General features: G+C 41.6%; 1 protein-coding gene and 1 long non-coding RNA gene across 2 annotated transcripts; both read right to left on the bottom strand.

The window, feature by feature from the left end:
* Nucleotides 1-25,347: 25,347 nt before the first annotated feature.
* On the bottom strand, nt 25,348-26,295 carry LOC108388077 (olfactory receptor 2A12-like). The gene has a single exon (XM_037002275.2). It carries the CDS (start codon nt 26,293-26,295, stop codon nt 25,348-25,350), a length of 948 nt encoding a protein of 315 aa, XP_036858170.2.
* Nucleotides 26,296-35,315: 9,020 nt separating this feature from the next.
* LOC140848675 (uncharacterized) lies at nt 35,316-71,758 on the bottom strand. Its single transcript, XR_012129774.1, has 3 exons — nt 71,521-71,758; nt 57,590-57,979; nt 35,316-37,423 (listed from the first exon to the last, which is right to left on the bottom strand). It is a non-coding gene; the product is annotated as an uncharacterized lncRNA (long non-coding RNA).
* Between the last annotated feature and the right edge of the window lie 331 nt (nt 71,759-72,089).

The raw sequence follows: 72,089 nt of genomic DNA, 5'->3' as shown, positions 1-72,089 counted from the left end.
TCGTCTTTTGGGAAACTGAAATATGTACATGTATCCGTGGATACTTGTTCAGGAGTCATCTTTGCCTCCCCATTGTCAGGAGAGAAAGCTTCCCATGTCATCCAGCACTGCCTTGAGGCTTGGAGCGCATGGGGGTTACCACAGATTCTGAAAACAGACAATGGCCCAGCCTATACCTCTACAAAATTTGCTCAATTTTGTCATCACATGGGGATAAAACATATCACTGGCCTTCCCTACAACCCACAGGGTCAAGGGATTGTGGAATGTGCGAACCGCACGCTCAAATCCTATTTACTTAAACAAAAAGGGGGAATTGAAGATATACCCCCCACACCAAAAACTGCCATAGCCCTAGCACTTTTCACTATAAATTTTTTGAATCTGGATGCTCAAGGCCATACAGCAGCGGATCGCCATAATCAGTGGCCAAAAGACCCACAAGAACTAGTAAAATGGAAGGACGTGTTATCTAACCAATGGAAGGGCCCGGATCCAATCATAATCAGATCCAGGGGAGCTGTGTGTGTTTTCCCCCAGGGTGAAGAAAATCCCTTCTGGATCCCGGAGCGCCTAACGAGGAAAGTCCTAAACAAAGGAGATGACTTCGCTGTACCTCCTGACCCTGCTCCTGACACTGGAGACCCCGACTCAGGGAGTATTGAGATGGGGAATCCTGTCTGCCTTTCCTAAGCCTATGCCTGTCCGTTTCAATGCAGCCGTTTTTCCGCGCTTTTTCACTACCAATGCTAGTATGAACTTGCCCTACTTAGTTAAAGACACCCTAGTAGCTCCCCTGGGAGAAAACCGATCCTTCGTAACTAATGGGTCATTATGCTTCACCACTCAGAATCTAGCTGGCTGTATCTCCCTGAAACGGAGGAAATATGGATGGTTCAGTGACATAATTCTAGAGGCCAGTAGCCTCCCCGTTATGTCAGCTAAATTTGAAGGGCCTAATAAGGAAGGGAGCCCGCCCTATAAGAACATGACTATCCACCAGATGGTTCTCTGGATCAATGGCACATTTGTACACTCTCCCAGGAACAATTCCACTGACAGGCCTCGTCAACCCAAATATGCCTCCCATTGTGTGGGTGACTATGAGGGAGAGCTGTGGCCCTGGACTGACTGTCAGTCAACTGTAGTAACGTGGGCAACTGAGAGGCAGAAGTTTACCATCTCCCCAGATATGGAGGGACGGCCAGCCAATGAGGCTTGGTGGCCAGTAAAAGTGCTCGAAGGCGAGTTTCATCAGCAGCTGAGCATGAACCCCTTCCATAAATGGATGCTGTGTGGAGTCAATGGCTCGTGTACCGACCTCTCCCCCTTTTCCGCCCTCCAGGGTGGGGGAATCGGTGTAAAAAATATCACCTTTTGGTGCGAGAACAACCACACGCGCGCACACTGGAACATGACCATGACCCATAACAACAAGAACTACACGTGTTCAGCAAAATCAGGTCCAGAGTCACCTAATTCCCTTTTTCCACCTTCTCCAGTATGCGTATACCCCCCATTTCTGTTTATCTTATCCAATAGTAGCTTTGACTCCTGCTCCAATGAAACCTGCTTTCTGTCTCAGTGTTGGGATGCGCGTAACTTTACCAATGCTTTGGTAGTCCGCATCCCCCGTTGGGTCCCTGTTTCCGTAGACGCCCCTAACACCATGACTCTGTTTCGAGAAAGGCGCGATTTCGGCGTTACAGCTGCCATAGTGCTCCTGATCTCCGCGACCGCGGTCGCAGCCACCGCCGCTGGTATAGCTTTAGACACCTCCATCAAATCGGCTACAGAACTCAATAACCTTGCAGCCTCAGTAGCTTCTGCCCTGGACCAACAGTCCACACTTGATGGCAAACTGAAAGGAGGAATAATGATCCTCAATCAACGCATAGATCTTGTGGAGGAACAAATGGAGGTGCTCTGGCAAATGGCCCAATTGGGATGTGAGCGGAAATATCATGCCCTCTGCATCACTAGCATTCAATATGAAAATTTTACACGGGCAGCTAATCTGTCACGAGACCTGTCCCAGTATCTTTCAGGAAACTGGTCCCAAGACTTCGATGGGACACTAGAAGAGCTGCGGCGAGAAATAATCCACATCAACTCCACCCATCTAGATATCTCCGTAGCAGAAGGACTCTCTTCCTGGTTCCTCAGAGCTCTCTCCCACGTCAAGGAGTGGGCGGGCATGGCTGGGATGGGCGTGTTCATGCTTGGAGGTCTCATGCTCTTACTCTGGTTGTTATGCAGACTCCGCAACCAACATAAGCAGGACAAGGTGATCCTTGCTCAAGCCCTAATGGCAATAGACGTTGGCGCCTCTCCCCAAGTGTGGCTCAACATGCTTAAGAAGGAAGCTCGGCTTTAGCTTGAGGTAGCTCTTGCACCCTGAGCCCATGTGGCACTGCACCAGGCCCGAGTACCTCAATGCTTAATCACAGCTTTCTTTAAGAAGCTCATGGTGCAAGAGGGTTGAGAAAAAGGGTCCAAACCCTTTGTACCAAGCGGTCCCAACGCCAGCCAGAGGATGCGAGGCAAAGCACTGCAAGAGGTCTTGGACCCCTCTGAGAGGCATGCCTGACTGCATAGGGGTAGATGCCCAGAACCCCTCTCCAAAAAGGGGGCATCAGGAAGTATGATGGAGGTCAGGCCTCTGTCTCCGCCTCTGCTGGCAAGTTCCGCCTTGAGCTTCTGTTAGACAAAAAAGGGGGAGATGTTGGCAGCCGCGCTCAGAAAATAGCGCCCAATGCAGGGCAGCCAGAAGGCCCCGAACTTCCTAATGACAAATCATCCCACACCACTAAACTACATGCTAATTGCGCCTTGGCATAAGGACCAATGAGACCCACCAAATGGTTATGCTAATAAGGCACATGGAGCCGCACCAACCAGGTCAGAGCATGAGAACTATATAAGCAAGCCTCTCCTTCCCCTCTGGGTCCTGCCCAACTCATTTGTTTCACAAAGAGCTGAAGAATAAAGCTTTCTGCAGAAGAATCCTGCTGTTGTTGCGTGCTGTTCTTGCCGGCAAGGACGGGGCACGCGACAACACAGGACAACAGCCAGACTACATTTACACCTGCAAGAACCCATTGCATTGTGAAGGAGGTAAGATATAAACCGTGGCACAGAGGGACCCAAGCACCCCTCACCTCAGCTCCTGGTGGAAGGAAAGGAGTCAGAGCAGGGATGGAGAGGGAGCCCAGAGCTGCTAAATACCCAGCCCTAGCCATCTGCACCGGAACACAGACACACAATTCTTGGGGTACTGGATACTAGGGAAACATGACAATAAGACCTGTGATTGGGTCCCTGCAGCTGGTGCCCCTGGGACAAAGAAAAGTGATTGCTTTTTGAAAGTCTTAAAGGAACAGGGACCCCACAGCTGGATGGAAGTATCCCGGGACACTTAGCCCAGGAGCTGGGAATCCCAGGGAAATCCTGGGGCGCTAATCCCCTGGACCTCCCACCTGTTTCCCCTCCGACTTGGCTCCGCCATATTGGAGCAGCAGACTGAGGCCGGCCATGCCCACAGCAACTGTGGAGCTTAACTCTACAGAGTATGGGTAAGAATTAGAGGCCCCGTCTGCACACAGCTGCACAACACAAGCTGCTAGAGGTTGCTGTTCTCCCAGGAGAGGAAGGCCACAAACCAGCAAGAAGGGATGTTCCTCCACCGACACACACGCCAGCTCCCCACAACTACCTCTATTGCCATGAAAAGGTAGAAGAATTTGATACAGACCAAAATCACAGTCAACCCCTGAGAAGGAGATAGACCTAATCAATCTTCCTAAAAAAGAATTCAAAATAAAGGTCATAACCATGCTGATGGAGCTGCAGAGAAATATGCAAGAGCTAAGGGATGACATCTGGAGGGAGATTACAGAAATGAAACAATCTCTGGAAGGATTTATAAGCAGAATGGATAAGATGCAAGAGGCCATTGATGGAATAGAAACCAGAGAACAGGAATGCATAGAAGCTGATGAAGAGAGAGATAAAAGGATCTCCAGGAATGAAACAATATTAAGAGAACTCTGTGACCAATCCAAAAGGAACAATATCTGCATTATAGGGGTACCAGAAGAAGAAGAGAGAGAAAAAGGGATAGAAAGTGTCTTTGAAGAAATAATTGCTGAAAACTTCCCCAAACTGGGGGAGGAAATAATCGATCAGACCACGGAAGTACACACAACTCCCAACAGAAGGGACCCAAGGAGGACCACACCAAGACACATAATAATTAAAATGGCAAAGATCAAGGACAAGGACAGAGTTTTAAAGGCAGCTAGAGAGAAGAAAAAGGTCACCTACAAAGGAAAACCCATCAGGCTATCATCAGACTTCTCAACAGAAACCCTACAGGCCAGAAGAGAATGGCATGATATATTTAATGGAATGAAACAGAAGGGCCTTGAACCAAGAATGCTGTATCCAGCATGATTATCATTTAAATATGAAGGAGGGATTAAACAATTCACAGACAAGCAAAAGTTGAGGGAATTTGCCTCCCACAAACCACCTCTACAGGATATTTTAGAGAGACTGCTCTAGATGGGAGCACTCCTAAGACCAAATAGATGTAACCAGAGAAAATAAAATCACACCAAAGAAAGCAGACCAACAAATACTAAACAAAGGCAAAAAATAAAATCAACTAACCACAAAAGCAGTTAAAGGAAACACAATAGAGCAGAGAATAAAACACCTAAAATATAAAGAATGGAGAAGGAGGAATAAGAAGGGAGGGAAGTAAAGAATCACCAGACAGTGTTTATAAGAACTCAATAAGTTAAGTTAGACAGTAAGATACTAAAGAAGCTAACCTTGAACCTTTGGTAACTAAGGATCTAAAGCCTGGAATGGCAATAAGTACATATTTTTCAATAATCACCCTAAATGTAAATGGACTGCATGCACCAATCAAAAGACACAGAGTAACAGAATGGACAAAAAAGCAAGACCCATTTGTATGCTGCTTACAAGAAACTCACCTTAAACCCAAAGATATGCACAGACTAAAAGTCAAGGGATGGAAAAACATATTTCATGCAAACACAAGGAGAAAAAAGCAGGTGTTGCTGTACTAGTATCAGACAAAATAGATTAAAAAACAAAAAAAGTAACAAGAGATAAAGAAGAACATTACATAATTATAAAGGGGTCAGTACAACAAGAGGATATAACCATTATAAATATATATGCATCCAACACAGGAGCACCGGCATATGTGAAACAAATACTAACAGAACTAAAGGAGGAAATAGAATGCAATGCATTCATAATAGGAGACTTCAACACGCCACTCACTCCAAAGGATACATCCATCAGACAGAAAATAAGTAAGGACACAGAAGCACTGAACAACAAACTAGAACAGATGGACCTAACAGACATCTATAGAAGTCTACATCCAAAAGCAACAGGATACACATTCTTCTCAAGTGCACATGGAACATTCTCCAGAATAGACCACATATAGGCCACAAAAACAGCCTCAAAAAATTCCAAAAGATTGTAATTCTACCAACCAACTTTTCAAACCACAAAGGTATCAAACTAGAAATAAATTGTACAAAGAAAACAAAAAGGGTCACAAACACATGGAGGCCTAACAACATGCTCCTAAATAATCAATGGATCAATGAACAAATTAAAATAAAGATCAAGGAATATATGGAAACAAATGACAACAACACAAAGCCCCAACTTCTGTGAGATGCAGCGAAAGCAGTTTTAAGAGGAAAGTATATAGCAATCCAGGCATACTTAAATAAGGAAGAACAATTCCAAATGAATAGTCTAACGTCACAATTATTGAAATTAGAAAAAGAAGAACAAATGAGGCCTAAAGGCAGCAGAAGGGAGGATATAATAAAGATCAGAGAAGAAATAAACAAAATTGAGAAGAATAAAAAAGTAGAAAAAATCAATGAAACCAAGAGCTGGTTCTTTGAGAAAATAAACAAAATAGATAAGCTTCTAGCCAGACTTATTAAGAGAAAAAGAGAATCAACACACATCAATAAAATCAGAAATCAGAAAGGAAAAATCACTGCAGACTCCACAGAAATAAAAGAATTATTGGAGACTACCATGAAAATCTATATACTAACAAGTTGAAAAACAGAAGAAATGGACAACTTTGTAGAAAAATACAACCTTCCAAGACTGACCAAGGAAGAAAGACAAAATTTAAACAGACCAATTACAAGCAAAGAAATTGAAGTGCTAATAAAAAAAACTACCAAAGAAGAAAAACCCCAGGCCACATGGGTTTACCTTGGAATTTTATCAGACATACAGAGAAGACATAATACCCATTCTCCTTAAACTTTTCCAAAAAATAGAAGAGGAGGGAATACTCTCAAACTCATTCTATGAAGCCAACATCACCCTAATACCAAAACCAGGCAAAGACCCCACCAAAAAAGAAAATTACAGACCAATATCCCTGATGAACGTGGATGCAAAAATAGTCAACGAAATATTAGCAAACTGAATTCAAAAATCTATCAAAAGGATCATATACCAAGACCAAGTGGGATTCATCCCAGGGATGCAGAGATGGTACAACATTCGAAAATCCATCAACATCATCCACCACATAAACAAAAAGAAGGACAAAAACCAAATAATCATCTCCATAGATGCTGAAAAAGCATTTGATAAAATTCAACATCCATTCATGATAAAAGCTCTCAATAATATGGGTATAGAGGGAAAGTATCTCAACACAATAAAGACCATATATGATAAACCCACAGCCAACATCATACTGAGCAGCGAGAAGCTGAAAGCTTTTAGTCTGAGCTGGGCTAAGACAGGGATGTCCACTCTCCCCACTGTTATTCAACATAGTAATGGAGGTCCTAGCCATGGCAATTAGACAAAACAAAGAAATACAAGGAATCCAGATTGGTAAAGAAGAAGTTAAACTGTCACTATTTGCAGATGACATGATATTGTACATAAAAAACCCTAAAGTCTCCACACCAAAACTACTACAACTGATATCTGAATACAGCAATGTTTCAAGATACAAAATTGACACACATAAATCTGTGCCTTTCCTACACACTAACTATGAACCAACAGAAAGAGAAATCAGGAAAACAATTCCATTCACAATTGCATCAAAAAGAATAAAATACCTAGGAATAAACCTAACAAAAGAAGTGAAAGACCTATACCCTGAAAACTATAAGACACTCTTAAGAGAAATTACAGAGGACACTAACAAATGGAAACTCATCCCATGCTCTTGGCTAGGAAGAATTAATATAGTTAAAATGGCCATCCTGCCCAAAGCAATCTACAGATTTGATGCAATCCCTATCAAATTACCAACAACATTCTTCAATGAACTAGAACAAACAGTTCAAAAATTCATATGGAACCACCAAAGAAACAGAAGAGCCAAAGCAATCCTGAGAAGGAAGAATAAGTTGGGGGCGGATCTCACTCCCCAACTTCAAGCTCTACATCAAAGCCATAGTAATCAAGACAATTTGATACTGGCACAAGAACAGAGCCACAGACCAGCGGAACAGAATGGAGACTCCAGACATTAACAGAACCATATATGGTTAATTAATATACCATAAAGGAGCCATTGACATACAATGGGGGAAATGACAGCCTCTTTGACTGCTGCTGTTGGCAAAACTTGGGAGCTACATGTAAGAGAATGAAACTGGATCATTGTCTAACCCCATACACAAAAGTAAATTCAAAATGGATCAAAGGCCTGAATGTAAGTCATGAAACCATAAAACTCTTAGAAAAAAACATAGGCAAAAATCTCTTGGACATAAACATGAGTGACTTCTTCATGAACATATCTCCCCAGGCAAGGAAAACAAAAGCAAAAATGAACAAGTGGGACTATGTCAAGCTGAAAAGCTTCTGTACAGCAAAGGACAACATCAATAGAACAAAAAGGTACCCTACAGTATGGGAGAATATATTCATAAATGACAGCTCCAATAAAGGCTTGACATTCAAAATATAAAAAGAGCTCATGCACCTCAACAAACAAAAAGCAAATAATCCAATTAAAAAATGGGAAGAGGAGCTGAACACACAGTTCTCCAAAGAAGAAATTCAGATGGCCAAAATACACATGAAAAGATGGTCCACATTGCTAGTTATCAGAGAAATGCAAATTAAAACCACAATGAGTTATCACCTCACACCAGTAAGGATGGCTACCATCCAAAAGACAAACAACAACAAATTATTGGCAAGGCTGTGCAGAAAGGGGAACCCTTCTACACTGCTGATGGGAATGTAAATTAGTTCAATCATTGTGGAAAGTTGTATGGAGCTTCCACAAAATGCTCAAAATAGACATACCATTTGACCCAGGAATTCCACTCCTAGGAATTTACCCTAAGAATGCAGCAGCCCAGTTTGAAAAAGACAGATGCACCCCTGTGTTTATTGCAGCACTATTTACAATAGCCAAGAAATGGAAGCAACCTAACTGTCCATCAGTAGATGAATGGATAAAGAAGATGTGGTACATATACACAATGGAATATTATTCAGCCATAAGAAGAAAACAAATCCTACCATGTGCAACAACATGGATGGAGCTAGAGGGTATTATGCTCAGTGAAATAAGCCAGGCAGAGAAAGACAAATACCAAATGATTTCACTCATCTGTGGAGTATAAGAACAAAAGAAAAACTGAAGGAACAAAACAGCAGCACAATCACAGAACCCAAGAATGGACTAACAGTTACCAATGAGAAAGGGACTGGGGAGAATGGGAGGGAAGGGTGGGATAAGGGCAGGGAAGAAGAAAGGGGGTGTTATGATTAGCATGTATAATGTGGTGGGGAATGGGGAGGGCTGTGCAACACAGAGAAGACAAGTAGTGATTCTACAACATCTTACTGTGCTGATGGACAGTGACTGTAGTGGGGTTTGTGGGGGTGACTTGGTGAAGGGGGGAACCTAGTAAACATAATGTTCTTCATGTAATTGTAGATTAATGACAACAACAACAAAAAGATTCTGCCATGAAGACATCTGTTCCAGGGGGTTGTTTTTAGGTAGCTTACTGATTACCAATTCGTTTTTACTGCTGATAATTGGTAGGTTCAGATTTTTGGTTTCTTCCTGGGTCAATTTTGGAAAGTTGTATTTTTCTGGAAAGTTGTCCATTTCTTCTTGGTTATCCAATTTGTTGACATATAATTTTCATAGTATTCTCTAATAATTATTTTTATTTATGTGGTTTCTGTAGTGATTTTTCCTTTCTCATCCTGATTCTGTTTATGTATATACTCTCTATTTTTCTTTGGTATAATTAATCCACAATTACATGAGGAACATTGTTTACTAGACTCTCCCCATCACCAACTCCCCCCGACATACCCCATTACAGTCACTGTCCATCAGCATAGTAAGATGTTGTAGAATCACTACTTGTCTTCTCTGTGTTGTACAGCCCACTCCATGCCACCCCACACACATTATACATGCTAATCATAGTGCCCCCTTTCTTTCCCCCCTTTATCCCTCCCTTTCCACCCATTCTCCCCAATCCCTTTCCCTTTGGTAACTGTTAGTCCATTCTTTGGTTGTGTGAGTCTGCTGCTACATTGCTCCTTCAGTTTTTTTCTTTGTTTTTATACTCCACAGATGAGTGAAATCATTTGGTATTTGTCTTTCTCTGCCTGGCTTATTTCACTGAGCATAATACCCTCTAGCTCCATCCATGTTGTTGCACATGGTAGGATTTGTTTTCTTCTTATGGCTGAATAATATTCCATTGTGTATATGTACCACATCTTCTTTATCCATTCATCTACTGATGGACAGTTAGGTTGCTTCCATTTCTTGGCTATTGTAAATAGTGCTGCAATAAACACAGGGGTGCATCTGTCTTTTTCAAACTGGGCTGCTGCATTCTTAGGGTAAATTCCTAGGAGTGGAATTCCTGGGTCAAATAGTATTTCTAATTTTAGTTTTTTGAGGAACCTCCATACTGTTTTCCACAATGGTTGAACCAAGTTACATTCCCACCAGCAGTGTAGGAGTGTTTCCCTTTCTCCACAACCTCACCAACATTTGTTGTTCCCTTTTGGATGGTGGAGTTCCTTACTGGTGTGAAGTGATATCTAATTGTGGTTTTAATTTGCATTTCTCCAATGATTAGTGATGTGGAGCATCTTTTCATGTGTATTTTGGCCATCTGAATTTCTTCTTTGGAGAACTGTATGTTCAGCTCCTCTGACCATTTATTAATTGCATAATTTGCTTTTTGTTTGTTCATGTGGGTGAGCTCTTTATATATTTTGGATGTCAACTCTTTATCGGATCTTTCATTTAGGAATGCCTTTTTGTTCTTTTGATGGTGTCTTTGACTGTACAGAAGCTTTTCAGCTTTATGTTATCCCACTTGTTCATTTCTGCTTTTATTATCCTTGCCCAGGGAGATATTTTCATGAAGAAGTTGCTCTTGTTTATGTCCAAGAGATTGCTGCCTATGTTTTTTTCCTAAAAGTTTTATGGTTTCATGACTTACATTCATCTCTTTAATCCATTTCAAATTTATTTTTGTGTATGCAGTTAGACATTGATTAAGTTTCATTCTCTTACATGTAGCTGTCCAGTTTCTCCAACAGCAGCTGTCGAAGAGGCTGTCATTTCCCCCATTGTATGTCCATGGCTCCTTTATGGTATATTAATTAACCATATATGTTTGGGTTAATATCTGGACTCTCTATTCTGTTCCACTGGACTGTGGGTCTGTTCTTGTGCCAGTACCAAATTGTCTTGATTACTGTGGCTTTGTAGTAGAGCTTGATGTTGAGAAGCAAGAACCCCCTGCTTTATTATTCTTTCTCAGGATAGCTTTGACTATTCAGGGTCTTTTGTGGTTCCATATGAATTTTAGAACTATTTGTTCCAGTTCATTGAAGAAAGCTGTTGGTATTTTGATAGGCATTGCATTGAATCTGTAGATTGCTTTAGGCAGAATGTCCATTTTGACAATATTAATTCTTCCTAGCCAACAGCATTGGATGAGTTTCCATTTGTTAGTGTCTGCTTTAATTTCCCTTAAGAGTGTCTTGTAGTTTTCAGGGTATAGGTCTTTCACTTCTTTGGTTAGGTTTATTCCCAGGTATTTTATTCTTTTTGATGCAATTGTTTTCCTGATTTCTCTTTCTGCTAGTTCATCATTAGTGTATTGGAAAGCAACAGATTTGTGTGTATTAATTTTGTATCCTGCAACTTTGCTGAATTCAGATATTTGTTCTACTAGTTTTGGAGTGGAATCTTTATGGTTTTTAATGAACAATATCATGTCATCTGCAAACAGTGACAGTTTGACTTCTTCTTTACCAACCTGGATGCTTTGTATTTCTTTGTGTTGTCTGGTTCCCGTGGCTAGGACCTCCAGTACTATGTTGAATAACAGTGGGGAGAGTGGGCATCCCTGCCTTGTTCATGATCTTAAAGGAAAAGCTTTGAGCTTCTTGCTGTTTAGTATGATGTTGGCTGCGGGTTTGTCATATATGGCTTTTATTATGTTGAGGTACTTTCCCTCTATACCCATTTTATTGAGAGTTTTTATCATGAATGGATGTTGAATTTTGTCGAATGCTTTTTCTACATCTATGGAGATAATCATGTGTTTTTTGTCCTTCTTTTTGTTGATGTGGTGGATGATGTTGATGGATTTTCGAATGTTGTACTATCTTTGCATCCCTGGGATGAATCCCACTTGATGATGGTGTGTGATCCTCTTGACGTATTTTTGAATTCCATTTGCTAGTATTTTGTTCCATATCCGTGCACCTATGTTCATCAGGGATATTGCTCTTTAATTTTATTCTTTCTTAGAGTCTTTGTCTGGTTTTGGTATTAGAGTGATGCTGGCTTCATAGAATGAGTTTGGAAGTATTCCCTTCTCTTCTATTTTTTGGAAAACTTTAAGGAGAATGGGTATTATGTCTTCTCTATAAGTCTGATAAAATTCAGCTGTGAATCCATCTGGCCTGGGGTTTTGTTCTTAGGTAGTTTTTTGATTACCAATTCAATTTTGTTGCTGGTAATTGGTCTGTTCACATTTTTTGTTTCTTCGTTGGTCAGTCTTGGAGAGTTGTATTTTTCTAGGAAGTTGTTCATTTCTTGTAGGTTTTCCAGTTTGTTAGCTTATAGATTCTCATTGTATTCTCTAATAATTCTTTGTATGTCAGTGGGGTCCATTCATAATTTTTCCTTTCTCATTTCTGATTCTGCTGATGTGTGTAGAGTCTCTTTTTCTCTTAATAAGTCTGGCTAGGGGGTTATCTATTATGTTTATTTTCTGAGAACCATGTTTCATTGATTTTTTTCTATTATTTTTTTCTTCTCAATTTTATTTATTTATTCTGTGATCTTTATTATGTCCCTCCTTCTGCTGACATTAGGCCTCATTTGTTTGTTTTTTCCAGTTTCAATAATTGTGACTTTAGACTATTCATTTGGGATTGTTCTTCTTTCTTTAAATAGGCCTGGATTGCTATATACTTTCCTCTTAGAACTGCCTTCACTGTGTCCCACAGAAGTTGGGGCTTTGTGCTGTTGTTGTCATTTGTCTCCATATATTGCTTGATCTCTGTTTTAATTTGGTCATTGATCCCTTGATTATTTAGGAGCATGGTGTTAAACCTCCATGTGTTTGTCAGCCTTTTTGTTTTCTTTGTACAATTTGTTTCTAGTTTTATATCTTTGTGGTCTGAGAAGTTGGTTGGTAGAATTTCAATCTTCCTGAATTTACTGAGGCTCTTTTTGTGGCCTAATATGTGGTCTTTTCTGGAAAATGTTCCATATGCACTTGAGAAGAATGTGTATTCTGCTGCTGTTGGGTGTAGAGTTCTGTAGATGTCTGTTAGGTCCATCTCTTCTAGAGTGTTGTTCAGTGCCTCTGTGTCCTTACTTATTTTCTATCTGGTGGATCTGTCCTTTGGGGTGAGTGGTGTGTTGAAGTCTCCTACAATGAATGCATTGCATTCTATTTCCTACTTTAATTTGGTTAGTATTTCTTTCACATATGTCGATGCTCCTGTATTGGGTACATATATATTTATAATGGTTATGTCCTCTTGTTGGACTGACCCTTTTATCATTATGTATGTCCTTCTTTATCTCTTGTTACTTTCTTAGTTTTGAAGTCTTTTTTATCTGATACTATTACTGCAACATCTGCTTTTTTCTCCCTATTGTTTGCATGAAATATCTTTTTCTGTCCCTTGACTTTTAGTCTGTTTATGTCTTTGAGTTTGAGGTGAGTCTCTTGTAAGCAGCATGTAGATGGATCTTCCTTTTTATCCATTCTTTTACTCTGTGTCTTTTGATTGGTTCATTCAGTCCACTTACATTCAGGGTGATTATTGAAACATATGTACTTATTGCCATTTCAGGCTTTAGATTCATGGTTACCAAAGGATCAAGGTTATCTTCTTTACTATCTAACCATCTAACTTAACGCTCTTATTAAGCTATTATAAACACAGTCTGATGATTCTTTATTTCTCTCCCTTCTTATTCCTCCTTCTCCATTCTTTATATGATAGGTGTTTTATTCTCTACTGTTTTGTGTTTCCTTTGACTGCATTTGTGAATAGTTGATTTTATTTTTTTTGCCTTTAGTTAGTAATTGTTTGGTCTGGTTTCTTTGGTTCAATTTTATTGTCTCTGGTGACATCAATTTGTCCACCTAGAGAAGTCCCTTTAAAATATCCTGTAGAGATAGTTTGTGGGAGGCAAATTTCCTCAACTTTTGCTTGTCTGGGAATTGTTTAATCCCTCCTCCATATTTAAATGATAATCGTTCTGGATACAATATTCTTGGTTCAAGGCCCTTCTGTTTCATTGCATTAAATATATCATCCCATTCTCTTCTGGACTGTAAGGTTTCTGCTGAGAAGTCTGATGATTGCCTGATGGGTTTTCGTTTGTAGGTCACTTATTTTCTCTCTCTAGCTGCCTTTAATACTCTGTCCTTGTCTTTGATCTTTGCCATTTTAATTATTATGTGTCTTGGTGTTGTCCTCCTTGGGTCCCTTGTTTGGGAGATCTGTGGGCTTCAATGGTCTGATCAATTATTTGCTCCCCCAGTTTGGGGAAATTTTCAGCAATTATTTCTTCACAGACAGTTTCTATCCCTTTTTCTCTCTTCATATTCTTCTGGTGCCCCTATAATGTGAATATTATTCCATTTGGATTGGCCACACAGTCACCTTAATATTCTCTCATTCCTGGAGATCCTTTTATCTCTCTCTGCCTCAGCTTCTCTGTATTCCTTTTCTCTGATTTCTATTCCATTAGTTGTCTCTAGCACCTCATCCACCCTGCTCTTAAGTCCTTCCAGATATTGTTTTATTTCTGTATTCTCCCTCCTAACTTGATCCTTTAGCTCTTGCACATTTCTCTGCAGGTCCATCAGCATGGTTATGACCTTTAATTTGAATTATTTTTCAGGAAGATTGGTTATATCTGTCTACTATGGTCCTCTCTCAGGTGTTGTCTGGGTATTCTGGACTGGACCAAATTCTTCTGCCTTTTCATGGTGATAGAGGTAGTCATAGGCAGGTGGCACATGTGCCAGCTGGGAGAACCAAGTCCATTCCTGCTTGCTAATCACCCTGCCCTTCTCTGCTATCTGTGTCGGTCAACCTCACATTGGGAGCTGTTCCCGGATTAATCATCTGAGCTGCCATGGACATGCCATGGCATGTCGGGTGTGCCAGGTGTGCTCTCCTGCAAGAACAGAGCCCCTTTGCACCCTGCTCTGGCTTCCTCTGTGAGTACTGTGCACCTGTGCCCTGGCAGCAGCCCCAGGTCTGGCCTGGGCGGCTGTGTGCTTGAAGGAGACTCTGGGCAGCTGCTGTGGGTGCAGCCCCTCTCAGGCTGCTCAGCCACTGTAGCAGAGACAAGCCAGAGGGGGAATGAATGGAGGGCTGCTGATTGCCATCAGGGGCTTCAGAGCTGTGTTGCCAGCCAGAGGGCTGTGGCATGCAAAGCTCCTCAGAATTCCCAGCCTACTGGGCAGAGTCTGCCTGGGTGATTCTGTCAAGCTCTTAGGCCCCTGTCCCTTTAAGACATTCAAAAAGCACTGGATTTTCTTTTGTCCCAGGTGAGCTAGCTGTAGGGACACACTTGCAGATTTTCCTTTTCCTTTCCCTAATATCCAGCACACTATGCAATGTGTGTCTGTGTTCCTGGTGTGGATTACCAGGGCTGTTTGTTTAGCAGTCCTGCCCTCCCCACTCTGACTCCTTTCTTCTACCAGAGCTCGGCCAGGGGGAGCACTTGGTTCCACCGGGCCACAGCTTGTGTCTTATCCCCTTCATGAGATGCCGAGTTCTCGCAGATGTAGATGTAGCCTGGCTGTTGTTCTGTATCCTCTGGTCTCTCTTTTAGGAATAGTTGTATTTGTTGTATTTTCAAAAATATATATGGTTTTGGGAGGACATTTCTGCTGCCCTACTCATGCTGCCATCTTGGCTCCTCTCTGTGCTCTCTATTTTTTTATTGATAAATATGACTAGTGGTTTATCTATTTTGCTTATTTTCTCAGTGAACCAGCTCCTGGTTGCATTGCTTCTTCTTATTTTATTCTTCTCAATTTTATTTATTTCTGCTCTGATCTATATTATGTCCCTCCTTCTACTGACTTTGGGCTTCATTTGTTCTTCTTTTTCTATTTCGTTAATTATGAGTTTGTACTGCTCATTTGGGATTGCACTTGTCTCCTGAGGTAAGCCTGGATTTCTATAGGCTTTCCTCTTAGAACTGCCTTCACTGTGTCCCACAGACTGGGGGCTGTGTGTTGTTGTTTTCATTTGTCTCCATATATTCCTTGATCTCTGCTTTAATTTGGTGATTGCTCCATTGACTATTTAGGAGCATGTTGTTAAGCCTCCATGTGTTTATGGGCTTTGTTGTTTTCCTTTAGTACTTTATTTCTAGTTTCATACCTCAGTGGTCTGAGAAGCTGCTTGGCACAACTTTAATGTTTTTTAATGTATGGAGGCTTTTTGTGGTCTAGTATGTGCTCTACTATGGAAAACATTACATGTACACTTGAGAAGAATGGGTGTCCTGCTGATTTTGGGTGGAATATTCTGTAGATGTCTCTTAAGTCCACCTGCTCTAATGTATTGTTTAGTGCCTCTGTCTCCTAACTTATTTTCTGTCTGGTTAATCTGTCCTTTGGACTGAGTGGTGTGCTGATGTCTCCTAAAATGAATGCACTGCATTCTATTTCCCCCTTTAATTCCTTTAGTATTTGTTTCACATATTTAGGTGCTCCAATGTTGGATGAATAGATATTTGTAATGGTTATATCCTCTTGTTGGACTGACCTTTCTATCATTATGCAATGTCCTTCTTTGTCTCTTTACTCTCTTTGTTTTGAAATCTATTATCTCTGATATAAGTACTGCTACTCCTACTCTTTTTTCCCTGTTATTTGCATGAACTACCTTTTTCCATCTTTTACTCTGTGTATGTGGTTAGGTTTGAAGTGAGTCTCTTATAGGCAGCATAAAGCTGGGTATTGTTTTTATTTTATAGCCTGTAACTCTATGTCTTTCGATTGGGGGAGTCTGTCCATTTACATTTACAGTGGTTCTTGATAGATATGTACTTATTTCCATTGCAGGCTTTAGATTTGTGAATACCAAAGGTTCAAAGACAGCTCCTTTACTATTGAACAGTCTGTCTTAACTCACTTATTATGCTCTTTCCAACACAATCTAAAAATAAAAGGTTCTTTGTTTTTCTTCCCTTCTTCCTCCTCCACTCTTTATAAATTAGCTGTAATATTCTGTACTTTTGTGTATCCCTTGGCTAACTTTCTGAGCAATTGATTTGATTCATATTTGCTTAGTAATTAAATAGTCTACTTCCTTTACTGTGGTTTTATTTTATCTGGTGACAGCTATTTAACCTTACTGCACTCCATCTAGAGCAATACGTTTAAGATACCCTGTAGAGACAGTTTGTGGGTGGTGAATTCTTTCAACTTTTGTTTATCTGGAACTTGTTTAATCCTTTCTTCAAATTTAAATGATGATCTTGCCGGGTACAGTATTCTTGGTTGGATGCCCATCCCTTTCACTGAATTAAATATATCATGCCACTCCCTTCTGGCCTATAAGTTTTTGCTGAGAAGTCTGCTGATACCCTGATGGTGTTTCCTTTATTAGTGATCTTGTTTCTACCTCTGGCTGCTTTCAACTCTCTCTACTTGTCCTTGATCCTTGCCATTTTAATTAGTATATGCCTTGGTGTTGTCATCCTAGTGTTCCTTCAGTTGGGAAATCTCTGCACTTCCATGACCTGAAAGACTATTTCCTTTCCCAGATTAGGGAAGTGTTCAGCAATTATTTCCTCAAAGACACTTTCTATGCCTTTTTCTCTCTTCTTCTTTGTCTGGTACCACAAAAATGTGAATATTGTTCCAGTTGGACTGGTTGCTCAGTTCTCTTATTATTCTTTCATTCCTAATCATCCCTTTTTCTCTCTGTGCCTCAGCTCCTTTCTTTTCCTGTTCTCATTTCTGTTTCTTTACTGTCTCCTCTACCTCATCAAATCTTCTTAAAAATCCCTACATTTTATGTCCCATTTCCCATACTGCATTTTTGAAAGTTTCTGTCTCTTTGATGAAGTCCTCTCTGAGAGTGTGAATATTGATCTGTACTCTGTGAACACGTTCATGACTTTTATTATGAAATCTTTATCAAAAAGATTGGTGATAGCAGTATCTCTGAGCCCTCTTTCTGGCATTTTCTCCTATAATTTTGTTTGGAACAAATTCCTTTGCATTTCATTTTTTTAGTGTTTCCTGTGATATAAGAATTTTCTGTAGGTAGCACCCTTTAGTGCCCAGAAGCTCTACCCTCTGGAGCTGTTGAGAACCTGCAGCAATGGCGGGGGTTGTAGGTAAGCGGAACCATCACCTGCTGGGAGGAAAGAGCTGGCTGGGAGGGTTTCCTCCTTCCCGGCTGTAACACCTGCCTCTATTGCCAGGTCCGATGGACTGAGCATGCAGGGAGGAGCCTGTGTGCTACGCCCCTGTAGCCGCCATGGGCAGGGTCATCCTAGTGCTGGCCTGGTGTAATGGCAGGGGCAGCAGGTGAGTGGGACTGGTGTCTGCCAGGAGGAAGGAGCAGCAGGCTGCATACTGCAGTGGGGGCACCCTGGACTGCTTTGCCAGCCAGGGGGATGGAGAGTCTGAAACTCCTGAGAGCTCCCAACCTGCTGGGCAAAGTGTGCTGGGACGATTTTGTCCACTTGCTTTTCTCCTGAGCAGAGAGCTCTGTGTAACCTTTGCCCCGTTAGCACCCCTCTCATTGCTGGGAAGTCTTTCAAACTTCCCACCATTCTTTTGTTCTAGGGCAGCTGTTTGTGCAAACCTGTTCTCCACAGAAGCTGGAATCTCAGTCTCTCCCAGTATTCTACCTGTCTTTGCTTTCCAAACCCACGAAGCTCTAGAGCACAATGTAATGTAGGTTTGTGTTCCTAGAGCACATCTCCAGGGCTGGGTGTTTAGCAGTCTTGGGCTTCTACTCCCTCACAGCTCCATTTCTCTTCCTCCCACCTGATGGCTGTGATGTGGGAGGGCAGGAACCTCTGGATAGTGGCATTGATACTTATCAGTTTTTTGTGAGGACTTCTCTTTTCCCCAGATGTACACAGTCTGTTCTGCAGCCTTCAGGTCACTTTTTCAGGATAAGATGTATTTTCTGTATTTTCATGTTTTATATGGTTTTGGGAGGAGAATTCTGCCTCACCTCCAAACCACCATCTTTTTCACACTTATAATTTGTTTTATAAGTTCAAAATTCCACATATTGGGAGGAATATTGCTGTAGGAAAAGTCATATCCAGAGTCCTCTCCGTATCTGAATGAAATGACATAAATAATTTCAAATAATTGAAATTTAAACAATTTAATAATGTTATTATTATTAATTAATTAATCGATAATATGGAGATAATTATATTTACTTTGAAATGTTACAGGGCCTGTAACTTCATGGGCCAAAACAGTATAAAGAAAACACTCAGTAGGCGAAAAGGGGAAGTTCAACACAAAGAAGTATTAATTATGAAAAGAGTGTAGCTGGAAGACATAAGGAAAGTCTGTGTGGTACCCAAGGGCTAAGGGATAGTAGTCAAAGAATGAAAGACCTGGGAGTGGGTCAGACCTCATTGGAGGTGTGGCTCAGGCACTGAGCTGCAGAGGAGATCACTGATTTTGCCAAACCACTTTTGCTCTGGAGTTGCAAGGCAAAACATAGGTCACCTTTCATGGTGCAGGTAGGGAAGCAGGCAATTAGCAACCAGCAGTGTGAACATGCAGATGGATGCCAGGGACTAGTGGAAGCACAAAGCTTCCACAGTACATGGGCTTGCAGATGAAACAACTTATTGTCTGACCCTGAAGAAGACAGGTGCTGAATGCATACTTGTGGGGATGTGCTGAAGGTGTAGCTCCAGGCACCCCATTCCAGGGCTTGCGGATGGAGATGGGAAGATGGCTGGATGTACAAGGCTCCAGTTCCCAGGAGAAGGCAGCCAAACTGAAGAGGGAAGGTCACTGTGCCTTCTGGGCCACCTGTGGTGCAGGCCAGAAATGCAGGAAACCTAATTGTCCTGCAATTTTCCTCCAGTGCCCTCTGAGAAAACTGAACATAACACCCACTGTAAAGAAGAAATATGTAGGGGAATTCTGTTGCATATTACACAGCATATATTGAAAGTTTCATTGCAACTGAGAGGTCATAAATGGATAACTGCTACAGCCCATCCCTTTGTCTACTCAGCTTCTTCTGCATCCTTCTATGAACATTCAAATTCCCTTACAATAAACAAAACAAATCGAGCTAACAAGATACATCTCTCCTTACAGATGAAGGAGATTGCAGGCTACATTAATTACTCTTCAATTCAGCCATGGTCTCACTGAATATTCTGTTATCTGAAGTCAACAATATAAAAATATGAAATAATTATAAATTATAATTAATTTGTTGTAATTATTTTTATATTCTAATAAAAAGGAAGGGAATCGTTATTATGTACAAGACACTTCATGTATGTTACAAATGTGGAGAAAATATGTAAAGCAACTGTAGTCCCTGCTCTATACTGTCCATGACACCATAGTTGATACTTGAGGTCGATGGCTGTCTTCTTCAAGGGCTCATTCCATACTTCCCTTGTCATCAGTCAGAACCTCAGCTTCTCTGGATGATTTACTACTTGAGACATCCAAACTCTCATTATCGAAGGGTCTGAGTCCTCCATCATTCTCCCTGTTTTTCGGTATCTGTCCCTTTCCATTAACCCTTACCATTGGGCATGGCAGGCCTAAGAAATTTTCCCAGGGAATCGTGTGGGTTCCACAGACCTCTGCACCTCAGTTGTGTAGCAGTACTCCAACTTCTCTCAGGAATCAGAATCAATCATTCCAGTCAGTACACTGTGTCTTTATTTTGCCTGTTAGTTCAGTGGCACCAGAAGCCAAACCACCCAGACTGAAGTCCCTGCAATTCGGTGGGGACCATTGTTTTCTCCACTGGTGTACATATGTCCTATTTGGGGATTAATATCTTAAAGCTAACAGAGCTCAGAGTTGTTGATTGAGAGGAACAAATATCCTGAGTGAATATCCTGAGTGTCCTCTCAGGCTTTCACTGCTTGATTCCTGGATCCATGAGTTCTGACTACGGGGGAAATAGCACCATTGGTTCTGATTCAAAGTATAAACTGCTTAATACGTCATGCTCACTTTGAAGGAATGTGTAAGTTAAGGTCCTGTTCTCACAAGGTATTCCACCTTTCAGTCAGGCCAGCTGCTTCTGGGTGACGGTAAGGCCGTTTGATACTATAATCCTGAGCCCACGGCTGTACTTCCTTCATTGTAATATGAGTTCTTTGATCTGATGCAATGCTGTGTGGAGTGCCTTGATGGTGGATTAGGGATTCTGTGAATTCACAGATAGGAATTGCTAACAAAAGTTTTACTGGCAGGGAAAGCAAATCAGTATGGAGAATTTGTCTCCTTTCCTGCATGGACAAATATGTCTCCTCCATGTGAAAGATATCCAATATCCAATACAGTCAAATTGCCATAGGTGGCAGGATGCTCTCCTAGGAAATAGTGTAACTATCAGGGATTCACTGTTGGTCTCTGCTATTTTCAGATGAGGCACTTATGAGTAGCAATAGCCCAACGAGCTTTGGTAAAGGTCAAGCCATGCTGTTGAGCCCAGGCGGGTAGCCTACATCCCTGCCACCATGGCTGTTTTGCTCATGTACCCATTGAACAAGTGTTTGGGGGAAAAGGCTGATTGACATCAACAGAGTGTCTTTTTACCCACCCAAGGATAAGGCTCCTCTACAGCTGATGCGCTTCTGTGGACATTCACAGGCAGCACTCACAGTCGGTGTCCATTCTGAGAAGTCCGTCCACATATGCCTTTCCCCCCATCAAAGTTTCTTCTCACCCGTCTTTCAATCTTATATGGTAGTTACTTCATAACTGCCTCTATTTTTCTCAATCTCTTATGGAAATTAGTCTATGCAAACATTCTATTTTTAATAAAATCAATTTGGGTAATCCATTTCCATAAGAAATTATCGTTTTCATTTAAGTTTCCAAATTGTTTGCATAGAACTCTGCAAAGTGCTTACTTAGGAATTTCTAATTTTTCTTATGTTCGCAAAAGTATTCATTCTTAAAGGAGAAAACAGTGTTGGTGAACTTAAGTTTCTTGCATAATAGCAACCAGGTGACAAGTGGCAGAGTGATTTTCCAATCTGCTCATGAAGAAATGGTGAGATCGTTAGCGGAGAAACGGGACAAAAGGGAAGAGAATCTGGAGAGGCAGACATTGCAGTTTAGTACCGAACTGCCTTCCCCAAATGGCTGTCCTGTGTTGCACCAGACTCAGGCAGCTATGACCCACTCTACGTGTTTTCTTTATTCAAAGCAAATTGGGGGGAAAAGTAAAAGCAAAAAAACAAAAAACACTGCGTAGAGACCCAAATTAACAGCGGATTTATTTAAGAACAACAATTTGTACCCCTAGGTACATATCTGCTTCCTATGAACTGCGCTGCTCTGAGGACTGCAAATTCCATGAGGCGAGGGGCTGGGATGTTTTTCAGCAGTGCTGGGGGTCAGTGAATGACAGGCGACAATCAACTGCCCCAGTCACTGAAGTGTAGGGAAGCAGAGACAGGGTTAAGCTGCCTTAAAACCTTGACAGCTTCCTTGATTTCTCCCGTTTCCACCAACACACCCAAGCCACCCAGGGCTCTTGTTCTTTCCTTGTGATGTATTTCAGCACCTGCCCACTCACTGCCACCACCCAAGGCTGGCACCTGCCCAGATATGCCCCGGCCTCCCCTACGAGTGCTCCTCGTCGATCCAACCCCCTCATCGGTTCCCCCAAGCCTTTCTTCTGAAAACACTGTGCCTCCCGCTTCCTCCGCTCCATCACCCCTGGGGCTTGAAAACAGGTTGTTCATCATTGTTCAGATGAAATCTATTATCATCCTGAATTACAAACTCTGTTACAATCTGTCCTAGGAGAGAGACAAGTAAAACCTCATCACAAGTGAGCCACAAGACCCCCTCTCCACTCCCCTGGTCCCTGACTATCAGGCTGTAGGAGAGCCATCAGGCGGACTCCCCTCGGTGTGCAGGGACCTCCAACAGCCAGGGACACTCCTTTCCTGTTCTCCAGGCAGCCCCTTCCCCATAAAGCCAGAAGCAGAAAGCTCTCATCAGTCGGCAAGTCTCCTGAAGCAGCTGCATAGCTCCCTACCCACTCCCCAGAGTGGGTGATGGCGGCAGGCACCTCAACAGCCCAGGGCACACTTAACTTTGTGCTGAAGCCCCCTGGAGCTGCCACCTGGGGTTTTGTCATCCCCGGTACCAGTGCCACCGGGTGAGCCATCACCCGCCCAGACCCCCTTCCTGGCCCAGCCCTGTTCCGTGTCTGGGTAAATGCTTTAGGACTGTACCGCCACCCCAAGTACTAGAGACAAAATCTCTATCCCACCGGAGGCTCAGAACTCTCGCAGGCATTACTCCCAGACTCCCATTTCTCATTAATCCCTCTGCTCATCCCCTGATTTGTCCAAATCCCTGCCTCTCCCTTTCCCCAGGTCTCCCTCTCTTTTCTCAACCTGGGCCCCTTAATCAGAAGTGCCCCTCCCAATGTCCTCAACCTGGAACTATATCCCTAACGCTCTCCAAAAGGGAAGATCTTAATTCTCATTCCTGACCTGTGAGTTCCCCGATATTACCCCCACCTCCTTTCCAATCACCTCCAGTAGCCCACAGAGCAGCTTACCACCCCTAAAACTGCGCCACCCCCCAGCAAGATCCCAAGCATTCCCCTGCACTTAGTGTAAACATTCCTTTAGGGCTCTTTAGGACTGTCCTCAGCCTACCTCTCAATGGGATCTCTTCTCCTCACTTTATGCTGTGACCACAGGAGGCTTCCTGAGCTCTGCAGATAATGCAAAGTCCTTTCCTGACTTGGGGCCTCCGTACCTGGCGTCCCCTTTCCTGAAATGCCCTGTCCCTGGCTCTTGGTACTGGCGACTCCTTCTTAGCCTCGGGTATCAGCTAAATCCTAATTCCTCACCAAGGTATTACCTGTCAGCTCTTGGTCAGTAGCTTTCCCTCCTCCATTTTGCTCCATCACTGAATGCTGCTTGTCACCTGAGAATTGTGCATCAGCATTTTTCAGTAACTACAACTTAATTTCTATTTCTATTCCTCTGATGGGAGAAAAATATGAAGCTTCCTGGGGTTTCCCTTCCCTCTCCCTGACTTCCAAGCTATGGAAAGCTCCCCAAGGGCTGAGGGGCACAGTGGTGGATGGGTGTGCCCGGCACCCACTGAGAGAGCCTCCCTCCTGAGAGCTCATCCGTCCTCATAGGTCACTGAGGCATCTTTGTGGGCTGTGGTATTATAATCTCAGGACTGTAAACCCCTCCACATGCCTGTCTTGCTTTCCACATGGCCTGACACTAGCTGGACCTTAGCGGAGGCTCAGGAAATACTGGAACTGAATCACTCACCCCCAAGACCTCTGGACCACCGTGAGGCCTAAAAGAAAGCAGGTTGTCCATGCTAACTCTGGGGCCCTTTGTCAAGATTCTTAGAGAGCCTCATATATGTCATGTAGAGCTTTTTCAAGAATAAGAATTACTGCTCTGTGTGCTGGTGTAACCATTTACAAATGCAACTTTTATTCTATAGTTCCGTTATTCATCTTATAGTTCACAGAGGATTCTCAAGTTTACTGCATTTGAGTCCCATGCATTCTACCTCCTGCAGCATAGGACTTTAGACACACAGAGGTCTTGGAGACCATGAAACCTAAGGTGCTCATTTCAGAGATGAGCAAAGTAAGGTCTACAGAAGGACAAAACAAGTTAGCAAGGTTGAGCTGGAAACCAGATGACCTGATGTCAGGTTTTGTGTCCTTCCACAACACAATGAGCAGCATACCATGTCAGCCCCATGAACCACGTTGCCTCCATGCACCAAGGCACGTCTATATATACCATTGGCTCAATTTTCATGTTAGCTACCAATATTTACTGTTTACGTGAACCATTTTGATTGCCTACACCACTGTGGCCTCTACTGTGTCCATGTTACTTACAGTTACCATGTCTCATGTTGGTTACATGTATCCTATTGGATCCAGTGCCATTATGGCGGATTGTATTATGACCTTTTTGTTTGCTGATTCTTTGCAGAGGGAGGATACGTCCATAAGCATTTCCACAGGACTGCATTATTTTTCTGTGGGAAGAAAATGCTTCCTGCCCTTTTGCCAGCACACTTGCCATATGACATGTTTTGGCCAGTAGAATGTGAGGAGAGATGTGTGATACTTCTGAGCAGAAGCTTTTAGAGCCATCATGCATTTCAGCCATTGTGCCATTCTCTGTATTGTAAGAATGGATGTTCCAGACAAGGCCTCCTCCTTCAGGTTGGATCCAAAAATCCAATGGCAGAAGACGATGCCCCACCTTCAACTGACACAGATCATGAGCAATAATGAACTTTTGCAGTCATGAGTCCTGACAGTACAAAGTTAGCTATCATTGCCCCACAGTGTAGCAGCTTGATGGAGGCAGCCACTCTCGATTCATGTACCATATTTGTTGCACTGGCCCTGTATTATGTTGGCCCTAAGGCATGATCTTAGTGGCATACATTATAGATGCTGTCCCTTTCCTTAGCACTGAACAGTCTCTACCCCTGGTCCCGCCTGACTCCCAATTCACCAGAGCCCCCTATCTCGCCCTGTCACTTTGAGAAAAGCCCCCTTGATGTCCTTGTTCCTCAGACTGTACACCACAGGGTTGAGCAGGGCAGTGAAGACATTGTAAAGGAGTGAGATCTGCTTGTCTCGTTCAGGAGAATAGCTGGAGTTGGGCCTCATGTAGATGTAGGTGGCTGGAGCATAGAAAAATGTGACCACGGTCAGGTGGGAAGCACAGGTAGAGAAAGCCTTGCAGCGACCGCGTGTAGACTTGATCTTGAGAATGGCCTGGGCAATACGCATGTAGGAGGCCAGAATGAGGGAGACCGGAGTAGCAACAATGAACACACTGATGATGAAGTCCACCATCTCAATGAGGTGAGTGTCCATGCAAGCCAAGCTTCGCACTGAGGGGCCCTCGCAGAAATAGTGGTTTATTATATTGGGCCCACAGTATGGTAGCCTCATGGTGAGGAAAGTATGGATTAGAGAGAAGAGGAAACCACAGGCACAGGTCCCAGCTGCCAGCTGTGTGCACAGACCCCAGCTGAGGATCACAGTGTAGCGCAGTGGGTAGCAGATGGCCACATATCGATCATAAGCCATCACTACAAAGAGAATGCCCTCAGTTAGACCCAGGGCACCAAACACATACATCTGCAGCCAACAGCCAGCAAAGGAGATGGTCTGAGAGTGAGCGAGAAGATGCACCAACATCTGGGGCATGGTGGTGGTGATGTAGCCCATATCCAGCAGGGAGAGGACACAGAGGAAGAAGTACATGGGAGTGTGGAGATGCACGTCCAGCCAGATCAGGGTGACGATGAGCCCATTGCCCAGGACGGAGCTCAGGTAGAGGAGAAGGAAGGCCAGGAAGAGCATCCTGTTGGACAGGGGGTCACTGGAGAAGCCCAGCAGGACAAACTCAGAAACCCAGCTTTGGTTTTGCCCTGGAGGCAGCTGCATGGTGGGGCCTGCAAGAGAATCACTCTTCTTTAAGTGTCTTCTAAAGTATGGTAGTCTACCAAGAATGTCAGAGGATATCAGGGTAGGATTTTAACTCTGGTCTCACTACTCATCTGCTGTCTTGTACAAGTTACTTAACCACTCTGAGCCTCAGTCCTCATGTGGAACATGTGGCTAATAATACTCATGTTTCAGGGTTTTCATGAAGAATAGATGCAATGTATATGAAGTGTCTAATGCAATGCCTTAAAGCAATAATAACAGTAACTGCTCATGTGCAATCTCCCCAGTCTTAATGCCCACCCCTCAGTGGACAAACTGATCACTCACGTGTGACAGTCACTGTGCACCACATCAGCTGCAGCCCCCAGGTCTTTAGAGATGGTGTGAAGAGTGGATATAAACTACTAGGTAACCCTCCACTTCAGAGACCATTTGTCTGGATTGCCACAAACGTCTCCACCCTGTAAACGTTTCTCCATTGACAGCTGACAATATCAACAGAGGGCGATAAAGAGGCACTGAGTTCTGATACCCTCAGGAGGGCTCTTAGGCTGGGGCTTCAACTCTTCTTCAGTTGCTCAGGGTGAGAGCCAGCGGGCTGCTGGCTGGAAGGGCCAGTAACACTCACCCTGCCTGGTTTCAGTGGACCTATTACAGTCACACAGTCAGGCTGCACTCTCACCAGTGGCCACTTTTGTGCAAGCTCTGGCCTCTGCCCACCAGTGGCCTACGGTATATTCCTCCAGTAGTCACACCCTCTTTGGAAAAGGTCTCAACTCAAGCTTTATTTTTTTTGAGGGTTTGTCATCAGCAGGGGGAGTGAGAGAGGCATCTCCTGAATCCTTAGTCCCTTAATGTGCCCTCTCCTTCAGCCACAAGGCCCTATCCACTTTTTTTTCTGCTTGAAACTTCTGGATCTCTTAGCGTCCTCTTTTATCCTTCTAGTGGTTCCCTATCTTTTAGTAGTTAGCTATTCTTCATATTAAATTTTCCCTAACACACATTATTGGTGTGTTCTCTCTCCTGGCAGGATCTTGGCTGATAAGGATGCTAAGTCTATGGTGACTGAGTTTGATAAGGAGCAGGCTGTTACACAGTTATAAGCTATCTATTCATTAAGTGTTAATTAATTAATTACAAAAGAAAAAAGTAGTAGCTGTCAGTGACAAACTGGACATCTGAATGGCTTGACTATAATTAACATCACCCTTAAGAAGCAGACAGATGCAATATGTTACCACATGTGAAATCCTAACAATTATCACCTATATGTTATTTAAGCCCAATCTGCAAAACTTGAATCTAATGATGAGGAAATATCAAAGAAACTGAAATTGAGGAATTCCATAAAATAACTAGCTTCTAATCTTCAAAAAATGTTCATATCATAAATGACAAAGATAGGCTGAGAATCTATAATAGGTGTAAAGAGACTGAAAAAACATAAAAATTACTGCAATATATAATCCTAGAAGAAGTCAATTAGATTAGGATACATAAATGTATCAATACTAAGTTTCCTTAATTGGTAACTACTATATAAGAGAATATTCTTATTCTCTTATACCTTAGGAAGTATTCTGAAGTATTAAGGGGTAAGAAACATGGTATTTGCAAAATACTTTCAAATAGTTCTGGAAATTATAATAACAATTATTTGACAAATTGTTAAAAATTAATAAATCTGTGTCTGGGACAGAATGGATTTCTTTGTAGCATTCATCCAGCATTTTGTAAATTTGAAGGTATCTTTTAAAGTTTTTAAAAATTAAAAAAATGTTCAATGTTGAAGTAAGTGATGATGAAAATGAAACATTATCAGTGATTAGGGGAAAATTAATAGCCTTAAATACACATACTGTATAGAAGAATGGCTAGAAATTAATCAGGTAATGTTCCACCTCCAGAAGCTAGAAAAAGAACTACAGATCAAACCCAAAAAGAAGTTAAAGGGGAAGAAAACAATAAAGATAAGAGCAGAAAACAAACAATGTAAAAAAAATTGAGAATGGAGAAAAATCAACAAACCCAAAAGTTCATTCTTTGAAATAATTAATGCATAAGTCCTAGTAAGACTAATAAAGAAAAAGAAATAAAAAACAAATTATCAACAAGAGAAATGAGAGGGGGAACAATATTGCAGATCATATAGTCATTTAAGAGATAATTTAAAAAATTATAAAACACTATATAACAATACATTTGAAAAATCAAATGAACAAATGTCCTAAAAATCACAAATGATCAAAACTGACACAAGAAGAAATAAAAATCAGAAGAGCCACTGTCTTCCAAAAAATTCAACCTATAATTTAAAACTTTCCTAGAAAGAAAACTCCAGGCTCAGATAGCTTTACTGGTGAATTCTTCCAACATCTAGGCGAGAAATAGTACAAATCACAGCAAACTCTTCCAAAGCATAGACAAAGAGAAAATTTCCTAACTGAGCTCATTTTATGAGACAAGCATACACTCAATACCAAAAAAATAACAAAGACATCACAAGAGGGAAAACTTATAAACCAATCTTTCTCACGAACTTTGTTGCCAAGTGCCTAAACAATGTATTAACAAATTGGGTTCAACAATATATAAAAAGGATAATACATCACAGTCAAATTAGGTTTATTATAAGAATTCAAGGTTGCTTTAGCATTTAATAAGCAAGCAATGTAATTCATCTCATTAAAAGAAGTGAGGGAGAAAAAATATATGATTAACTCAATAGATACAGAAAGAGTATTTGGTAAAAGTCAACAATCATTTGATTACAAATAAGCTTCATGAGAAACTAGGAATAGAAGGGAAACTTCTCAATGTGATAAATACAATCTTCAATAGAAGAAGAATCAACCTACAGCAAATGTAATAGTGAAGGGTGAAATACTGATAATTTTCTCTCTGACACTGGAAGTGAAACAAAAATGTTCACTATTACCATTTCTATTAATCATTGCACTGGAGAGTCATAGCCAGTGAAATAGGTCAACAGAAAGAAATTAAAGGCCAAAGGCTTGGAAAGGAACAGATAAAACTGTCATTATCTGCACCACATATTGGTGGGTACAAAATCTAAAGAACCCAAAGATGAACTGAAATTCATAAACAAGTAGACATAAATTCAATGTATTTTTCTATTCTGGCAAGTACAGAATAATTTATAGGGGCATTTAAAAAATCAAATACATAATAAAAAATGTAATGAAGTACGTGTAGGAAATCATTACTTAGAAAAATTGAGGATAGCCAAGTAAACTGAGGAATATGCCATGTTCATGCATGTGTTGGACGACTCAACATTATAAAGGCAAAGTTGATTTACAGATTCAAAGCAATTCCAGTCAAAACTCCAGCAGATTTTCTACAGATATTGACAACCCGGTCATAAAATTTATATGGAAATTGCAAAGAATCCTGAAGAAGGAAACCAAAGCTGGAGGACTTATCAGATATTAAGACTGACTATAAAGCCTCCATAATTAAATGAGTGTGAAACTGGCACAATAATAAAAAAACATATCAAAGGAACAGAATACAATCCAGAACAGATCCATGAATATACAGTCATCTGATTTATGACAAAGTTGAGCCATCCTAGCAATGGGAAAAGGATGGTCTTTCTATAAATTCCAGATCATGTAGATTTTTATGCAGGAAATATTTTTTGAATCCTACTATATCTGGTACTCAAAAAGCAATTCCAGATATATTGTAGATTTAAATAGTAAAGGTAAAACGATAAAATTTTTAGTATCAAACACAGAAAAGTATCAACATCTGCTTGGGGTAGGCAGAGATTTCTTAGATACGACATAAGCACTAAACTATAGAGAAAAAAATAACAAACCATATTCTATTGATCTGTAACTTAAAAGATCTGTATCCAGAATAAATTAAGAACCCCACAAATTAACAAACAAACAACAAAAAGGCTACCCAATAGAAGAGCAGGCAAAGGATTTAAAAAGACACCTGACAGTAAAAATTAAAATAGACACCTTACAAAAAAGGCCACTGATCAAGTGAAAAAGTGCTCAGCATCATTAGTCATCCAGAAACTGCAAGTGAAGACCACAAGGTAACAAAACTACACACCCACCAGAAGACTAAAATGAAAGCCACCTAGAATCCTGGATGTCTCTTCTTCTGTTCCCCCCAGGCCATCACCTAGGTCCTCAGCATGGAGGAGCTCCACCAGCTGCCTGCACACCGTCCACCACACACTCGGGAGCACATCAGCCCTTATTCCTACTTTGGGACTCAGCTCAGGTGTCATCTCCCCAGGAAGACTTCCCTGACCTGTCCCACCATCTCCCACTCCCAGCCCTGCACTAGATGCTGCCTCTGTTTCTCACACCCCTGTGCGTACTTGCAAGTTATAATCTTAGTAGGCTTAGAGGATTCTTATACAAAGTTTGAGATACAGTGTCTCAGGAGAACTTCCTCCTTCTCCTGTTAACACCCACTAATTGAGTTGGCATGTATGGAATAAACTATGGATATGTGGGTGAGTTGATAATCTCCATTGCAATAACAGCAATAGATAATATTTAATGAATAATTTCCAGCTGCCAGGCATTATTACACTAACTTTGTCTTTTCATCACATTCATTGAGGTGAAAGTACCATAACCTCCATTGTACAGATGAAAATACAAAGGCACAGAGAACAGTGATGGGTTCTAAATTACATGTTTTGTGTGGTGGACCTGGGGTTTGAATGGAGGCAGTCTGGAGCCAAGCCAACACTTAATCATTATCTTCTCCTGCTTCAGCAGACAGGCTCTATGTGGGAGGGGTGAAGAATGCAAACTTTCCCCCACCCCCATGCACAACAATTTGAGCTTTTGAGTTTTGGGCCCAAGAATCATGGCCTCTGAGGTATGGCCACCAGGCAAGAAGGACCAGAATCCTCCTAGGACAAAAGGCTGAAGTGGAAGCCACAAACCGTCTCTCAGGATAGTTTCATCCGTCTGCTCCCATAGTGTGGATGTGAGAAGCCAAGGAATGCGTTGGAAGCAGAGGGAATCAGTGGAAGGGACTTGGGGAATTATTGCCATTATGGAACTCAATAAATCCCTGTTTGAGTCAAGCTTGATCTCCATGGAATGAGGGACATCATCGAGTTAAAAAAAAAAAACAGTTGTCTAAGATTCTGTCAGCCCAGCAGTGTCCGTCTGGACTTGCAATGCCCCAGGCCTCTCGAGAGTTGGGGAGTGGGGGTCTCGGGGTTCCGAATCGCCAGAGCCATCCGTGTCCCTGCTCAAACTTTCCCCATCATTGCCTTTCAGGGACATGTCTCTCAGCGAGACATGGAGATCCCTGACTCAGGAAGGTGTATTATTCACTTCTATGTTTCTAGCATCTAGACATGGCTTCACACAGAGAAACTGTCAGTAAGTATTTGTTAAATGAATAAAGGAAAGAAAGAAGGGGGTCTGGGAAGAAGGAACGAATGGGAGGGGCCTGAGCTGGGAGGGGGGAAGAACACGGGGCAGTGAGGAGAAGGGGCCAGAGCGATACTGGGCTGTGGGCACAGAGAGGACCCGGGGACTGGGGGCCTGGCCACCTCTGACCTCTGGCCCCCACAGATGCCGGGATCCTGCCCGCAGCTCCGAGCCCAGCTCCCATCTCACCCCTCAGGGATCCGCAGAAACAAGTCGTGGAGAGGCTGCCATTTGCTCTGAAGAGAAGGAGCCTGAGCAGGAAGCCTCCCGGGCAGCTGCGTGCAGGGAGCCGGGATTCCGGGCAGCCCCGTGCCCGGAGGAGCCCTGCATTTCCGAGGGCGGAGGGGGAAGCCGGCCTTCTCTCCACGGGAAGCTCTCTGCGCGCGGCCAGGCAGCCTTGGCTCCGGAAGGCCCTGCCATCGGGTCCTGAGGCACAAGGAAGGGAGCCCGCTGTCCCCAAGCTCCGCGCAGTGGGCCAGGCTGCTGCGGCTTTATGGTCCTGTCTCCTCAGCAGGCTTTCAGGGGAGAGCTGACAAGGGCCACCCCTTTGCCTCCTGCCGCCACCGCCCCTGTCCCCAGGGGGAAGCCACGATGGGATTCCCTGAGTGTTGTCAACAGAACCCGACAGGGAGGACGCCCTTGGGGACAGAGCGGGAGCAAACAACACCCACGAGGGGAGGTGGGGAGGTGGGGACAGGACTATTTCCTTTCCCAGACTTCTGTGACCAGCTCCTGGGAGAGGGGCTGGCACTGGGCACCTTGTAGAAGTGCCAGGAACTGAAGGCCTCATTCTGATTCTCCTCTCACCTCCCCAACCCCTGGGCCCTGACCTGTCCTTTCAACTATGTTTGAGTCACACCTCTATTCCTTACTGAACAACTTGGGCAAGTGAAAATGCCCCTCCATTTCCTACTAGTCTGATACCATGGACGAATCTCTCAGCCTCTCTGGTGATAATTTAGACTTGACCGTGGAGCGCTGACCTACACCAGGTCTTGAATCAGCCTGGGAAACAGCATCTGGGAAGTGAGTCTCAGCCGCAGGTTACATGCACGGAGGCTGAGGCCCAGGGGCGTGAGAAACTGCCCAACGCTCGTATCTACTGAGGGCAGAGCCAGAATTTGAATCAGGATCTACCAGATTCTACTGCCTTTTCTATTAACCTTGCTGTTATGCTGTCTCAGCTTTCTCCTCTGTAAAATGTTAATAATAATTTCTAATGATGACTAATGCCGGGGTTTCTGGGAGAATTCGATGAGAAGATGCTGAAAACCCTGCCCAAGCCTCCATGACTGAGTTCCCTCCTTCCTTCTATCAGGCCTCAGCTCCCCATCTACCCAGAATGGGAAGGTTGGGTTCTGAGGTCCCTTCTGCTCAGCTTCCACCACAGCCAATTGTTTTGAAATTTCAGAAATGCTGTGAGATGGCTGTTAAACAAAGCCATGATGTCAGTTAAATTGTAGAAAATAGAATTAGATAAATTACATTTAAAACAAAGATCAAGGGACTTGAAGGAATTATACTAAGTGCAATAAGCAGAGAAAGACAAATACTTTATGATCTCATTTATTTGTAGAAATCTAAAAACATTGAACTGATAGAAACAGAGAGGTTTCGGCGTTCAGGGAAATGGGAAGATTAGGTCAAAAGTACAAACTCTCATTTATAAAAGAAATAAATTCCTGGGGTCTAATGTAGCGCACGGTGACTATAGTTAGAATACTGCACTGTATAATTTAAAGTGGCTCTCAGAGCAGAGCTTTAATGTTCTAATCATAATAACTACAAAATGGTAATTATGTGAGGGGAAGGATGTGTTAACTAATCTTATTGTGCTCAACAGATCACAATATATACTGATATCAAATCACAGTGTATATCTTAAACCTACACAATGTTAACTATCAATGATGGTTCAATTTAATTTAGGGAGAAGAAAGAAAAAATCGGATTATAAAATTAAAAAAACAAAGGTCAAAAACAGTGTTTAAAACTCTACGTATCTCAATTATTCTACTATGTTTTACTTTCTCTGTGTTCTAGAAGTTATTTGCATCTGCTGGATTTCTTTGGTGGAAATTCTCTCTAATGGTGTACGTCCGGGCATCTTTCGAAAACTGACTTCAGAGGCATCCTTTTGTAAGCTTGAAATTTACAGCATGGAAATCGGCAAACAATATGAATCAAAACCTTTCCCTCTCCTTCCAAGACTGAGGATTAAATACTTACCAGCACATGACGGTCTCCGGTCCTGAGTCCTGGGAATCCAGAGCTCTCAGGCCACTCTAGTGCTGGAGGCATCCCACTCTGCTGCTGGCCGGAGCTGCTGGAGCCCTCAGTGAGCGGCCCTCGTCCAGGAGAGGCGGGCCCAGCGGGTCAGGCCTTCTTGGTGCAGGTCTCCCTGCCTCGCCCGACAGGGGCCCCCAGACAGCCTGATGCAGGCCTGGTGCCTCCTGCCCTCTCCTCTGGCCCCTTGCCAGCCCCATCACCAACCTCCGCAGGGCCGTTGTGGTGGGGGCCTCGGGGTGCAGACCACAGAGCAGAGCAGCTCTGCCCTTGGCTCCTCAGGGAACACGACCATCTCCCAGGCTCCACTGGCTCTCACCTCGAAGGACAAAGGCCAAGGGCACTCAGAGCCTGCTTGGCAGAGACCACTCCAGCCTTGGGAGGTGGGCATATGATAGCTGACAAAACAGTGTCAGGAAGGGCGAGGGACTCGCCCGAGATCACCCGGTGAAAGTGGAGGAGCCCACGTGCAGACTGAGCCCACTGCTGCCCCACACAGCTGTGCCATCCAGGGGAAGCTTCACTTTCCGCTTCTCTCCCAGAGTTATGACGCAGAGGATGGCATCCATGCACGTTTGAGCCCAGTGCTCGGCACAGAATAAGCCCTTACTGCAGCTCGATCTCATCCTCATGCCTACCTCCTTATCTCCCCTCTCCCACTTTCCCTTCTGCACATTACAGCTGGCAGGGAGGGGACACCTTCCCTCCTGCACGGCATCTCTAGAGCTTGATCCAGGGCATGTGCATCACGGTCAGGAGTACCTGAACTTTCCCTGAGGTTAGGAGCGCCCAAGGGTTCCATCTGAGCACTCCATGGTTCCCTGGCAGGAGCAGGGAGGTGGGGTGCTGTGGTCCCAAGGACCCCCAATGCTCAGCTCTTCCTCAGAGTCAGCTACACTCTCAAAGGACTGCCCTGTGGGAGTCTTCTCCGTACTCCAGCCAAACCCCACAGCTCATGCCTCCTCTAGCTCACTCTGATGGGCCTAGAGATTCTGGGGAGGACAGACTTTGCACCAGAACTGAGGACAGATGAAAATGTGTCTCATTCACCCTTTTCCCCAGAACCATAACAAATGATGACCATCCTTGCCCTGCACCAAGGCCCTAACTCTTCTCACACATGTCACTAAGCCTCCTTCAGCACTGAAGAGGTAGTCTACACATCCCTATTGGATGGATGAGGACAGTGGGCTCACAGAGGTGCAGTGACTTGTCATGGTAGGAAGCCACCGAGGATCATAGACAGCATGAAACTCGGGTCACTCTGACTTTCAAAATGACGAGTTTACTTAAAGACTGTCAAGCATGGTACTATCCCCCTTTTCCCAGAAAATGAAATGTGACCAGAAAGAGCTGAGAGATTTGGCAATGCCATGCGGCTACACAATGGCAGATCTGGCACCAGAACACTGGCAAGTGCCTGTTGGCTGGGGCTGTGTCCACATGGTCATGTGCATCAGTGAAGAAGTCTACTCTAATGGCTGTGTTGGAACTCCAGCTGAGATCCCTCCTGCTTTCCTGAGAGCTAGTCATGATCCCCTGTGGGGGTGAGGGCAGCGCGATGTGGTCATGAGGGAGAAGACTGGACTCTGGAGGCTTAACAATGAGCCAAGTAGGCTTCAAGGATAAGTGGGTGGAAAGGGAGAAGCTGGGGCAGAGGCAGTCCTGACAACTGGGACTCTCTAATTAGCCCCAGGCTGAGAACACCTCTGAGAGGAACAGCAGGAGCTCGCTGTCATTTGCCAAGACAGGTGCCGCAGGAAGTTTCCTGGGTTTGTATTTGCAGAGGGAGCTGAAGGGAATATCAGGAGATGGTGATGATACAATGATAATGATAATAACAACCACAAAAGCAGCAATGATACTGGTGACAGTAAGGATGATAATAATAGCAAAACTTTAGGGCATATTGCTCCTGGGTGTCTGGTATTCTTCTAAGTGCCTTGCTTACAATAGCCCATTAATACTCAAAACATCCCTATGAAATAGTGTTATCATCATCATTTTGCAGGAGAGAACACTGAGTCCTGGAGACTTAGTAATATGACAAATGCCCTACAGCCACTTACTGGCAATCTAGGCTTTAACAAGTGGTATGATGCTTAAAGGTTAACAGCCAACACTCTGGAAAGGAAGGAGGGGAAAAAAGAATAATTTAAGCCTGATTTGTATCCTTGGCAGCCTTGATGAGTCACAGTCCAAATTGCTGAGCCCATGCATAACCTCTGTCCCTGCTGCTTTCTTCGTGGGCCCTTTGGGCAATGATGGTGGTGGCTGGAAAGAGACTGACTGGTATCCACACAGTGAATTATCCTACCCGCTTGATTGTGAGCATTCGCGTGGGACTCAAATAACATGACATTTTTTTCCAGTTAAAGAGAACTCTCTACATATTTCTTCCCCAGACCTTGTTCTCACAGATTTTCCAATCATGCTCCTTCCAAGTCCCTAATCATCCAGACAAACCACTGGCCACAGTCCATTAGCAAATACAGAGCCTTACATCAGGCCGGTTTTCTTTCCAGACAAAATGAAACACCAAGTGCCCTGCTTTATGTTCTGTCCCCTGGGAGGATTTCTTTCCATCACTGGACTTCAGGGATGTCTCAGAAAGGAGCTATGGCAGTGCAGCTGTCCACTTTCATGTGGTGCCTTCCTGTCATGAAGAACCATATGTAATCCAGGCCTGAATTTTCTCTTCCTCATCAACATATCATAGGGAACTCCCCATGAGACCGGAGGTGCAGGCTGTGCAGGGTAATGCAGAAGGAGTAGGGCATTGGGGCCACTTCTTCATGCCAACTACTTGGACTTGCAGGGACTGCTGGAGTCCAGTGTCATTCATGCCACTTCCATTTGATGATGACTGTGTGTGCCAACTTTTGACTTGGTAAATCAGACAATATCAAGTTCACAGGGAAAGTTCAGGTCACACAATAATTTGGGGGCCATGGTTAAGTGTTCAACTAAGCCCAATAGCAAGCCAAAACTGTTTCTCAAAGGAAGAGTAGCAATCCTCAGAGGACAGGAAGCTTTGCTCCAAAATCCTAATGGTCTGTGCTGTGACTCACCTCTAGAGCCCTGTCAAAGGCTGCAAACAGCATATCTCTGTCCACTTCAGACACTTCAAGCACAATCAGGTCTGCAGGATCCAATGGTCCAAATGGAACAGCAGCTTGCACAGAGCCTGGACCTATTGCAGAACCTTCTCTTCTGGGCTTCACTCAAACCCAGAGGCTTCTCAGGTCACTCAGTATATGCACTATAGTAGCACATCCAAATGAGGACTGTGTTGCCTGCAAAATCTAAGAAGGTGCTGTAGGCATTGAGCCTCTGTTCTTGGTGTTGGGGGGCCAGATGCAACATCTTATTCTTCACCTTACAGGGGATATCTTTAGGATTAAACAAGATGGCAGTGTGAGAAGTGAGGCAGAAATCTCCTCCCCAAAGCACATGTAACACAAAATACAGCAAATACAACTGACCCTGAAAGAGTGACCTGAAAGAAGAGTACAACAGACTGCCTACATCCGGGGGAAAAAAAAGACCTCATGGAAAAAGATAAAGTAGAAAAGCCACGCATAATACATCAGGACCCAAGCACTCCACCAACCCCAGCTCACAGGCAGAAGGAAGAGAAATGGAGCAGGGGAGCAGAAGCCCAGGACCACTAAATACCCACCCCTGCAGATCTGCTGCAGGAGCATGAACCCACATTACATGGTGTTCTGGAGATTAGAGGGGTTGGAAAGCAAAGAGAGGCACAATACATGGAGAGACTGAGATTCCAGCCACTTGTGGAGAACGGGTACCCACAACCACCTGCTCCAGGGCAAAAGAAAGGTAGAAACTTTGAAAGATTTCCCAACAGTGAGACAGTTACCAAAGGGGCAGGGTAAACACAAAGCTTGCTGTTCACAAGAAAGGACAGGTGAACAAAATTGTCCCAGCACACTCAGCCCAGCAGGTTGGGAACTTTCAGGAGCTTCACAAGCTCCATTCCCCTGGCTGGCAATGCAGTGCTGAGACTCCCCCACTGCAATACCCAGTCTTCCCCTTCTTCCTCCCAGTCAGCACTGATTCACAAACCTGCTGCCCACGCCATCACGTCAGACCGGCGGAGGACAGCCCCACCAGTGGCAGCAACAAGGTTGTAGCATAGAGGCTCCTCCATGCATGCTTGATCTACTGGCCCTGGCAATGGAGGCAGGCACTGTAGCCAGGAAGCAGGAAAGAGCTCTTTCCTGCTGGCAGGCACTGGCACTGCACCTAAGACCACCATAGATCCAGGGGCTGGGCAGCTGCAGACAGTAGAGCTTCAGGCCACTAGAGGGTGCTGCCTTCACAAAATTACTATTTAATAGCAATCATTAGAAATACAAAATGGCAAAAGAATCTGGTACAAACCCAAATCCCTCAAATACTAGAAAGAGGGCTCAGTGAAACTGAAATAACCAATCTTCTTGATAAAGACTTCAAAATAAAAATCATAAACATGCTCACAGAGCTACAGAAAAATATTCAAGACCTCAGGGAGGACTTCAAGAAAGAGATAGAAACTTTGAAAAGTAAAATACCTGAAATTAAACATACAATGGAGGGATTTAAAAGGAGATTAGGTAAGGTAAAGGAGATGGTAGATGACATAGAAATTAGAGAACAGGAATACAAAGAAGCTGAGGCACAGAGAGAAAAAAGGATCTCTAGGAGCAAAAAATATTAAGAGAACTGTGTGACCAATTCAAATGGAACAATATTTGCATTATAGGGATACCAGAAGAAGAGAGAGAGAAAGGGATGGAGAGTCTCTTTGAGGAAATTATTGCTGAAAACTTTCCCAATCTGGGGAAGGAAATAGTCTCCTAGGCCATGGAAGTGCACAGATCTCCCAACACAAGGAACCCAAGGAAGACAACACCAAGACATATAATTAAAATGGCAAAGGTGAAGGACAAGGAGAGAGTATTAAAAGCAGCCAGAGAGAGAAATAAGATCACATACATCAGGCTCTCATCAGACTCCTCAGCATAAACCTTACAGGCAGGTTATGCAATGAAGCAGAAGGGCCTTGAACCAGTAATACTCCATCTGGCAAGATTATCATTTAAATTTGAAGCAGGGATTCAACAACTTCCAGATAAGCAAAAGTTGAGGGAATTTAGCTCCAACAAAAAATCTCTACAGTGTATTTTGGAGGGGCTGCTATAGATGGAAGTCCTCCCAAGGCTAACTAGCTGTCACCAGAAAAACTAAAACCACAGTAAAGGAAGTAGACCAATTAACACCTAAGCAAATGTATTAAATCAACTATCCACAAAGTCAGTCAAGGGATATACAAAGAGTACAGAATATGAGACATAATATATAAAGAATGGAGGAGAAAGAAAAAGAAGGGAGGAAAAAAAGAACCTTTAGGTTGTGTTTGAAAGAGCATAATAAGCAAGTTAAGATAGACTGGTAGATAGTAAAGAAGCTGCCCTTGAACCTTTGGTAACCACAAACCTAAAACTTGCAATGGCAATAAGTACATTTCTATTGATAGTCAACATAAATGTAAATGGACTGCATGTACCAATCAAAAGACATAGAGTTACAGAATGGATAAAGAAACAAGACCTGGGGGTGGAGCCAAGATGGTGGCATGAGTAGAGCAGCAGAAATCTCCTCCCAAAACCACATATATTTTTGGAAATACAACAAACACACTCTTCCTAAAAGAGAGACCAGAAGACACAGGACAACAGCCAGACTACATCCACACCTGCAAGAACCCAGCGCCTCGTGAAGGGGGTAAGATACAAGCCACAGCCTGGCGAGACCCGAGCGCACCTCACCCCAGCTCCCAGCAGGAAGAGAGAAATCGGAGCAGGGAGGGAGAGGGAGCCCAGGACTGCTAAAAAGCCAGCCCTAGCATCCGCACCAGAGTGCAGACACAGTGCATGCGTGGGGGGCTGAAAACTAGGGAAACAGGACAGTAAGACCTGTAAGTGGATCCACGCAGCTGGCGCCTCAGGGACAAAGAAAAGCGAGTGCATTTTGGAAGTCTTAAAGGGACAGGGACCCCACAGCTGGATGGAAGCATCCCGGGACACTTAGCCCAGCAGCAGGGAATCTTGGGGAATTCCAGGCACCCTAACCCCCTGGATGGCAGGGTAGCTCAGAGACCCCTTATGGAGATAAACAGCCTCCCAGCTATATCCCCTCGACACAGCTCTGCCATATTGGAGAAGCAGCCCGAGGCACACCACGCCCACAGCAACAGTGGAGATAAACTCCATAGCGGCCGGACAAGAATCAGAAGCCCCGTCTGCATGCAGCTACCCAGCACAAGCCACTAGAGGTCGCTGTTCTCCCAGGAGAGGAAGGCCACAAACCAACAAGAAGGGACGTTTGCCCAGACGTCACTCGTGCCAGCTCCGCAAACTATCTCTATCGCCATGAAAAGGCAGAATTTGAGGCAGACAAAGATCACACAGTCAACACCTGAGAAGGAGATAGACCTAATCAATCTTCCTAAAAAAGAATTCAAAATAAAGGTCATAACCATGCTGATGGAGCTGCAGAGAAATATGCAAGAGCTAAGGGATGACATCTGGAGGGAGATTACAGAAATGAAACAATCTCTGGAAGGATTTATAAGCAGAATGGATAAGATGCAAGAGGCCATTGATGGAATAGAAACCAGAGAACAGGAATGCATAGAAGCTGATGAAGAGAGAGATAAAAGGATCTCCAGGAATGAAACAATATTAAGAGAACTCTGTGACCAATCCAAAAGGAACAATATCTGCATTATAGGGGTACCAGAAGAAGAAGAGAGAGAAAAAGGGATAGAAAGTGTCTTTGAAGAAATAATTGCTGAAAACTTCCCCAAACTGGGGGAGGAAATAATCAATCAGACCACGGAAGTACACACAACTCCGAACAGAAGGGACCCAAGGAGGACCACACCAAGACACATAATAATTAAAATGGCAAAGATCAAGGACAAGGACAGAGTTTTAAAGGCAGCTAGAGAGAAGAAAAAGGTCACCTATAAAGGAAAACCCATTAGGCTATCATCAGACTTCTCAACAGAAACCTTACAGGCCAGAAAAGAATGGCATGATATATTTAATGCAATGAAACAGAAGGGCCTTGAACCAAGAATGCTGTATCCAGCATGGTTATCATTTAAATATGAAGGAGGGATTAAACAATTCCCAGACAAGCAAAAGTTGAGGGAATTTGCCTCCCACAAACCACCTCTACAGGGTATTTTACAGGAACTATTCTAGATGGGAGCACTCCTAAGACTAAACAGATGTCACCAGAGCAAATAAAATCTCAGCAAAGAAAGCAGACCAACCAAATACTAACAAAAGGCAAAAAATAAAATCAACTACCCACAAAAGGCAGTTAAAGGAAACATGAAAGAGCACAGAATAAAATAATCAACATATAAAGAATGGAGGAGGAGGAATAAGAAGGGAGAGAAGAAAAGAATCTCCAGACAGTGTTTATAACAGCTCAATAAGTGAGTTAAGTTAGACAGTAAGATACTAAAGAAGCTAACCTTGAAACTTTGGTAACCATGAATCTAAAGCCTGAAATGGCAATAAGTATGTATCTTTCAATAATCACCCTAAATGTAAATGGACTAAATGCACCAAACAAAATACACAGAGTAATAGAATGGATAAAAAAGCAAGACCCGGGTGGAGCCAGGATGGCGGCGTGAGTCGAGCAGTGGAAATCTCCTCCCAAAAACACATAGAGCTATGAAAATATACCAAAGAAAAATCTTCCTAAAATAGAGACCACAGGACACAGGACAACATCCAGACCACATCCACACCTGCAAGAACCCAGCGCCTTGCGAAGGGGGTAAGATACAAGCCCCGGCTCGGCGGGACCCGAGCGCCCCTCCCCCCGGCTCCCGGCGGGTGGAAAGAAACCGGAGCGGTTTTTTTTTGCAAGTGCTTTTTGGAAGCCTTAAAGGGACGGGCCCCCGTTGCTAGGGAGGCAGGGTGGTGGGACCGGTGAGCAGGTGCCTGAGACCGGTGCCTGAGGACAAAGAATATCCCATGTTTTTCCCTGCGGGACCGGCGGGCGGGTGCCTGAGACCGGCGCTTGAGGACGGAGGAAATCGCGCGTTTTTCCCCTTTTTTTTTCTCTTTTTGGCGAGTGCTTTTTGGAAGCCTTAAAGGGACAGGGACCCCGGTGCTAGGGAGGCAGGGTGGTGGGACTGGTGAGCGGGTGCCTGGGACCGGCGCCTGAGGACAAAGAATACCCCACGTTTTTCCCTGCGGGACCGGGGGGCGGGTGCCTGAGACCGGCACTTGAGGACAGAGGAAAACGCGCGTTTTTCCCCTTTTTTTTCCTATTTTTTGCGAGTGCTTTTTGGAAGCCTAAAAGGGACAGGGACCCCAGTGCTAGGGAGGCAGGGCGGAGGGACTGGTGAGCGGGTGCCTGGGACCAGTGCCTGAGGACAAAGAATATCGCGCGTTTTTCCCTGTGGGACTGGTGGGCGGGTGCCTGAGACCGGCACCTGAGGACGGAGGAAATCGTGCATTTTTCCCCTTTTTTTCTCTCTTTTTGGCGAGTGCTTTTTGGAAGCCTTAAAGGGACAGGGACCCCGGTGCTAGGGAGGCAGGGCGGCGGGACTGGTGAGCGGGTGCCTGGGACCAGCGCCTGAGGACAAAGAATATCGAGCGTTCCTTCCCTGTGGGACCGGTGGGTGGGTGCTTTTTGGAAGCCTTGAAAGGACAGGGACCCTGGTGCTAGGGAGACAGGGCAGCAGGACCAGTGAGCGGGTGCCTGGGACCGGCACCTGAGGACCAAAAAAAAAAAAAAAAAATCGCGTGTTTTTTCCTTTTTTTTTCCTTTCTCTTCCCTCTCTCATTGCTGCTGTTGTTGTTTTGGTTTGGAGAGTGCTTTTTGGAAGTCTAAAAGGGGAAGGACAGGTCACTTAGACCAGAGGCAGGGAATCTGGGGATCTCTGGGCACTCTAACCCCCTGGGCAGCAGGGAGCACAGAGGCCCCTTATGGAGATAAATAGCCTCCCAGCCGCTACCCCTCCAACGGGGCTCCACCATTTTGGAGGAACAGCCCCAGCCAGGCCAAGCCCACAGCAACAGCGGGGATAAACCCCAAAGCAACTGGGCAGGAAGCAGAAGCCCTGTCTGCACACAGCTGCCCAGCACAAGCCACTAGAGGTTGCTATTCTCCCAGGAGAAGGCCACAAACCAACAAGAAGGGAAGCTCTTCCAGCAGTCACTTGTACCAGATATGCAAACTATCTCTATCACCATGAAAAGGCAAAACTACAGGAAGACAAAGATCACAGAGACAACACCTGAGAGGGAGACAGACCTAACCAGTCCTCCTGAAAAAGAATTCAAAATAAAAGTCATGAACATGCTGACGGAGATGCAGAGAAAAATGCAAGAGCAATGGGATGAGATGCAGAGAAAAATGCAAGAGCAGTGGGATGAGATGCAGAGAAAAATGCAAGAGCAGTGGGATGAAGTCCGGAAGGAGATCACAGATGTCAGGAAGGAGATCACAGAAGTGAAACAATCCCTGGAAGGATTTATAAGCAGAATGGATAAGATACAAGAGGCCATTGAAGGAATAGAAGCCAGAGAACAGGAATGTATAGAAGCTGACATAGAGAGAGATAAAAGGATCTCCAGGAATGAAACAACACTAAGAGAAATATGTGACCAATACAAAAGGAATAATATTCGTATTATAGAGATACCAGAGAGGAAGAAAGAGGAAAAGGGATAGAAAGTCTCTTTGAAGAAATAATTGCTGAAAACTTTCCCAAACTGGGGAAGGAAATAATCGAACAGACCATGGAATTACACAGAACTCCCAACAGAAAGGATCCAAGGAGGACAACACCAAGACACATAGTAATTAAAATGGCAAGGATCAAGGACAAGGAAAGAGTTTTAAAGGCAGCTAGAGAGAAAAAGGTCACCTATAAAGGAAAACCCATCAGGCTAACATCAGACTTCTCGACAGAAACCCTACAGGCCAGAAGAGAATGGCATGATATACTTAATGCAATGAAACAGAAGGGCCTTGAACCAAGGATACTGTATCCAGCACGACTATCATTTAAATATGATGGCGGGATTAAACAATTCCCAGACAAGCAAAAGCTGAGGGAATTTGCTTCCCACAAACCACCTCTACAGGGCATCCTACAGGGACTGCTCTAGATGGGAGCGCCCCTAAAAAGAGCACAGAACAAAACAAACAACATATGAAGAATGGAGGAGGAGGAACAAGAAGGGAGAGAAGAAAAGAATCTCCAGACAGTGTATATAACAGCTCAATAAGCGAGCTAAGTTAGGCAGTAAGATAATAAAGAAGCTAACCTTGAACCTTTGGTACCCACAAATCTAAAGCCTGCAATGGCAATAAGTACATATCTCTCAATAGTCACCCTAAATGTAAATGGACTGAATGCACCAATCAAAAGACATAGAGTAATAGAATGGATAAAAAAGCAAGACCCATCTATATGCTGCTTACAGGAAACTCACCTTAAACCCAAAGATAAGCATAGACTAAAAGTCAAGGGATGGAAAAACATATTTAAGGCAAACAACACTGAGAAGAAAGCAGGGGTTGCAGTACTAATATCAGACAAAATAGACTTCAAAACAAGGAAAGTAATAAGAGATAAAGAAGGATACTACATAATGATAAAGGGCTCAGTCCAACAAGAGGATATAACCATTCTAAATATATATGCACCCAATACAGGAGCACCAGCATATGTGAAGCAAATACTAACAGAACTAAAGACGGAAATAGACTGCAATGCATTCATTGTAGGAGACTTCAACACACCACTCACCCCAAAGGATAGATCCACCGGGCAGAAAATAAGTAAAGACACACACGCACTGAACAACACACTAGAACAGATGGACCTAGTAGACATCTATAGAACTCTACATCCAAAAGCAACAGGATATACCTTCTTCTCAAGTGCACATGGAACATTCTCCAGAATAGACCACATACTAGCTCACAAAAAGAGCCTCAGTAAATTCCAAAATATTGAAATTCTACCAACCAATTTTTCAGACCACAAAGGTATGAAAGTAGAAATAAATTCTACAAAGAAAACAAAAAGGCTCACAAACACATGGAGGCTTAACAACATGCTACTAAATAATCAATGGATCAATGAACAAATCAAAATAGAGATCAAGGAATATATAGAAACAAATGACAACAACAACACTAAGCCCCAACTTCTGTGGGATGCAGCGAAAGCAGTCTTAAGAGGAAAGTGTATAGCAATCCAGGCACACTTGAAGAAGGAAGAACAATCCCAAATGAATAGTCTAACATCACAATTATTAAAACTGGAAAAAGAAGAACAAATGAGGCCTAAAGTCAGCAGAAGGAGGGACATAATAAAGATCAGAGAAGAAATAAACAAAATTGAGAAGAATAAAACAATAGCAAAAATCAACGAAACCAAGAGCTGGTTCTTTGAGAAAATAAACAAAATAGATAAGCCTCTAGCCCAACTTATTAAGAGAAAAAGAGAGTCAACACAAATCAACATAATCAGAAATGAGAATGGAAAAATCACGACAGACTCCACAGAAATACAAAGAATTATTAAAGACTACTATGAAAACCTATATGCCAACAAGCTGGAAAACCTAGAAGAAATGGACAACTTCCTAGAAAAATACAACCTCCCAAGACTGACCAAGGAAGAAACACAAAAGTTAAACAAACCAATTACAAGCAAAGAAATTGAAACAGTAATCAAAAAACTACCCAAGAACAAAACCCCGGGGCCGGACGGATTTACCTCGGAATTTTATCAGACACACAGAGAAGACGTAATACCCATTCTCCTTAAAGTGTTCCACAAAATAGAAGAAGGGGGAACACTCCCAAACTCATTCTATGAGGCCAACATCACCCTAATACCAAAACCAGGCAAAGACCCCACCAAAAAAGAAAATTACAGACCAATATCCCTGATGAATGTAGATTCAAAAATACTCAATAAAATATTAGCAAACAGAATTCAACAGTATATCAAAAGGATCATACACCATGACCAAGTGGGGTTCATCCCAGGGATGCAAGGATGGTACAACATTCGAAAATCCATCAACATCATCCACCACATCAACAAAAAGAAAGACAAAAACCACATGATCATCTCCATAGATGCTGAAAAAGCATTTGACAAAATTCAACATCCATTCATGATAAAAACTCTCAGCAAAATGGGAATAGAGGGCAAGTACCTCAACATAATAAAGGCCATATATGATAAACCCACAGCCAGCATTATACTGAACAGCGAGAAGCTGAAAGCATTTCCTCTGAGATCGGGAACCAGACAGGGATGCCCACTCTCCCCACTGTTATTTAACATAGTACTGGAGGTCCTAGCCACGGCAATCAGACAAAACAAAGAAATACAAGGAATCCAGATTGGTAAAGAAGAAGTTAAACTGTCACTATTTGCAGATGATATGATACTGTACATAAAAAACCCTAAAGACTCCACTCTAAAACTACTAGAACTGATATCAGAATACAGCAAAGTTGCAGGATACAAAATTAACACACAGAAATCTGTAGCTTTCCTATACACTAACAACGAATCAATAGAAAGAGAAATCAGGAAAACAATTCCATTCACCATTGCATCAAAAAGAATAAAATACCTAGGAATAAACCTAACCAAAGAAGTGAAAGACTTTATACTCTGAAAACGACAAGTCACTCTTAAGAGAAATTAAAGGGGACACTAATAAATGGAAACTCATCCCATGCTCATGGCTAGGAAGAATTAATATCGTCAAAATGGCCATCCTGCACAAAGCAATATACAGATTTCATGCAATCCCTCTCAAATTACCAGCAACATTCTTCAATGAATTGGAACAAATAATTCAAAAATTCATATGGAACCACCAAAGACCCCGAATGGCCAAAGCAATCCTGAAAAAGAAGAATAAAGTAGGGGGGATCTCACTCCCCAACTTCAAGCTCTACTAAAAAGCCATAGTAATCAAGACAATTTGGTACTGGCACAAGAACAGAGCCACAGACCAGTGGAACAGATTAGAGACCCCAGAAATTAACCTAAACATATATGGTCAATTAATATTTGATAAAGGAGCCATGGACATACAATGGCAAAATGACAGTCTCTTCAACAGATGGTGCTGGCAAAACTGGACAGCTACATGTAGGAGAATGAAACTGGACCATTGTCTAACCCCATATACAAAGGTAAACTCAAAATGGATCAAAGACCTGAATGTAAGTCATGAAACCATTAAACTCTTGGAAAAAAACATAGGCAAAAACCTCTTAGACATAAACATGAGTGATCTCCTCTTGAACATATCTCCCCGGGCACGGAAAACAACAGCAAAAATGAGCAAGTGGGACTACATTAAGCTGAAAAGCTTCTGTACAGCGAAAGACACCATCAATAGAACAAAAAGGAACCCTACAGTATGGGAGAATATATTTGAAAAAGACAGATCCGATAAAGGCTTGACGTCCAGAATATATAAAGAGCTCACACACCTCAACAAACAAAAAACAAATAACCCAATTAAAAAATGGGCAGAGGAACTGAACAGACAGTTCTCTAAAAAAGAAATACAGATGGCCAACAGACACATGAAAAGATGCTCCACATCACTAATTATCAGAGAAATGCAAATTAAAACTACAATGAGGTATCACCTCACACCAGTAAGGATAGCTGCCATCCAAAAGACAAACAACAACAAATGTTGGCGAGGCTGTGGAGAAAGGTGAACCCTCCTACACTGCTGGTGGGAATGTAAATTAGTTCAAACATTGTGGAAAGCGGTATGGAGGTTCATCAAAATGCTCAAAACAGACCTACCATTTGACCCAGGAATTCCACTCCTAGGAATTTACCCTAAGAACGCAGCAATCAAGTTTGAGAAAGACAGATGCACCCCTATGTTTATTGCAGGACTATTTACAATAGCCAAGAATTGGAAGCAACCTAAATGTCCATCGGTAGATGAATGGATAAAGAAGAGGTGGTACATATACACAATGGAATACTACTCAGCCATAAGAAGTGGAAAAATCCAACCATTTGCAGCAACATGGATGGAGCTGGAGAGTATTATGCTCAGTGAAACAAGCCAAGCGGAGAAAGAGAAATACCAAATGATTTCACTCATCTGAGGAGTATAGGAACAAAGGAAAAACTGAAGGAACAAAACAGCAGTGGAATTACAGAACCCAAAAATGGACTAACAGGTACCAAAGGGAAAGGAACTGGGGAGGATGGGTGGGCAGGGAGGGATAAGAGGGGGGAAGAAGAACAGGGGTATTAAGATTAGCATGCATGGGGGGGAGAGAGAAAGGGGAGGGTGGGCTGCACAGCACAGAGAGGACAAGTAGTGACTCTACAACATTTTGCTAAGCTGATGGACAGTAACCGTAATGTGGTTGTTAGGGGGGACCTGATATAGGGGAGAGCATAGTAAACATAGTATTCTTCATGTAAGTGTAGATTAAAAATTTAAAAAAAAAAAAAGAAAGAAAGAAAGAAAAGGAGGATTACTCCTTAACAGGATAAAACTATTGGTAAATCAAAGATCAACGCATGCTTTAAATATCCTTAATGTTGATCACTTAAAGGGTGTCAGATGATCAGCTATGGAGGTACTTTTTTCTGATAATATTCCTTTCTCTTAATTAAAAAAAAATAAAGCAGTTACTGTGTGCTGACCTCCAATGAGTTCTGCACAGTGGTATAGAGGGCATGTCAAAGTGTGGGCAAAGGGTCTGTTTGTTTCTATGCAGAAGATCAAGGCCTAGCTTGGATACCCAGAAAATGAACTAAGATACGATATGAGGAGGAGCTTCCGGCATCAGCACTCTCTGGAGGACTTGTGCTGGGGGATGATCATCAAAAAGCCTCCACAGGGATCCGGACAATGCTGCGGTTGTGGCTGCATCCAGCCCACCGTCTCCTGGACTTGCCATAGGAATGAGGAGGGAGATGTCTAGGCTGGCATGTGCATACAGTGAGACAACGAATTTGACCGGATCTGTACTGTTGGAACTCAACCAGGAGTTGGGAGGGGTGCAAGTTGTAGCACTCCAAAATCTCATGACTATAGACTATCTATGGTTAAAAGAACATATGGGATGTGAACAGATCCCAGAAATGGGCTGCTTTAATTTGTCTGATGGTTCAAGTACAGTTGGACAATATCCATCATATCATAGATAAATTTTCACAAATGCCTAGGGTGCCTAAATGGTTTTCTTGGCTTCACTGGAGATGGATGGTAATTATAGATTTGCTTAGTTTATGTCACCGTATTCCTATTATGTTAATATGTGTGTGCAAATTAGTTAGTAGTTTAAAACCTATACATACTTAAGGTACTCTACAAGAAGATATGTCAAAGAAATAATCAATCCTCCCATGTTTCCTTCATATGCTACCTCTATAGCTTTTCTTCTTCCTTCCTAATTACAACCCTTAAATAGAATTCGTGCCTCATATCGAATTTTCCGAGTATCATAATTCCTCCAGGTGGTAAAGATACCTCGAGACAAGTGCTGGGCATAGAAGCCACAGGGCATAAATGTGCAAAGAAGTAAAAAGCTAACCTTTGCAAACAATATGGCTTCTCTCTCACTTACCAACTTTACATTTCCCTGTATGGCCCCGGAAGATGACTGGTTAGCCAGAGACGGGTAAGATTCTTCAAGGGAGGAACAACCTAAGACAGGCACAGTCACAGGGGGGCCATCAGGTGAGAATTTGGGGATCAACAGAGGTGAGGCTCAGAACCTCACCCCCCCCCCCGCTTTGAGAGAAATCTTCTGCATCCGTGGATGTCTTGCTGCCCTTGTCTAGCCTGGATTAATACTTGGTCCATAGGCACACACCTGATCATCTGATCATCTACATTTACCCTCTTACAGCACTAAACTATGTTTTCTACCTTTATCTTGCATCTACCTACCACTTCAGCATTTTATTAAAAATAAAAATAATAATAATAATAGGAGAAATGTGGGATCAACATATAAATCAAGTACAAAAATCAAACGAATATTCATATTTGACCTGATTGTTTATAGGTCATAATGCATGATCAAAACCGAAAGTTTCTGTGATGAATGCCCTTGTACTGTTCACCATGTAAGAATTTATTCACTGTGCAAGAATTCGTTCACCATGTAAGAACTTGTTTGTTATGCTTCAGAAGATTGGAGACTGATGAGAATTAGGCTTGAGATGGATTAATGATTGTACATTGAGCATTGACCCCCCTATACTGAATTTTATTGTTGTTAACAACCATTTGATCAATAAATATGAGAGATGCCCTCTCAAAAAAAAAAAAAAAAAGCAAGACCCATCTACATGCTGCTTACAAGAAACTCATCTCAAACCCAAAGACATGCATAGACTAAAAGTCAAGGGATGGAAAAACATATTTCATGCAAACAACAGGGAGAAAAGAGCAGGTGTTGCAGTATTAGTATCAGAAAAAACAAAGAAGGTAACAAGAGACAAAGAAGAACATTACACAATGATAAAGGGCTCAGTCCAAAAAGAGGATATAATCAATATAAATATATATGCACCCTACACAGGAGCACCAGCATATGTGAAACAAATACTAACAGAACTAAAGGAGGAAATAGAATGCAATGCATTCATTTTAGGAGACTTCAACACACCACTTACCCCAAAGGACAGATCCACCAGATAGAAAATAAGTAAGCACACGAAGGCACTGAACAACACACTAGAACAGATGGACCTAATAGACATCTACAGAACTCTACATCCAAAAGCAACAGGATACACATTCATCTCAAGTGCACATGGAACATTCTCCAGAATAGACCACATTCTAGGTCACAAAAAGAGACTCAGTAAATTCCAAAAGATTGAAATTCTACCAACCACCTTTTCAGACCACAAAGGTATAAAAGTAGAAATAAATTGTACAAAGAAAACAAAAAGGGCCACAAACACATGGAGGCTTAACAACATGCTCCTAAATAATCAATGGATCAACAAACAAATTAAAATAGAGATCAAGAAATATATGGGAACAAATGACAAGAACAACATAAAGTCCCAACTTCTCTGGGATGCAGCAAAAGCTTTCTTAAGAGGAAAGTATATAGCAATCCAGGCATACTTAAAGAAGGAATAACAATCCTAAATGAATAGTCTAACATCACAATTATTGAAACTGGAAAAAGAAGAACAAATGAGGCCTAAAGTCAGCAGAAGGAGGGACATAATAAAGATCAGAGAAGAAATAAACAAAATTGAAAAGAATAAAACAATAGAAAAAATCAATGAAACCAAGAGCTGGTTCTTTGAGAAAATAAACAAAATAGATAAGCTTCTAGCCAAACTTATTAAGAGAAAAAGAGAATCAACACACATCAACAGAATCAGAAACGAGAATGGAAAAATCACGACAGACTCCACAGAAATACAAAGAATTATTAAAGATTACTATGAAAACCTATATGCTAACAAGCTGGAAAACCTAGAAGAAATGGACAACTTCCTAGAAAAATACAACCTTCCAAGACTGACCAAGGAAGAAACACAAAAGTTAAACACACCAATTACAAGCAAAGAAATAGAAGTGGTAATCAAAAAACTACCCAAGAACAAAACCCCCAGGCCAGACAGATTTACCTCAGAATTTTATCAGAAATACAGAGAAGACACAATACTCATACTCCTTAAAGTTTTCCAAAAAATAGAAGAGGAGGGAATACTCCCAAGCTCATTCCATGAAGCCAACCAACATCACCCTAATACCAAAACCAGGCAAAGACCCCACCAAAAAAGAAAATTACAGACCAATATCCCTGATGAATGTAGATTCAAAAATACTCAATAAAATATTAGCAAACGGAATTCAAAAATATATCAAAAGGATCGTACACCATGACCAAGTGGGATTCATCCGAGGGATGCAAGGATGGTACAACATTCGAAAATCCATCAACATCACCCACCACATCAACAAAAAGAAAGACAAAAACCACATGATCATCTCCATAGATGCTGAAAAAGCATTTGACAAAATTCAACAACCATTCATGATAAAAAACTCTCAATGAAATGGGTAGAGAGGGCAAGTAACTCAACATAATAAAAGCCATATATGATAAACCCACAGCTAACATCATACTGAACAGCGAGAAGCTGAAAGCTTTTACTCTGAGATCAGGAACAAGACAGGGATGCCCACTATCCCCACTGTTATTTAACATAGTAATGGAGGTCCTAGCCATGACAATTAGACAAAACAAAGAAATACAAGGAATCCAGATTGGTAAAGAAGAAGTTAAACTGTCACTATTTGCAGATGACATGATATTGTACATAAAAAGTCCTAAAGACTTCACTCCAAAACTACTAGAACTGATATCAGAATATAGCAAAGTTGCAGGATACAAAATTAACACACAGAAATCTGTGGCTTTCCTATACACTAACAATGAACCAATAGAAAGAGAAATCAGGAAAACAATTCCATTCACAATTGCATCAAAAAGAATAAAATACGTAGGAATAAACCTAACCAAAGAAGTGAAAGACCTATACCCTGAAAACTATAGGACACTCTTAAGAGAAATTAAAGAGGACACTAACAAATGAAACTCATCCCATGCTCTTGGCTAGGAAGAATTAATATAGTCAAAATGGTCATCCTGCCTGAAGCAATATACAGATTTGACGCAATCCCTATCAAATTACCAGCAACATTCTTCAATGAACTGGAACAAATAGTTTAAAAATTCATATGGAAACACCAAAGACCCCGAATAACCAAAGCAATCCTGAGAAAGAAGAATAAAGTGGGGGGATCTCACTCCCCAACTTCAAGCTCTACTACAAAGCCATAGTAATAAAGACAATTTGGTACTGGCACAAGAACAGAGCCACAGACCAGTGGAACAGATTAAAGACTCCAGACATTAACCCAAACATATATGGTCAATTAATATTCAATAAAGGAGCCATGGACATATGATGGGGAAATGACAGTCTCTTCAACAGATGGTGCTGGCAAAACTGGACAGCTACATGTAAGAGAATGAAACTGGATCAATGTCTAACCCCATACACAAAAGTAAATTCGAAATGGATCAAACACCTGAATGTAAGTCATGAAACCATAAAACTCTTAGAAAAAAACATAGGCAAAAAATCTCTTGGACATAAACATTAGTGACTTCTTCATGAACATATCTCCCTGGGCAAGGGAAACAAAGCAAAAATGAACAAGTGGTACTATATCAAGCTGAAAAGCTTCTGTACAGCAAAGGACACCATCAATAGAACAAAAGGTACCCTACAGTATGGGAGAATCTATTTGTAAATGACAGATCTGATAAAGGCTTGACATCCAAAATATATAAAAAGCTCATGCACCTCAACAAACAAAAAGCAAATAATCCAATTAAAAAATGGGCAGAGGAACTGAACAGACAGTTCTCCAAAAAAGAAATTCAGGTGGCAAACAGACACATGAAAAGATGCTCCACATCACTAGTTATCAGAGAAATGCAAAGTAAAACCACAATGAGATATCACCTCACACCAGTAAGGATGGCTAGCATCCAAAAGACAAACAACAACAAATGTTGGCGAGGTTGTGGAGAAAGGGGAACCCTCCTACACTGCTGGTGGGAATGTAAGTTAGTTCAACCATTGTGGAAAGCAGTATGGAGATTCCTCAAAATGCTCAAAGTAGACTTACCATTTGACCCAGGAATTCCACTTCTAGGAATTTACCCTAAGAATGCAGCACTCCAGTTTGAAAAAGACTGATGCACCCCTATGTTTATCGCAGCACTATTTACAATAGCCAAGAAATGGAAGCAACCTAAGTGTCCATCAGGAGATGAATGGATAAAGAAGATGTGGTACATATACACAATGGAATATTATTCAGCTATAAGAAGAAAACAAATCCTACCATGTGCAACAACATGGATGGAGCTAGAGGGTATTGTACTCAGTGAAATAAGCCAGGTGGAGAACGACAAATACCAAATGATTTCACTCATCTGTGGAGTATAAGAACAAAGGAAAAAGTGAAGGAACAAAACAGCAGCAGAATAACAGAACCCAAGAATGGACTAACAGTTACCAAAGGGAAAGAGACTGGGGAGAATGGGAGGGTAGGGATGGATAAGGGTGGGGAAGAAGAAAGGGGGTATTATGATTAGCATGTATAATGTGGAGGGTGGGGGAAAGGGGAGGGCTGTGCAACACAGAGAAGACAAGTAGTGATTCTACAACATTTTGCTATGCTGATGGACAGTAACTGTAATGGGGTTGGTGGGGGGGATTTGGTGTAGGAGAAAGCCTAGTAAACATAATATTCTTCATGTAATTGTAGATTAATGATAACAAAAAAAGGGGAGGATTACTCCTTGATAGGATAAAATTAACTGCAAGTCAACGATTAATGCATGCTTTCCATATCCTATATTTTTATCTTTTAAAGGGTGTCAGATGATCAACTATGGAAGCACATTTTTCTGATAATATTTCTTTCTCTTAAAAAAAAAGCACTTCCTGTGTGGTGATCTACAATAGGTTCTTCACAATTGTATAAAGGTCAGATCAAAGTGTGGACAAAGGGTTTATTTGTGTTTATACAGAGGATCAAAGCCTAATTTGGTTACCCAGAAAATGAATTAAGATACGATATGAAGAAGAACTTCCAACATCAACATCCTCTGGAAGTGTCATTCCAGAAGATGATCATCAAAAAACTTCAACAAAGATCTTGGCGCTGTTGCAGTTGTAGCTGCATTCATCCCGCCAGTTCCTGGACTTGCCATTGGAATGAAGAAGGAGATATCTAAGTGGGCCTGTGCATACAGTAAAACAACAAATTTGACTGGATCTATATTGTTGGAACTCAACCAAGAATTAGGAGAAGTGCAAGTTGCAGTACTCCAAAATTGTGCGGCTATAGACTATCTACTGTTAAAAGAACATATGGGATGTGAACAGTTCCCAGGAATGTGTTGTTTTAATTTGTCTGATTTTTCTCAAACTATTCAAATTCAGTTAGACAATATCCATCATATTATTGATAAGTTTTCACAAATGCCTAAGGTACCTAACTGGTTTTCTTGGTTTCACTGGATATGGCTGGTAATTGTAGGTCTGCTTTGGTTATGTAGCTGTATTCCTATTCTGTTAATGTGTGTACGCAATTTAATTAGTAGTTTGTTAAAACCTATACATGCTTATGTTACTCTACAAGAAGTTGTGTCAAAGAAATAATCAATCTTCCCATGTTTTCTTGCATCTGCTACTTCTATAGCTTTTCTTCTTCCTTCCTAATTACAGCCCTTTAGTAGAATTCATGCCTCATATCGAAAATTACCGAGTATCATAATTCTTCCAAGTGGTAAAGATACCTCAAGACAAATGCTGGGCATAGAAGCCACAGGGCATAAATCTGCAAAGAAGTAAAAAGCTAACCTTTTCAAAGAATATTGCTTCTCTCTCACTTACCAACTTTACATTTCCCTGTATGGCCCCGGAAGATGACTGGTTAGCCAGAGACGGGTAAGATTCCTCAAGGGAGGAACAACCTAAGACAGGCACAGTTGCAGGGGGCCATCAGGTGGGAAATTGGGGGTCAACAGAGGTGAGGCTTAAAACCTCATCCCCCCCTCCCCCGTTTTGAGAGAAATCTTCGGCATTCATGGACGTTTTGTTGCCCTTGTCTAGCTTGGATTAATACTTAGTCTAGAGGCACAGACCTGATCATCTACATTTGCCCTCTTACAGCACTAAATTATGTTTTCTACCTTTATCTTGCATCTACCTACCACTTCAGCATTTTATTTAAAAAAAAATAAGGGAGTAATGTGGGATTCACATATAAATCAAGTATAAAAATCAAATGAATAAACATATCTGACTTGATAGTTTATAGTTCATGATGCGTGATCAAAACCAAAAGTTTCTGTGATATGACTACCCTTGCACTGTTCACCATGTAAGAACTTGTTCACCATGTAAGAACTTGTTTGTTATGCTTCAGGAGATTGGAGACTGTTGAGAATTAGGCTTGGGGTTGATTAATGATTGTGCATTGAGTCCCCTATACAGAATTTTATTGTTGTTAACAACCATTTGATCAATAAATATGAGAGATGCCCTCTCAAAAAAAAAAAGAAACAAGACCCATTTATATGCTGTCTCCTGTAGTACCCAGCTTCTCTAGTTTATTAATCTCTATTTTAATTCAATTTTCAATTCGATAAAACAATTTCCTCGGGTACAGTCCATGTATTGTAGTTTCTCTGAATCTTCATGTGTTTTCTTTGTGCTGTCAAATAAATTAGTCCTCTTGGATTTAGGATTATTGAATCACACAGCCCACTTCCCTCAATATAATCTATAGTCATTGTTTAACTATCTTTTATCTTTCATTGTTATAAATGAAGTATCCAATGTTAGATTCTTTTTCCCTTTGTAGGTAACCTGTTCTATTTATAAGAGAAGTTTGTAAGACTTTTCTCTTTATCCCTGAAGTTTAGAAACTTCAATGGAAGTGTACTTTTTGCCTTTTCTCCCCTTTTTTAATGCCTGGGATTATTTGAGCTCTTTCAATCTGAAAACTCATCTTTTTTTTTTTTTTTTTTTTTTTTTGCTCCAGGAGGTTTTCATCTGTAATCTCTCTTTTTCCTTCTGTTTTCATCATTTATACTCAGGTGTGTTTGTCACATGTAGGCCAAAGAACTGGGATCAGCCTGGGTAAAATAACCTCACACTGGACTAGACAAAGTTGCATTTTTCTGCTTATGCTTTAATTATTGTTTCTCCCTACATTTTTCTTTTTCACCCTCTGTAATTCTTAGTATTAGCCTGTTGAGTTTCCTAGGCCTCTCATTTAAGTCAACTTTTTTTTTTCACTCAAGATTGCAATTTCTTTTGTATTTATACTTTGGATTATAATTTTTTTAAATTTAGACATCAATCAGAATGTTAATTCTGTTCTCAGTTCTGACCAGACTTTGTAATCAGTCTACCGAGTTTTTAAATTCAGAAATCAAGTCTTGCAGTTTGAGGAAGTCTTTTTTGAGGTTTAATTATATCACCTTTGTTGTTCTTAACATGCTTTTGTTACAGTTCTCTTTGCCCTGGCTTAGCCTCAAAAGCACCCACCCATTGTGACTGTTCAGCTTTGTCTCTCCCTTCTAAGATGCTATCCCCTTAAATTGACTGCAATCTGTGGGAGTCAGGGATTCCTATATACCAGCAAACCAACAGAAAATGAAAATTATTCATGTATGGGTCCTGGAGAGCCAGTGGCAAATGGGCTGGTAAATAATGACCACACCTTTACTTTCCAGCCTTTTCAGATACAAATGGACATTGGTATTCATCAACACTTACTAAACAGGTAAATACTTACTCATTCAATACATCTAGGTATTATAATCCTTCATTACATTTGGGTATCACCCACCTTCCAAGATAGCCAGCAAGATCAGCCCCTCCAATGATGACGACACAGCACAGCGAAGCTGGTGCATCACATCTTCGAATGAAGAACCAAAATTCACAAGCTGGAATCAAGAAACTGTTGGTCTCCACAGCAGAATTTGAAGAAGGAGAAGCCATTTCTACTGCCATTCATCACTTTTTCTTTCCCATTTCCACGATGAACTCCCATACCGTATTGCCACTCCCCAGAGGACTCAGGAAAATCTGTGGCCTTGGACACATCTGAAAGGTCTGCTCTGGGCTCACTTTGGTTGTTGCAAAGCTCCAGAATGGGCACTAGAATGTAGAGGGCTTTGGGAACATGCATTTAGGTGGTGTTCTTCAAAACTCTTCCACTTGTGACTGTTTTTCCCTATCAGACATTAAAACATAAAAGTCCAAAAAAATAATCTGGTTTTAAGACCCACATTTCATAGTATACATCAAAATCATATCAACACAAATTCAAATCAAATGAAAATAATAAAATACCAGTAACCATTCGCTAAAAGAATATAGTTAGATTGTTGTAGATATAAATAATTATAGATTATAGTTATAGAAAAGAGATAGAATGTGATGGACTTGCCAAGCATAAAAGAATAGACTAGAACAAATGAAAAGTTTGATCAGTATCTCTTGGTAAAAATTTAACATAATGAGAGATTGGATTAAAGATGGTGGTGTGAAAGGTGAGACAGAGACCTCATCCTAAAATCACATATAATATAAAAATATAACTTAATACAACTAATCCTGAAAAAGCAACACGAAAGAAGGCTGCACCAGACTGCATACACCTGGAGAAAAGAGCAGACCTCACGGAACAGGGTAATGTACCAAAGCTTTGATTTGGCAGGGCCCAAGCCCTTCTCCCACCCCAGCTCACTGGCAGGAGGAAGAGAAATGGCAGGGAGGGAGTGGAGGCCTGGGATGTCTGAACACCTAGCCCTGGAGATCTGCTCTGGGAGCATGAACCTACACTGCATGGTGCTCTGGTGATTTAGTGCAATTGGAAAGCTAAATAATACCTGGAGAGATAGAGATTCCAGCTGATTGTGGAAAACAGGGATTCATATATGGCTGATCTGAGTGGGCAGTCTGAGAGACTTCTTTAAAGTGAAAAGGCTGCTAAAGGGGCAAGGATTGCACAGACCTTACTGCTCAGGAGAAAGGTCAGGTAGACAAAATTGTCCAGGTGAATTCTGCCCAACAGGTTGGGAGCTAAAATGATCTTCAGGCATTCCATCCCCCTGGCTGGCTATGCAGCTCCAAGGCCCCCCACTGTGATACACAGCCTGCTGTGTCTTCCTCCTGGCTAGGATGCACCTGACTCAGGTTCGCAAACTGGCAACCCCTGTCCTGGCATCAGGCCAGCCAGAGGGAAGCCTCACCTATGGCAGCTACAAACAAAGCATAGAAGCTTACATCTGTGTGTTTGGCCCACTGGTTCTGGCAGTGGAGACAGGCATAGCAGCTGGGAAGCAGGAAACAGCTCTTTCCTCCCCCAAGCACCAACACTGCTTCCTTGCAACCCCTGACATTGCTCCAGGGGCTGAGCAGCTCCAGAGAGTAGGGCTTCTGGGCACTAGAGGATGCCATACACAAATATGAAATGCCAAAGGAACCTGGTTAAAAGCAAAATTATGAATACAACACCTGAGAAAGATTCAAATGTAATGGACCTCATGAATCTTCCTGAAAGGGATTTTAAAACAATAATCATTAACATGTGGAAGGAGGTACAGAAAAATATTCAAGAACTCAGGAACGAATTTAGGATGGATATCCAATCATTGAAGAACAAAATGGAGAGTATAAAAAAGCAGATTAGATATGGTGGAGGAGACGATAAATGAAATAGAAATTAGGGAACAGGAATACAAAGAAGCTGAGGCACAGAGAGAAAAAGGGATCTCTAAGAATGAAAGAATACTAAGAGAACTGTCTGATCAATCCAAACGGAACAATATTCGTATTATAGGGGTACCAGAAGAAGAAGAAAGAAAAAAAAAAACATAGAAAGTGTCCTTGAGAAAGTAATTGCTGAAAACTTCCCAAATATGAGGAAGGAGATAGTCTCTCAGGCCATAGAGGTACACAGATCTCTCAGCACAAGGGACCCCAGGAGGACAACACCAAGACATATAATAATTAAAATGGCAAAGATCAAGGATAAACACAGAATATTAAAAGCAACCAGAGAGAGAAATAAGATCACATACAAAAGAAAACCCATCAGGCTATCATCAGACTTCTCAACAGAAACCTTACAGACCAGAAGGGAGTGGCATGATATAGTTAATGCAATGAAACAGAAGGGCCTCGAACCATGAATACTTTATATGGCAAGATTATCATTTAACTTTGAAGGAAGGATTAAAGAATTTCCAGATAAGCAAAAGAGAATTTAGCTCCCAAAACCATCTCTACAGTGTATTTTGGGGGACTGCTATAGATGGACATGTTCCTAAGGTTTAAGAACTGCCACAAGAGGTAATAAAAAGGGATAGAAAAAGTACAGAATATGATACCTAATATATAAAGAATGGAGGAGAAAGAAGAAATTCAGATGGCAAACAGACACATGAAAAGATGCTCCACATCACTAATCATCAGGGAAATGCAAATAAAAACCACAATGAGATATCACCTCACACCAGTAAGGATGGCCAGCATCGAAAAAACTAAGAACAGCAAATGCTGGAGAGGAAGAGGAGAAAGGGGAACCCTCCTACACTGCTGGTGGGAATGTAAGCTAGTTCAACCATTGTGGAAATAAATATGGAGGTTCCTCAGAAAACTAAAAATAGAAATATCATTTGACATGGGAATCCCACTCCTTGGAATTTACCCAAAGAATACAACTTTTCAGACTCAAAAAGACATATGCACCCCTATGTTTATTTTATTTATATATTTTTTAATTTTGGCATCATTAATCTACAATTACATGAAGAACATTATGTTTACTAGGCTCCCCCCTTCACCAAGTCCCCCCCCCCCCACATACCCCTTCACAGTCACTGTCCATCTGCGTAGTAAATTGCTGTAAAATCACTACTTCTCTTCTCTGTGTTGCACAGCCCTCCCTGTGCTCCCCACGCACTATACATGCTAATTGTAATGCCCTCTTTCTTTTTCCCCACCCTTTTCCCTCCCTTCCCACCCATCCTCCCCAGTCCCTTTCCCTTTGGTAACTGTTAGTCCATTCTTGGGTTCTGTGATTCTGCTGCTGTTTTGTTCCTTCAGTTTTCCTTTCTTCTTATACTCCACATATGAGTAAAATCATTTGGTACTTGTCTTTCTCCACCTGGCTTATTTCACTGAGTACAATACCCTCTAGCTCCATCCATGTTGTTGCAATTGGTAGGATCTGTTTTTTTCTTATGGCTGAGTAATATTCCATTGTGTATATGTATCATATCTTCTTTATCCATTCATCTACTGATGGACATTTAGGTTGCTTCCATATCTTGGCTATTGTAAATAGTGCAGCAATAAACATAGCGCACCCCTATGTTTATTTCAGCACTACTTACAATAGACAAGATATGGAAGCAGCCTAAGTGTTCATCAGTAGATGAATGGATAAAGAAGAAGTGGTACATATATACAAAGGAATACTATTCAGCCATAAGAAAGAAACAAATCCTACCATTTGCAACAACATGGATGGAGCTGGAGGACATTATGCTCAGTTAAAATAAGCCAGGCAGAGAAAGACAAGTGTGAAATGATTTCCCTCATTTGTGGAGTAGAACAATGAAGTAAAACTGAAGGAACAAAATTGCAGCAGACTCAGAGACTCCAAGAAAGGACTAGTGGTTACCAAAGAGGAGGAGTGTGGGAGCGGTGTGAGAGGGTGGGTGGGGAGGGAGGAAGAAGGGGATTGAGGGGTATTATGTTTAGTACACATGCTGTGGGCAATCACTGGGAAAACAGTGTAACACAGGGAAGGCAAATAGTGAATCTGTGGCATCTTACTACAGTGATGGACAGTGACTGCATTGGGGTATGGGTGGGGACTTGATAATATGGGTAAATGTAGTAACTACATTGTTTTTCATGTGAAACCTTCATAAGAGTGTATATCAGTAACACCTTAATAAAAAAATTTTTTTAATTAATGGAGGAGGAAGAAAAGGAGGGGGAAAAAAGAACCTTTAGATTGTGTTTGTAATAGCATACTAAGTGAGTTAAGTTAGACTCTTAGATAGTAAGAAAGTTACCCTTGAACCTTTAGTAACCATGAATGTAAAAGTCTACAATGGCAAAAAGTACATAACTATCGATAATCACCCTAAATGTAAATAGTCTGAATGCACCAACCAAAAGACACAGCAGCACTGAATGGATAAAAAAACAATACCCAACTATATGCTGCCTACAAGAGAACTCACTTAAAACCCAAAAAGATACACAGACTAAAAGTGAAGGGATGGAAAAAGATATTTCATGTAACTAATAGGGAGAAAAAAGCAGATGTTGCAGTACTTGTGTCAGACAAAATAGACTTCAAAACAAAGAAAGTAACAAGAGACAAAGAAGGACATTGCATAATGATACAGGGGTCAATCCAACAAGAAGATATAAACATTATAAATATCTATGCACTCAATAGAGGAGCACCTACATATGTGAAACAAATACTAACAGAATTAAAAGGGAAATCGAATTTAATGCATTCATTCTAGGAGACTTCAACCCTCCACTCACTCCAAAGGAGAGGTCAACCAGACAGAAAATAAGTAAGGACACAGAGGCACTGAACAACACATTTGAACAGATGGACCTAACACATATCTACAGAACTCTACACCCAAAAGAAGCAGGATACACATTTTTCAAGTGCACATGGAACATTTTCCACAATTGACCACATACTAGGCCACAAAAAGAGCCTCAGTAAATTCAAAAAGATTGAAATTTTACCAACCAAATTCTGGGATCACGAGGGTGTAAAACTAGAAATAAACTATACAAAGAAAACAAAAAGGCTCACAAACACATGGAGGCTTAACAACATGCTCCTAAATAATCAATGGATCAATGATCAGACTAAAACATAGATCAATCAATATATGGAGACAAATGAAAACAACAGCACAATTCCCCAACTTCTGGAGAAGCAGTGAAGGCAGTTCTAAGGGGGAAGTATATAGCAATCCAGGCCTATTTAAAGAAGGAAGAATAATCCCAAATGAATAGTCTAAGTTCACAATTATTGAAACTGGAAGATGAAGAACAAATGAAGCCCAAAGTCAGCAGAAGGAGGTACATAATAAAGATCAGAAAATAAATAAATAAAATTGAGAAGAATAAAACAATAGAAAGCATTAATGAAACCAAGAGCTGTTTTTTTGGGAAAATAAAGAAAATAGATAAACCCCTAGCCAGACTTATTAAGAAGAAAAGAGACTCTACACACATAAACAGAACAGAAATGAGAAAGGAAAAATTATGACAGATACCACAGAAATACAAAGAATTATTAGAGAATACAATGAAAATCTATATGCTAACAAACTGGATAACATAGAAGAAATGGACAACTTTGTAGAAAAATACAATCTTCCAAGACTGACCCAGGAAGAAACAGAAAATCTGAAAAGACCAATTACCAGCAATGAAATTGAACTGATAATGAAAAAACTACCCAAGAACAAAAACCCCATACCAGATGGATTCACTGCTGAATTTTATAAGACATTTAGAGAAGACATAATACTTATTCTCATTAAGTTTTCCAAAAAATAGAAGAGTAGGGAATACTTCCAAACTTATTCTATGAAGCCAGCATCATTCTAATACCAAAATCAGGCAAAGACAAAAAAAGAAAACTACAGACCAATATCCCTGATGAACGTAGATGCAAAAATACTCAACAAAATATTAGCAAACCAAATTCAAAAATACATGAAGAGGATCATACACCATGATCAAGTGGAATTGATCCCAGGAATGCAAGGATGGTACAACATTTGAAAATCCATCAATATCATCCACCACATCAACAAAAAAAAGGACAAAGATGACATATCATTTCCATAGATGCTGAAAAAGGATTCAACAAAATTCAACATCCATTCATGATAAAAACTCTCAACAAAATGGGTATAGAGGGCAAGTAACTCAACATAATAAAGGCCATATATGACAAACCCACAGCCAACATCATACTTAACAGTGAGAAGTTGAATTCTTTACCTCTAAGATCGGGAACAAGACAAGGATCCCCACTCTCCCTGCTTTTATTCAACATAGTACTGGAGATCCTAGCCATGGCAATTAGACAGCACAAAGAAATAAAAGGCATCAAGATTGGTAAGGGATCAAACTGTCACAACTTGCAGATGACATGATATTGTACAGAAAAAAAAAACCCTGAAGAATCTACTCCAAAACTGCTAGAACTAATATCAGAATTCAGCAAAATTGCAGGATACAAAATTAATACACAGAAATCTGTTGCTTTCCAATACACTAACAATGAACTAGCAGAAAGAGAAATCAGGAAAACAATCCATTCACAATTGCATCAAAAAGAATAAAATACCTAGGAATAAACCTAACCAAGGAAGTGAAAGACCTATACCCTTAAAACTACAAGATACTCCTAAGATAAACTGAAGAGAATACTAATAAATGGAAATTCATCCCATGCTCTTGGCTAGGAAGAATTAATATTGTTAAAATGGCCATTCTGCCTAAAGCAATCTACAGATTAAATGCAATCTCTATCAAAATACCAACAGCATTCTTCGACAAACTGGAACAAATAGTTCTAAAATTCATATGGAAGCACAAAAGACCCTGAATAGCCAAAGCAATTGCAAGAAGGAAGAATAAAGCAGGGGGGATCTCACTACTCAACTTAAAACTCTACTACAAAACCACAGTAATCAAGACAATTTGGTACTGGCACAAGAATAGACCCATAGACCAGTGGAACAGAATAGAGTCTATATATTAACCCAAGCATATATGGTCAGTTAATATACGATAAAGGAGCCATGGGTATACAATGGAGAACTGACAGTCTCTTCAACAGCCGCTGTTGGCAAAACTGGACAGCTACATGTAAGAGAATGAAACTGGATTACTGTCTAACTCCATACACAAAAGTAAACTCAAAACGGATCAAGGACCTGAATGTAAGTCATGAAACCATAAAACTCTTAGAAGAAAATAAAGGCAAAACTGTCTCGAATATAAACATGAGCAACTTCTTCATGAACATATCTCCATGGACAAGGGAAACCAAAGCAAAAATGAAGAATTGGAACTATATCAAACTAAAAATTTCTGTACAGCTAAGGACACCATCAGTAGAACAAAAAGGCATCCTACAGAATGTCAAAGATGGCAGCATGAGAGGTGAGACAGAGAACTCCTCCCAAAATCACAGATATAGTGCGAAAATATAGTTAATACAAGTAACCCTAAAACAGCAACAGGAAAGATGGCTGAACCACATTGCATACAGACCTTACGAACAGAGCAGACCTTACAAAACAGAGTAATGTACCAAAGCCTTGATCCAGTGGGACCCAAGCCCTTCCCCAAACCCAGCTCACCAGCAGGAAGAAGAGAAACAGAGTGGGGATGGGGTGGAAGCCTGGGACTGCTGAACACCCAGCCCTGGAGATCTGCTTTGTGAGCAGAAACCTATGTTGTGCGGTGCTCTGGAGAATGGGGAGCTGGGACAGGCAGAGTGCTTGAGAGACAGATTCCAGTCATTTGTGCAGGACAGGATCCACACCCGACTGCTCTGGGACAAGGTAAAGGCAGGCAGTCTGAGAGGCTTCCTAACAGTGAGAGGGCTGCTAAAGGGGCAGGGTTTGCATGGAGCTTGCTGCACAGGAGAAGGGATAGGGGGACAAGGTTGTCTGTGCACACTCTGCCCAGCAAATTGGGAACTTTGAGGAGCTTCAGGCACCCCGTCCCCCTGGCTGCCTACTCAGCTCAAAAGCCCCCCACTGTGATACACAACCTGCAGAGACTTCCTCCTGGCCTGATGGCAGCAGTTCGGGCAGTCACTGTGCTGGCATCAGGCCAGTCAGAGGGAGGCCCTGCCTACAACAGCTAGAGATGCAAAGCACAGAGTCTTACACCTGTGTGCTCAGCCCACTGCCTCTGATACTGGAGAGAGGCACAGCAGACAGGAATCAGGGAACAGATCTTTCCTAACTCCAGTCATCAGCTCCGCTCCCCTACAACCCCCAACCTCACTCTAGGGGCTGAGAAGCTCCAGAGACTGGAGCTTCTGGACACTAGAGGGCACCACACAGAAATTTGAAACATCAAAAGAAAATGGTTCAGATCAAAATCTCACAAACCCCAGAAAAAGGGCCAAATGAAACTGAACTCACCAATCTTCCTGAAAGAGAGTTCAAAATAAAAATCATAAACATGCTTATGGAGGTACAGAAAAATATTCAAGAACTCAGGAACAAATTTAACAAAATTAAATTCAATCATTAAGAAATTCCAAATCTGAAATGAAACATACAATGGAGGGATTTAAAAGCAGATTAGATGTGGTAGAAGAGATGGTAAATGGAATAGAAATTAGAGAAGAAGAATACAAAGAATCTGAGGCACAGAGAGAAAAAAGAATCTCTAAGAATGAAAGAATTTTGAGAGAACTGTCTGATCAATTCAAATGGAACAATATTCGCATAACAGGGGTACCAGAAGAAGAAGAGGGAGAGAAAGGGATAGAAAAGTGTCATTGAGGAAGTAATTTCTGCAGACTTCCCCAATGTGGGGAAGGAGATAGTCTCTCAGGTCATGGAGGTACACAGATCTTCCAACATAAGGGACCCAAGGAAGACAACATCAAGATATATAATAATTAAAATGGCAAAAATCAAGGATAAAGGCAGACTTTTAAAAGCAGCTAGAGAGAGAGAAAAGATCACCTACAAAGGAAAACCCATCAGGCTATCATCAGATTTCTCAACAGAAACCTTACAGGCCAGAGGGAATAGCATGATATATTTAATACAAAGAAACAGAAGGTCCTTGAACCAGGAATACTCTACCCGGCAAGGTTATCATTTAAATTTGAAGGAAGGATTAAAGAATTTTCAGAGAAGCAAAAGCTGAGAGAATTTATCTCCCTCAAACCACCTTTACAGTGAATTTTGGGGGTAGGTACTCCTATAGATGGAAGTATGCCTAAGGCTAAATCCATGTCACCCAAAGGATAGACAAAGAGTACAAAATATGATTCATAACATACAAACAATGAAAGAGGGAAAAAAAAGAATCTTTAGGTTGTGTTTGTATTAGCATATGAAGTGAGTTAAATTAGACTATTAGATAGTAAGGGAATTGCCCTTGAACCTTTGGTAACCATGAATCTAAAGCCTGCAATGGCAATAAGTACATACCTATCAATAATCACCCTAAATGTAAATTGTCTGAATACACCAATCAAAAGATGTAGAGTCACTGAATGGATAAAAAGCAAGACCCATCTATATGCTGCCTTCATGAGACTCATTTGAAACCCAAAGACATACACAGACTGAAAGTAAAGGGATGGAAAAAGATATTTCATGCAAATAATAGGGAGAAAAAAATCAGGTGTTGCAGTACTTGTATCAGACAAAATAGACTTCAAAACAAAGAAAATAACAAGAGACAAAGAAGGAAATTATGTAATGATAAAGGGGTCAGTCTAACAAGAGGATATAACTATTATTAATATCTATGCACCCAACACAGGATCACCTACATATGTGAAACAGATACTAACAGAAGTAAAGGGAGAAAGAGAATGCAATGCATTCATTTTAGGAGACTTCAACACACCACTCACTCAAAAGGACAGATCAACCAGATAGAAAATAAGTAAAGAGACAAAGGCACTGAACAACGTACTAGAACAGATGGACCTAACAGACATCTACAGACTACTCCATCCAAAAGCAACAGGATACACATTCTTCTCAAGTGCACATGGAACATTTTCAAGAATAGATCATATACTAGGCCAGAAAAAGAACCTCAGTAAATTCAAAAAGATAATTGTACCAACCAGCTTCTCTGATCACAAAGGTATGAAACTAGAAATAAATTGCACAAAGAAAATGAAAAAGCCCACAAACACATGGAGGTTTAATAACATGCTCCTAAATAATCAATGGATCAATGACTAAATAAAAACAGAGATCAAGCAATATATGGAGACAAATGACAACAATAATTCAACACCCAGAAATCTGTGGGACGCAGCAAAGGCTTTGCTAAGAGGGAAATATATTGCAATACAGGCTTACCTCATGAAAGAAGAACAATCCCAAATGAAAAGTCTAAACTCACAATTAATGAAACTAGAAAAGGAAGAACAAATGAGGCCCAAAGTCAGTAGAAGAGGGACATAATAAAGATTAAAGTAGAAATAAATAAAATTGAGAAGAATAAAACAATGGAAAGAATCAATGAGAGCAGGAGCTGATTCTTTGAGAAAATAAACAAAGCAGATAAATCCCTAGCCAGACTTATCAAAAAAAAAAAGAGACTCTACACACATAAACAAAATCAGAAATGAGAAAGGAAAAATCCCTATGGACACCACAGAAATACAAAGAATTATGAGAGAATAGTATGAAAAAGTTTATGGTAACAAACTGGATAACCTAGAAGAAATGGACAACTTTCTAGAAAAATACAACCTTCCAAGACTGACCCAGGAAGAAACAGAAAATCTGAAAATACCAATTACCAGCAAGGAAATTGAATTGGTAATCAAAAGCTACCTAAGAACAAAAGACCCGGACCAGATGGTTTCACAGCTAAATTTTATCAAACATTTAGAGAAGACATAATACCTATCCTCCTTAAAGTTTTCCAAAAAGTAGAAGAGGATGGAATACTCCCTAACTCATTCTATGAGGCCAGTATCACTCTAGTACCAAAACCAGGCTGACACCACAAAAAAAGGAAAATCACAGACCAATATCCCTAATGAACATAGATGTAAAAGCACTTAACAAAATATTAGCAAACTGAATTCAAAAATACATCAAAAAGATCATTCATCATGATTAAGTAGGATTCATCCCAGGGATGCAAGAATGGTACAACATTTGAAAAACCATCAACATCATCCACTACATCAACAAAAAAGAAGGACAAAAACGACATGATCATCTCCATAGATGCTGAAAAAGCATTTGACAAAATCCAACATCCATTCATGATAAAAACTCTCAACAAAATATGTATAGAGGGCAAGTACCTCAACATAATAAAGGCCATATATGACAAACCCACAGCCAACATTATACTTAACAGCGAGAAGCTGAAAGCCTTTCCTTTAAGATCAGGAACAAGACAGGGATGCCCACTCTTTCTTCTTTTATTCAACATAGTTCTAGAGGTCCTAGCCACAGCAATTAGACAACACAAATAAATAAAAGGCATCCAGATTGATAAGGAAGAAGTCAAACTGTCACTGTTTGCAGATGACATGATATTGTACATGAAGCAGGGGGAATTATGCTCCTTGACTTCAAGCTCTACTACAAAGCCACAGTAATCAAGACAATTTGGTACTGGCACAAGAACAAACCCATAGACCAATGGAACAGACTAGAGAGTCCAGATATTAACCCAAGCATATATGGTCAGTTAATATACAATAAAGGAGCCATGGATATACAATGGGGAAATGACAGACTCTTCAACAGCTCGTGTTGGCAAAACTGGACAGCTACATATAAGAGAATGAAACTGGATTATTGTCTAACCCCATACACAAAAGTAAACTCAAAATGGATCAAAGACCTGAATGTAAGTCATGAAACCATAAAACTCTTAGAAAAAAAATTGGCAAAAATCTCTTGGACATAAACATGAGCAACTTCTTCATGAACATGTCTCCCCAGGCAAGGGAAACAAAAGCAAAAATGAACAAGTGGGACTATATCAAACTAAAAAGCTTCTGTACAGCAAAGGACACCATCAGTAGAACAAAAAAAATTATACAGTATGAGAGAATATATTCATAAATGACATATCTGATAAGGGGTTGATATCCAAATTATATAAATAGCTCATGCACCTCAACAAACAAAAAGCAAATAAGCCAATTAAAAATGGGCAGAGTATCTGAACAGACACTTCTCCAAAGAAGAAATTCAGATGGCCAACAGGCACATGAAAAGATGCTCCACATTGCTTATCATCAGAGAAATGCAAATTAAAAACGCAATGAGATATCACCTCACACCAGTAAGGATGGCCACCATCCAAAAGACAAACAACAATAAATGTTGGCAAGGGTGTGGAGAAAGGGGAACCCTCCTATACTGCTGGTGGGAATGTAAATTAGTTCAACCATTGTGGAAAGCAGTATGGAGTTTCCTCAAAAAACTAAAAATAGAAATACCATTTGACCCAGGAATTCCACTCCTAGGAATTTACCCTAAGAATGCAGGATCCCAGTTTGAAAAAGACATATGCACCCCTATGTTTATTGCAGCACTATTTACAATAGCCAAGAAATGGAAGCAACTTAAGTGTCCATCAGTAGATGAATGGATAAAGAAGATGTGGTACATATACACAATGGAATATTATTCAGCCAAGAGAAGAAAACAGATCCTACCATTTGCAACAACATGGATGGAGTTAGAGGGTATTATGCTCAGTGAAATTAGCCAGGAAGAGAAAGACAAGTATCAAATGATTTCACCCATCTGTGGAGTATAAGAACAAAGCAAAAACTGAAGGAACAAACTAACAGCAGACTCACAGAACCCAAGAATGGACTAACAGTTACCAAAGGGAAAGGGACTGGGGAGGATGTGTGGGAAGGGAGGGATAAGGGGGAAAAGGGGCATTACGATTAGCACACATAATGTAGAGGGGTGGGCACAGGGAAGGCAGCATAGCACAGAGAAGACAAATAGTGATTCTATAGCACCTTACTATGCTGATGGACAATGACTGTAATGGGGTATGTGGTGGGGACTTTATAATGGGGGGAATCTAGTAACCATAATGTTGTTCATGTGAGTGTATATTAATGATACAAAAAAAATTAAGATAATGAGCAAAAGTTTCATAAACAAAATTAGAACAAACAGCATACACTGAAGAAATATTTGTAATATATGTCAGAAAATGAACAGATACCATTGGCACATAAATAATTCACATAAGTGAATAAAGATTTTTGATTGATTCCACTTTTTAGATGAGTGCTCCTTAATTCACTAAACAGGAAATCCCACCAGCCAATAAGACATGGAAACATGTTTAACTTCCCTGCTGAAGTGCAGATTTATGCAACCATAACATATCCTTATTTTGCATCCATTAAACTGACTCTTCTTTTCTTCAGGATAATAGCAATATTGGCAAAGGTGGAATAAGAGCGATGTGCTCAAGCTGTTGCCAGGAGAGTGTATATTGCAATTTGGCTTTGTGTATAAAGAACCTTAAAAATACGCACACCCTTTGTAGCTAGTGCTGCTTTTGCTTGTCTAGCAACCACTGTCCTTTACTCTGGCAACAGCATGTTAACTTCCTTTGGGGAAACACAGAGTTGGTGGGACTTTCAATCCTAGTTCCCTGGGCTCCCTTGCCCAGAAAGAGGGCACATAACCCAAACTAATTCTATCATCTTCTCTTTCCTGGGAATTTGAATCTTGCGACTGCTACCACTACCAGTACTACTAAAGTACATCTATTGAATTCTCACTTCATTCTAGGCACTATTTTGAGCATATGAGGTACAATTATTATCCCTGCTTTACACATGGGAATGATAACTACTGACACCAAGGTCAATAATCACTGGGGATACCTTAAAGATGCTGTACAAGCATCTTTTGCTGCTACAAGACAAATTACATCAACTTAGTGGTTTAAAACAATAAGCATTTATCTCACAGTTTCTGGAGGTCATGAATTCTGGATCTTCTTCCTGGTGGTTCTGGCTCAGGGTCTCTCAGGGTTGTAGTGAAGATGTCAGTGAGAGCCGCAGGTCCCTGGAAGCCAGACTAGAACTGGAGGATCACTTCCAAGATGGCGCATTTCCCTGGCTGTCGGCAGGAGGACGCAGTTCCTCCCCACCCAGGCCTCTCCATAGAGCTGCTTGACTGTCTTCATGGCACAGCAGCAGCAGGCTTCCCCTAGATCGGTGGTAAAAAAGAGAGCAAGAGAAAGCCTCAGAGAGGCTGAAAAGGTCGGTAGCATTAGATGAGGCCTGGCAGCAGGGCAGGACTCTCCACTGAACAAGCAGTTAAGGTCTGGGCAGGGCACCTGAGCACATCCAGAGAGGCACACAAGCTGGGGGTGGTACAGCACACCCCTTGCACCACTCATGCCTGTACACACCCTCTTATGATATCTGGATCTCATGTGAACACAAGAAGCCCTCACTTTTCATCTAAGAGAGGAAGTGCAAGGACAGTCCTTCAAGACAGCAGCCAGTTGCAATATCCTACAATGACTTACAC

This window comes from Manis javanica, chromosome 4, assembly GCF_040802235.1.
Source record: "Manis javanica isolate MJ-LG chromosome 4, MJ_LKY, whole genome shotgun sequence".
Taxonomy (NCBI): domain Eukaryota; kingdom Metazoa; phylum Chordata; class Mammalia; order Pholidota; family Manidae; genus Manis; species Manis javanica.
The sequence above is the reverse complement of the archived record's forward strand: the minus strand, read 5'-3'. Positions and strand labels throughout refer to the sequence as shown.

Bases quoted from the DNA above. Each gene is read 5' to 3' on its own strand.
- LOC108388077 (XM_037002275.2), bottom strand. From the start codon at position 26,295: ATGCAGCTGCCTCCAGGGCAAAACCAAAGCTGGGTTTCTGAGTTTGTC.